Consider the following 72089-nt stretch of genomic DNA (forward strand, 5'->3'; position numbering starts at 1 on the left):
GTCTTCTGTTGTTATTTGTACATAATTCCTCAGTTGTTCTTAACCTTTATTGTTCTTTCCCAGTCTTGCAAATGTGCCCCCAGAGTTCCTAGATAACAACATAGACAGAAAAGGGAAAACAAGACATATAATGGCATCTGAGAGTGAACATTATAAGGCAGCTCATAGGAAATTCTTTATCTATACTATGTGCTGGCATGTGATTAACAGGTGGCTGCCCTGTTAAGAGTCACCCCCAAGAAAAGAGAATTAGCAAGCATTAGGATAAAGAAGGAAAATGTAGGAGAAGGTAAATCAGACTTGTGGGGAAGGACTTCCATTGACATTCTGAAAACCAGGTCTTCACACCCTTTCAGTCTGCTTTCAGTAAGTGGTCATTGGGCACGAAGCAGCATATTCTACCTATGCAGTACAAATCAGGCTGCTGATTACCAATTACCAATAAGTTACTCTCCTAGTAACAGGGCTGGCAGTGTGGCTTGACAGACACGGCTGAGAAGGAATGGCTTATTTATCTATAATGACATAAAGAATCTCAGGAACAAGGACTGTCTTCAAAAATTGAAATATTAGATCAGGAAGATAAGCAGGTATTTCGTGTTTTTGACATTTTAGTTTTGATGCTCATAGTTTAAGAGATAAAGAACTTTCTTAAGGAAAATAAAAGTTTTCCAAAACAACACAAAGATTCAGAGATGAAAGGTCTTGATACCATGACAGTCCCATAGTCTATATACACCATGCTACTGTATATCTAGTGTTGCCAATTTACATGTGTAAAGTCATACAGAATTTTTTAAACTTGGTTATCAGATGAACACTCATATACCTGCATTTAATGGAGTGTACAGCAAGCTAGTCTTTGGAGAAAAAAGGGATGAAGGAAAGATACACACTGAATTATATGTAATGATCACACTGCTCAGGCAGCAGCAACTTCCTACAGTTACAAATTTTACACGTTGAGTTTTCAAAATGGTTGTCACTCTACTAACTAAGCAAACAAGTGCCAATAGTTCTGCACACCATCTCCCACCTCACCACCCAGCAAACTGTATGTACTTGGTTCTGGAAATAAAAGGAAAAAAAAGATTGAGTCAGTGATCCCACCCCACAAGAGCCTGCGGTCTAATGAGAGAACAGATAATTGGGATTCGGTACAGCAAAGGCCTTGATGAAGATGGGAGCACTGGGCTTCTTGGAGAAAGAATGCCTTCAATGGGCACTCAAGGATGAGCAGGAGTGAGCCGGCTGGTGAAAGCAAGGGCATTCCAGGCAGAGGGAATAGGTCAGGTAGAGGTGAGGTTGTACGGTACAAGCAGGGAAACAGAGCATTCAGGCTGAGGTAGGCAATATCAAGATGGAAACGTAGGACTTGCCTGGTGGACCAGTGGCTAAGAATCCTCGCTTCCACTGCAGGGGGCATAGGTTCGATTCCTGGTTGGGAAGATCCCGCATGCCACAAGGTGTGGCCAAAAAAAAAAAAAAAAAAGATGGAAATGTAGGCAGGAGCTGTATCTTACTCATATTGCATGTTAATTCAATTTATTTGGGGATAAGGAATAGGAAACCAATGAAAGGTTTCCAGCAAGGAGGAGGCTGGTTAAGTTTCCATTTTAGCTGGATCCCCTTGGTAGCTTTCCATGTGAGAACTGAAGAGGTGCCAGACTTAGCAAGGAGGAGAGCATGTCATAGGGAAGGAAGGCTGCCTCTTGAAAAGGTGTTTCCTTTTCAAAGCACCACAATTAAATGAAATGCAGGAGGTGTATTTACTTAATTTACTTAACAGAGAATGGAATTATGCTGTGTTATGAAAAGTCACTCAATACCCAAGGAAGTCAACTTAACATGAAAGGAAGTGGATGTTTTAAGGGCAGAGGGGAAACTCAAGGTTGGATTAAGCATAGGATTGACAAAAGAGACTCAAATTGTGTTCAATGAAGAACACTAAAGGTCTACTTTGAAAGAGAAGAATCAAGTGTACAAAGGAAGAATGTACTACACGGAAGAGAGGACACTGCTGAACACAAAACTTTTTGCAAATTGGTACCAATCCTTAAATAACCTCTAACCAGGCCAGTCCAAAAGCTGCAAATGCTGCCCAGTTTGCTGTGCTGAATCTTGACTTGCCCTTTAATTAATTCTCAGTGGTGATATAAACCAATCCTCATGGACATCACAGGTTCATTTTCAAGGTCCTAAGGTCCTAGTTTGACTCAGTAGCCTTGAATGTGATAGATGCTGCTGTGTCAGCACAGGGAGAAAATGAAGAAATGGTATTGCTGGGCTTCAGTAAGTGTTCTGTGTTACATTAACATATCCCATGGAACAAACTTCCATTGCAATGTTAAAAACTTGTTTAACTTCATCCTCATACCTCCTTCCCACCATCACCTCAAATAACTGTTGACACTAAAAAAGTAAATATATTCAGAATAATCACTTAACCCACTCAACAGTTGCTCTTACACCAGATTTTATTACACTCCAAAATACAAGCTACATTTTTACAAAGTAGAAATTCTTTGTGTGAGTGGAATAATTATTTCTGTACAAGCTGAATATGCTAATTTGCTTTATGAACATTTATTCTATATAAGTGTCACATTTCTTTTTAAGTTAACGGATTTATTGAGGGGGAAGGAGGGAGCTGACAAAAATCTACATGCACAGAATAGTCCTAGTAGCGTATGCAGACAGAAAGGTGCAAATTTGAGAGTCAATGATGCAAACTTTAGCAAAAACAGTTTACAGGCAGAGAGTTTTGGTGTTTATAAAAGAAAGCTGAATTCCTTTTAAGGGCTTTGGTACATATATGCATGCTCATATTTTATATGCATATACAGGTTTCACTTTGAAAAGCCCAGTATGTCACGATCAAATTTACAAAACTAAGTTAGCGTTGACTGACCTTTAACAATAAAGGGACTCAACCACAGGTTTTATTTAAACTGCCTACACTCAAAAGTAATCAATTTACATACAATTTTTGGGTACTTACTGTGTAAAGGTAAGTACATCTATATATACATTTATGCGTGTATAACCTAACCTAGCAAATATCTGCTAAGGTGTTTGGTTTACTGAACCTTTACCATGTCTTAATATTTTTTAAATCAAATACACAGGCGTCAGTCTTTATTAGGGTCTATGTTATCACCACAGTGTGATAAAAATAAGTAATGGGACTGGAAACAGTACACCTACAAAGCTATAAATAAATCACTAGGTTAAAACACCAAATTATTAAAAACCATTTTAAGTTCCTTTAAACAAGTGAGCTTACTAATAACTTTACAGATATGTCATATTCCTGTTCTCTTTGTGCCTGTTCCTTTACAAATATTCTCTTCATATCAAATTTCTGTAATTGAATCAATCTTTTTCTCATCTGTAACATGGCTACAAAAATTTTAATAGCAATGAGATAGTTTGGAAGAAATAATCTCTATACACTTTTTCTTAAAACTAGCATTGTTTTTGCAAATTTACTTGCAATACATTTTTTTCAAAACATGATTTCTTTAGCTTCCTGTTCTTCAGCCTTTCAAAGGTGTGATTATTTAATTACTAAAAATTTTCAACTATCTATATTCCATTAACCTAGACTATTATCCATCTTTCTATAATGAATTTACTTTATACTGACATAGTCAAAGACCTGGAATAACCTTACCAAGCATAAATTTTCTCTTAGCAGGACATTAGCTGCAGGACACTAGCTGTCTATTTTACATTTGGTAGTGTATATATGTCCACGCCACTCTCCCACTTCATCCCAGCTTATCCTTCCCCCTCCCCACGTCCCCAAAGCCATTCTCTATGTCTGCATCTTTATTCCTGTCGTGCCCCCTAGGTTTTTCAGAACCTTTTTTTTTTTTTAGATTCTATATATATGTGTTAACATATGGTATTTTTCTTTTTCTGACTTACTTCACTCTGTATGACAGACTCCAGGTCCATCCACCTCACTACGAATAACTCAATTTTGTTTCTTTTTATGGCTGAGTAATATTCCATTGTATATATGTGCCACATCTTCTTTATCCATTCATCTAGGACATTATGCTTTTAAAGGCAAGTGGTTTCTTTTCAATTAAAACCATATTCCTGCCTATTAGTTACTAAGGTAACTATACAACTACATAGTGAAAAAGATCTCCACTCCAGAAAGATCTCCCTAACATATTCTACTCTACTTAATCCACCAGCACCACCATAATTTTTAAATCACTTAGCACCTAGGTGTAATCAGGCAACATCTGAGAATATTCCAGTCACTAAAGAAATAGTGCCTTATTATCAATCAGTACTATCATATTCCATATATACTCCATGAATATTGACTATTCTAATATTCTCTGCTCAGTTTTAGTAATATCTCAGCAATGATAAATTAGCATCTTGTCCAAATAGTCTCAATTTGTTTCACTTTAACTGAAAAAGATTTCCCTTCATCATGTGGTGTACCATTGTGGTTATATGGATTCAATGACTTGTATCATAATGACCCTAAGGTTCTGATGACAGAGGAACAAAAATAATCCTTAAGCATCTCTCCTCTGCCTTTACATCTATGTAAGAGGGAAACAAATTCTTCCAAAGAACAAGATCTCAAGTAGCTTTTTACTTTTTTCTAAAATTTTTCAGAAATAAGACATCAGAGATGATTAGTACTAATAACCTCACTTTTTAATTCTCTCACCTTTACTCCGCAAAATCATTTTTTTAAGGGCAAGGTCCCAGGTCACATACTTCAAACTCACCAGGTCATGATAAACAGAGATTTACTGGGCCCTATCACAAACTTACTGATTCAAAATCTCAGGAAGGAAACAGAGAAAGCCTACATTTTAAAAAAACAAGCTTCCCAGGTGAGGGTCACTCACCCTCAAGCTTGAGAACCACTATCTTACACAGAATATCTTCCCAATGCTGGAATTTTTAGTTGCCTGATATTTGGGACAACTGTCAGAAGATCAGTACAAGACTGGGGTAAATAATTTAAGTTTTATCCAAGTTAAATTCTGATTCTATCAGCAACTAACTATCTGTGTGAGTTAAAGAACTCTTATGAAGAAAAAAGTGTATGAGAGTGCTCTGGGGAAAAATGCATTTGTAAAACCAGACAGTACTTAAGATTCATTCCAGCTCTAAAATTCTGATTTTATTTTTGTTTTGTCTCATGTTGACAAGGAATGGAATGCAAATACATGTTTAAGGGAGTACAGGTATCAAAGTGACTTCTAGCCTTGGCAGACGGCCCATAAAAACATGCCTGCTGATCTGATTTTGACAATTCTATTAAACATAAAATCCTATGCCACACTCATTAAGTCCCTGTTCACAACCAATCATTCTAATTAATCCAATTTTGTCTCAGCATCTAGTATGCTATAACCATACTTATATTCCAGAACAGGAAACAGCTTTGCTAAACACAGATTACACTAAAATGTGACATTATCTGTAATTTAATGTGTTAAAAGAACAGAAATAAATATTTCAATGAAGTACTGAACCTGAGGCCTTCGCATATACCCACTAAGTCAAATACCATGACTCAAATTCATTCACGTCAATACCATCAGGTGTTCAGAGCAAAACTGCACTGCAATCCCTGCTAGATCTATAAACTAAATTTGATTCGACTGTATATACACTTGATAAAAATCAGAACATTTTTAAAACGGATAACCGGTAAAATTTTGACAGCACCGAGGACAACAGGATTCCACATTAAGCTGGGGCGAGCCCTGGCACTGGCTACCATCACGTCACCTCTACCACCTGCAAGGCCCCACGTGACCGAGGTCCCCACTGCCTCCACTCACTCAGTCCCGACCCTCCCCAACTCGGCCCCAGCCCCACAGCCTCCTTAGCTCCCGCGCACACCGAGGCCTGGCCTGCACGTCTGCTGCTCCTTCTGCTAGCGGTGCTCCTTCTCAGGAATCTCCACCACTCCCTCCGCTTCCTTTGCGTCTGTACTGAGTTCAAGTGGGCTCCCTGAGTTCTCAATTGGTCTCCTATCTCAAATTTCAACCACCTACGGGCCTCTTCGCACATTCTGCTTATCTCCCCCGTTAAGTTAGGCTTCATAAATGCAGGGCATCTGTTCACCGGTGTATCCCTAGTGTCCAGAACAGTGTCTAGCACATACCTTGCACTCAACGTTGATGAATGAATGAATGGGTATGATACCATGAACATGTATTTGTCACTTATCTATATTATTCTATATATTATTCTATTACCAATATTAAAGTGAAAACCCAATCCAAGAAAAAAAGTATATGGCTTTTGAAAGACGGCAAAGGTATTAATATTGTTAAAAAAAATAAAGTACGTAACCCTCACCGAAGAGGTTCATGTAGTATTCAGTAGCTCAAAATCTCTTTGGGGGTTTTCCAGAAAAAAAATGTACTAGTAAGCAGTCCAAATTTTTGCCTCCAGAAGTTGGTATGCTTATAAATGAAACTGCTCGACTCACTCTTAGTTTCCAAACCTGTGCATATGCCCAAAGCAATTCCGGGGTTTGTAAAACTCTAGCCTCCTTTACCCAAGTTCCTTGGGCTCAAAATTTCTTCTCAAAGGATGACTAACCTAATTGGAAAGTAAATTTCAGTCCTTTAAGGAAACACATATATTTTGGTTTTAAAACAATCGGGGGAATAAAAGGAATCTGAAAATTAAATGGCAACACAAAAAAATACGTATCACATGGCTTTTGCTTAGTTATATAATTGCTATTCCCTCTAGTGATGTAGATAACTGAATAACAAATTAGATTTAGCTCTCATGACCAGGGGTTAAATATCTATTTAAAAATTACTATTCTATCTATATTGATGAATAAATAATTTCAAGGGCACATATTATAAACAAAGTACAGTTTTTAAAACTAATTCTTTAGTGTGCAACAAGAGTTTCAATACTTGAATATCTACTACGTGAAAGGCACTGTGCTCGGCATCAAAGATCCAAAAATAAGTAAATAATAACGTAATGAAGTAGGACACGCAGGGTAAAACAGACACCATGCAACTAACACAAAAATCGGTGAAACTCTGAGCTGTGCCTTAACAGATGCATCAACAAGGCACCTCCACCACAACACAGCTGGAGTGGCAGTGAATTCCTGTGGAGGGGATGGAAGGGGGGATTTAACAAGAGTATTCTGAGGACACTTAAAAGAACGAAGAGAAGAAAATAAGGGCATTCCTCTGTGCAGCGTTAAGACCACCTACCAAATTCTGAAAGCTTATTCTCTATGCACCAGGTACTGCAGGTACAAAGTTCAAAGCCAGCCCCCTCGACCCTCCCCAAAGCAGCTCAGTCACGAGGGAAGAAATGAGTTAACTGTAGTGACTTGATAATGAACAGATCAAACTCTCAAACATGCTCACAGGACACTGTGGTTTTGGTTTGATTCTATCAAAGGATCTAACAGGTGCCTCAACCATAAGCAAATAACCCAATCCAACTGCTACAAAGCCAGTCATTGACAGAGTAACACAAGATTAAACAGCTTTCCTGGAGGTGGCATATGAACTTAGTTTTGACACATCAACAGGAAATTGAAGCTTTCCAGGTCGGATGGAAGAAGGAATAAAAATACATGGGATATTCAGACAGAGCAGAGGTCTGCAAACTAAAAAGAAGAACATGCAATAGAGACTTTATGTGCCACACAAAGCCTAAAATATTCACTATATGGCCCTTTACATAAAAAGTATGCAAACCCCTAAACAGACTACTCCTGTGTGCCTGGAGCTTAGGTACACAGTGAAGCAGTGACAGATACAGCTAAAAAAATGGCTGAGGCTGCCCTTGAATAGCAGCTAAGTCAGATTTGTTACCTTCCTTTTAGGAATTCTACTACTCAACAGCACTGAGAAAAAAAATCAAGGACTTTATACTTAAGTGACAATTATTGGTCACATACTTTTGAGTCAGGACTTAGTTAAGTCCTCACAGTCCTGACAGGTAATTATCATCTAGTGTAAGAGATGAGAAAAATAGTCCAGAAAGGTTAAGTCACTTGTCCTCAAAACACACCATTATTAACATATCAAAACTGGGATTTTAAGATTCCAAATTCACGTGTTAGTGTCCTTTCTGCTATGAGACCATTACCTCTGTGGTAGTCGAAATAAATTGATCATTTTGCAACTAATAAATAGCAAAATAGTAAGTAATTCCAAGGAAATACATTCAATTTCTTAACATATTTCACAGGCACTAAGCTAGGTAACTTAGGAAAGTGTTCATTTGTAGTCAGTTAGGTCACAGAAAAGGTCAATGTTAGAGTACAAATGAGTGACAAAAAATGGCAGTTGGGAGAGAAGACCCCCGAACTTGAGTCTATAGTACTAGTGTCTATATACAAAGGACTGCACATACTTTTTGCTCCCCACTGATTGTTTGAGGGGCAGGGAGCAGGGTAGAAAGGGAATAGACTGATGAACTCTTGTAAAAAAAACAACTATCAGTTTCTCTACACAGATGGAAGTAACAGGACAGAATCTGTGGTTTGCAAGTGGCATGATTTTGCGACTTGTTTTTATAAGCCCTAATAGTTTTACTGTCTTGAATTTAAATTAAAATGGAATTAAAATCAAAGAACTTCTGAAAGGAAGTCCCTTAACATTCTACATATAGTTTGTGTGTTCTGGCACCACTATACTTTATGATTCCTTTTTTTTAAATTAATTAACTTATTTTATGCCTGCGTTAGGCCTTCATTGCTGCTCGCGGGCTTTCTCTAGCTGCAGCGAGTGGGGGCTACTCTTCGCTGCTGTGCACAGGCTTCAGTAGTTGTGGCACACGGGCTCTAGAGCACAGGCTCGGTAGTTGTGGCGCACGGGCTTAGTTGCTCCGTGGCATGTGGGATCTTCCCGGACCAGAGCTCGAACCCGTGTCCCCTGCATTGGCAGGTGGATTCTTAACCACTGTGCCACCAGGGAAGTTCCTACTTTATGATTCTTTTTAAAGTATTGCTGACAATACTTGCATATTTAAGCTCTGCTTAGGTAAATTAAAATAACTACTCATTCAAAATAAAAGCTTTTCTGCGAACTTTCATGCTCTCACTATAATTTTTTTTAATTATACTAATGATTTTTAAGCAGCTGATATACTTTCCTCAGACAGAATCCTGAATCTTGAAGGACTGAACTTAGAAAAAAAAGGCTTACTACAGTATTTCAACCTCACAGCCTAAATGCATATACATTAAGCACTACTCTCTGCACTTTACATATACAGGTACATGTAACTCTATTCAAAAACTTTGGAGCCAGATGTGTTTCTGAATTCAGGATTTTGAATTTTAGAATGCAGTACAGATATACTATGAATTTTTTAATAACCTCAGCAGGATCTGTGGTAGCACTGTTATTAAACAAATTAATATTTCTGCAGCAAAATATATGACTACTCAAATTGCAAGTTTAGGACAGGTTTTTGTTTTTTTTTACCACTGAGTCACACACACACACACACACACACACACACACACATCTAGTTTTTAGAGCCCTCTGGATTAGGATAAATAATTGTAGAATTGTATTAACACATTCAACTCATATACGCCAATGAGGTGGGTATATTAGCCCAATTTAGATAGGAAAACTGAGGCACAGAGACATTAACTACCTGCCCACTGTCACACAGCTAGTAAGCGGTGTAGCCAGGACTGATCTCAAGCAGGCTGTCTTCAGAGTCCAGCATTTAACTACTATGGAATATTGCCTTTTAATGCACTTAACAGAGCATCAAGCACACAGTATGTGTAACAGTTTACTATTATTTAGAGCTTTTGTAGTTGCACTGTAGAGCATGGTTTTTAAAAGCCCATATACAAGCACTGAAGATTATCTTCCTTACTCGTTTTTGATAAGTAAAAATTGCTTTTGGGCCAACAGTACTGTTTCTGAAACATCTTTTGTATAACTGAATCCTATAAGAGAAAATAAAGTCAACGAGCTATGTATGAGAGTCTCAATGCAAAAATAAGAATTAAAAAATCAAATTTGAAGGCACAGCAAAGGTAATATTTAGAAGACTCCACACAAGGCAAAATTCAGAATATATAAAAAATGTTAACATGATTGGAACAAAGGGACTAAACCTGAATCATTCCTATTTTATTGAAGAAATCAGTGATACACTGATCCTAACACACATATCTAGATAGGAAAAAAAAACCCTTGAAACAATTTTAGTATTTGAACAAGGAAAACTAGTGTGAGAGCTCCCGAGTTTAAAGAACAAGAATTTGATCAGGATGATGTGCCAGTCTTCTTTCACCTGTAACAGTTCTAAGCGTATCTTGTTTCTCTGTAATTATCTGCATTTGAGAAAAACAAAATCTTCAACACAAGTCAAGACTACTTGCTTGTATTACCTTTACAAGAGGCAAGAGATTTGGACTCCTAATAAGCTTTCCTACTTATGAAACTGATGATAATATTCTGATCTTTAAGAAATGTACTTCCCAGCTCATGTACAAGAATTTAAAAATTCAACTTGCACATCCTCTGCTTCACTGTGAGACAGCTGATTAATTAATAAAAATCACTCGTCCACCCAATTCATTCAGTTGTTAAAAGCATGGGAACTGAATTCTCACAGGCCTCGGTTCAAATCCCAGGTCCATCACTTATCAGTAGACTGAACTAGGCAAAGAACTTAACTTGGGCCTCATTTTTCTGATCTGGAATGACAGGATGCTATCATTACCTCACAAGGCTGTTATAAACGAGGTAGTACATATAAAGCACACCTGGTCCATTAAAAGCACTCGTACAGAATAGTTATCACTGTTATTGCCTGCATGGGCTAGCAATGTGTATGATTTTAGCTGATTTGGGGTATAAGTTTACTGAGGTAGGAAGAGAGGCTAAGAGTTAAATTAATTTCAGAAGCAAATCACAAATGTGGCACCAAATAGTAACACTTTTGAGTAAAGCAGTATCTCCAACTTACCCACAAGTACCCAATGTTTCCAAAATAAAATCTCTTGATATGTGTAAAATGGTTTTACAATAGAATATACATAGCTGGAGACAAAATAAACCAGATCAATGTTGACGATCCCCCTTATTTAAAACTACACATGACTCTTCCTGGCACAGAAACCATTATTTTGTCCTTTTAGCTTTTATTATTTCCACTCCTTGGTTCCTCCAAGGCAGAGATAACAGATATCCATATTCTGTTATGGATGCTAAAATATGGGGCTAAAATAGGAGGTAAGAGTGCAAAGGTAAACTTCTTTACAGCTAGCTGGTTACAAAACAAAAAGTGGCTCTAGTAACAAACACCACATAACACCCAGAAAAGTTCTACCTATTTTTGGAAAAATCAGTAATAGCTACAAGTCAGAGACATGCACACTAACCTAGACACGGAAGATCCCAATAAAAGTAAAGTGCACTAAGCAGATCAGATGGTCAATAGGCAATACTAATCTGGGTCAGTGATGTATTTCTCAGATCAATGACCTAATCTGATATGTAGATAATTGGGGAAGGAGAAAAGGTAAAATGGGAAAGGATAGCCAAAATACATTTCAGTAGTGAACTAAATTAAAATGTCTTCTAAACTATTCATAATAGCATAGTGACATAGCTTCATTTTATTTATTTTTAATTAATTTATTTTTGGCTGTGCTGGGTCTTTGCTGCTGCGTGCAGGCTTTCTCTATTTGTGGTGAGCAGGGGCTACTCTTCATTGCGGTGCGCAGGCTTCTCATTGTGGTGGCTTCTCTTGTTGCAGAGCATGGGCTCTAGGTGTGCGGGCCTCAGCAGTTGTGGCTCGCGGGCTCTAGAGCACAGGCTCAGTAGTTGTGGTGCAAGGGCTTAGTTGCTCTGCGGCATGTGGGATCCTCCCGGACCAGGGCTCAAACGCATGTCCCCTGCATTGGCAGGCGGATTCTTAACCACTGCGCCACGAGGGAAGCCCATAGCTTCATTTTAAATGTTTATTTGAAATTTATCTAAAAAATTTATCTAGGACAGGTCAATTATTTTCCTCCTGTCCTACATAGTTAGCCTGCTAAGAAAATAAAAGTTTTCCCAGACTCAAGGAGACAATAACAATTCAATGTTCTACAGTTAGTGAATATCTCAAATCAAAGGAATGGAAATGCTAGGGGTGGGGACAGGGTGCAGGACAACTGTAGTTATTAGTGCAACCATCCTTTTCTTCCATTCCATATAAAGATAGAAAAAAATGTATTCCAAGACTGAACCTCAAAAAGGAAAATAAATACTAAGAGAAAAATGTACATTCTAAAGAAACAAAAGGGTAACTAGAGCACAAAGAGAACCAAGATTTGAGAACTGAAAATGGGAGTCTAGGGAGTTCCCTGGTGGCCTAGTGGTTAGGATTCTGGGCTTTCACTGCCATGACCTGGGTTCAATCCCTGGTGGGGGAACTGAGATCCTGAAAGCCATGTGGGAGAAGGGGGGAAGAGGGAAGGGGGAGGGAAGGAGGGAAGGGGGAGGGAAGGGGGAGGGAAGGGGGAAGGGGGAGGGAAGGGGGAAGGGGGAGGGAAGGGGGAAGGGGGAGGGAAGGGGGGAGGGAAGGAGGGAAGGGGGAGGGAAGGGGGAAGGGGGAGGGAAGGGGGAAGGGGGAGGGAAGGGGGAGGGAAGGGGGGGGAAGGGGGAGGGAAGGGGGAAGGGGGAGGGAAGGGGGAGGGAAGGGGGAGGGAAGGGGGAGGGAAGGGGGAAGGGGGAGGGAAGGGGGAAGGGGGAGGGAAGGGGGAAGGGGAGGGAAGGGGGGAAGGGGGAGGGAAGGGGGAAGGGGGGAAGGGGGAGGGAAGGGGGAAGGGGGGAAGGGGGAGGGAAGGGGGAAGGGGGGAAGGGGGAGGGAAGGGGGAAGGGGGGAAGGGGGAGGGAAGGGGGGAAGGGGGAGGGAAGGGGGAAGGGGGGAAGGGGGAGGGAAGGGGGGAAGGGGGAGGGAAGGGGGGAAGGGGGAGGGAAGGGGGAAGGGGGGAAGGGGGAGGGAAGGGGGGAAGGGGGAGGGAAGGGGGGGAGGGAAGGGGGGGAGGGAAGGGGGAGGGAAGGGGGGAAGGGGGGAGGGAAGGGGGGAAGGGGGAGGGAAGGGGGGAAGGGGGAAGGGGGAGGGAAGGGGGGAAGGGGGGAGGGAAGGGGGGAAGGGGGAGGGAAGGGGGGAAGGGGGGAGGGAAGGGGGGAAGGGGGAGGGAAGGGGGGAAGGGGGGAGGGAAGGGGGGAGGGGGGAGGGAGGGGGGAGGAAGGGGGAGGGGGGAGGAAGGGGGAGGGGGGAGGAAGGGGGAGGGGGGAAGGGGGAAGGGGGAGGGGGGAAGGGGGGAAGGGGGGAAGGGGGGAAGGGGGAAGGGGGAGGGAAGGGGGAGGGAAGGGGGAGGGAAGGGGGAAGGGGGGAAGGGGGGAGGGAAGGGGGGGAAGGGGGGAGGGGGGGAAGGGGGGAGGGGGGAGGGGAGGGGGGAGGGAAATGGGAGTCTAGAAAGAAAGTGGGACCAATTAATAGCCAAGCTGAGATAGCAGAGAATAAAGATAAAGGCTCAAAATCAAGTTTTTTAACTTTCTGGAGTCTTTCAATTTTTCATTGTCTAGAATGGTGAAAGAGAAGCAGTACTTTAGAGTGGTACTTTAGGGCAAGCAGTCTAACCTACTTCTCAAAATTCCCTTCTTTACCCATAAACCTATTGTATTTAGACAAGTTAACACTGTAATATAACATAGTCACGTATATTAGGAACTCCATTTGGCTCAGCAAAATCCTGAATCGGACATCCTTAAGCAAATCTAGCCAACAGATAAACACACTTTAGACAGTGTATCCTTTAAAATAAAAGCAAAACTAGTACTAGAACCTTTTTAAAAAAACCCAACTTCTATTACAATAGTGTCATTCCTAAGAAAGAAAAAAGTTGCTTTTAAGAGGCAAAAATGCTTCCTTATTTAGAATCATGGACTTTTAATTAAACTTTAAGACCCTATGGATTTGCAGATAAAGGAACTAATAAAACATAGGAAGGCTGTAAACCTGCTAAAGATTTTAAAGCTAGTGGGTGGCAGAGACTTGCTAGAGCCAGGAGTCTTGTCTCTGGGGTATGCCCCTGACTTACCATCTCTGTAGCAAGAGCCTCCCTACCCCTGGGAACTAATGGTAGAGAGAAAACTTAACATAATCACTATCTTGTTTCCTAAGGAGAAAATTTTAGACATTCATACATGCAAGAACTTAATTTTGCCTTTTCCTTCAGTGCTCAAGATCAAAAACAGTAGCCTGTAACTCTAAGTGAGCAGAAGGACAAGTGAAGACCCTGACATGCATAAACAAGCAGTAACAGCAAGTCTGGGCATGGTCTGGTATCACCCCACCACTTCTTCCTTATGAACTCTCCTGCACGTGTCAAATGAGTAGAAGGAAGAGGCTGAACCCCCACTCTTTTTGGAGATGGTGGCTAATTTGCCGCCCATTTACCCTGTCCTCAGCTATGAGGGTATAGAGTGCTTCCTTGCCACAAAATGTTAGTGAGACCTAATAGACACCACCCTCTATGGTTCTGAAATTACAATGAGAAAAGGAATCAGACCTACAGGTCATCCATGGCCTTTGCTTTATAACAGCTTAGACTGTCAATAGTTTTAATCACAGAACATTTAATCATAGATATTTTTTCTATCTCAAAACTGTATTTGTAATACGTTCACCATTCAACCATTCATAATTCCTTCCTGAATGTTAATTTTCTCTCTCTGCTAGATTATAAAGTCTTTGAAGTCAACGATCGTGTCTTTTAGTTTTCGTATTCCCATGGTATCTATTTATTCTATAAACAGAATAGATACTAAATGTATACATATTACTCTCTCAGTAGCTGCCCTAAACCACCAAAAGCAAAGTAATCATGGGGCTATAAGAAGAGAGATTTTCTAATAAAGAAAAAAAGAAGAAAAAAAAAAAACAAACCAAACCACCAGTCTTGTAATTTCAGGAATCCTGCTGTGGCAAAAGCAGCAAGAAGTGGAGCTGGGCTCTCCTAAATTACTGTTTGACCCCGCTTCACAGATTAGCCTTCAGTACAGTTAAATTTGCAGCATGATAAACTCAGGTGTCAATGTTTTGTACAGGAATTTGAAGGGTAAGGACCAAAATTCTCAGTGCAATTACAAATACTTCCCATAAAAATAATCAAATGGGAATCCCGTGATAAATAATTTCTCAAAGTTTTCATTATAAACTTAAGAAAAAGGTAAATAAACCAAACTTCTTCATAGAAAAATTGTATTTACAACTCCATTCAAAAGCAGTTTTTAAAAGCAAACCATTTAACACTGAAATTGAGAAATCTATGCTCACCCAAAGTTGCCACGTCTAATAAATTATTAGCAGAATACTGCATCAAAAATAAGGCAATAACCCAAGATATCCCATTAACAATTTCTCCACTCCCACAACTAGGTAGAATTAATCTATCTAGTAGCAAATGATACTTCATTCCGTTTCAGCATATCTGAAGTCCTTAAGGACAAAAGTGATAAAACATGATCTTCATTCTTCATTAGACTCTTAGAACACTTGAAGGAAAATAATTTCTAAAGCACAAAGAGGTATAATCCTTTAAAAAGATGTACTCAGTGTTCAAAATTCATGAATGCAGTATAAATACACAATGGGTGTTAGCTGAATATATGCAATACAGTGATAGCAAATTAATTTATTTAGTACTTTTTCCATTCCATATCATCAGGAGGATTGATTTCAACTTTCCTTTTACCTACATCAGACCAGTTGGTACTCAAAACTGTACCACCAGACTCCATCTGCAATAAAAAATAAAAATAGATTAATTATTGGCCCATAAAATCAAAACAGAATATTTCTCTAAAAACATTCCAAGCATAGAGTCCCAAATATAAGCTATGTTTGGCTCAATATACACAAGACAATATTCTGGTTTAACCTTAGGCTTTCCAGATAAGTTACCATATCGTGTAAAAATCTGAAAAGGAAACTCTAGTTAGGTAGGAGGACCATGTCCACATACACTGCCATATAAAGCACCATGTCTCCCTGCTAATCAGCATAGAGGTATATGTGGAAAAACTACCTTGAGATGAAAATATTGGGTTGGCCAAAAAGTTCCTTCAGTTTTAAAGTAAAAATAAAAGACACATTTTTCATTTTCACCAAGAACTTTATTGAACAACGTATTCACCATTTTGTTCCCCTACCTTCTGCCATTTTTCAGGCAACCTCATAATTCCATCTTCCCAAAACTTATCTTTTTGAGCAAATAACTGTCCCAGGTGCCTTTTGCAGTCTTCCAGGGAATTGAAATTTTTCCATTAAGAGAATTTTGTAAAGACCGAAATACATGGAAATCCAAAGGTACAATAATCTGGTGAATACAGTGGATGAATGAGAACTTCTCAGCCAAGTTGTAATCGTTTTTGCCTCGTCATCAAAGAAACATATGGTCTGGTGTTATCCTGATGGAAGATTATGCGTTTTCTGTTGACTAATTCTGAACGCTTCTCATTAAGTGCTGCTTTCAGTTGGTCTAACTGGGAGCAGTACTTGTTGGTATTAATTGTTTGCTTTTCCAAAAGTAGCTCATAATAGAGGACTCCCTTCCAATCTCACCATATACACAACATCACCTTCTTTGGATGAAGACTGGCCTTTGGTGTGGTTGGTAGCGGTTCATTTCACTTGCCCCATGATCCCTTCTGTTCCACAATATTGTACAGCATCCACTTTTCATTGCCTGTCACAATTTGTTTTAAAAACGGAACGTTTTCATTACGTTCAAGTAGAGAATCACATGAGGAAATACAGTCAAGAAGGTTTTTTTCACTTATGTGGAACCCAAACATCAACGTGATTAACATAACCAAGCTGGTGCAAATGATTTTCAACGTTTGATTTAGATATTTTGAGTATGTTAGCTATCTCCCGCATGGTATAACATTGATTGTTCTCAATTAATGTCTTGACCGCTATCAACTTCAGCTGGTCTACCCAAACCGTGAAGCATCGTCCAGTGAGAAATCTCCAGTACAAAACTTCACAAACCACTTTTGATCAGTCACAGCACCTTCTCCATACACTGCACAAATCTGTTTTTGCGTTTCAGTTGCGTTTTTACCTTTCTTGAAATAATAAAGCATAATATGCAGAAAATGTTGCTTTTTTCTTCCATCTTCAATATTGAAATGGCTACACAAAAATTCACTAATTTTGATAAGTTTTTTAAAAATGCACCCTGATATGACAGCTGTTACAATACAATCTAACAAAATTGTTTCGAATGAAGTTAAAGACAACTAAGCACTACTAGAGCCATCTTACTGGGAAAACCGAACAAACTTTTTGGCCAATCCAATGAAATTGGCTCCCAAAGAAAACGATAATGTAATCTTTTACTGAGCACAGTAAAGACTTTGCAAAGTAAACTCTTTCTAGTTGGACAGAACTTTAAGAACCCCTTCTTAATGTTCTCTCTATGTCAAATATACACAAGTGTATGCTGGAATTATTATTATTATTATTATTATTTTTTTTTTTTTTTTGCGGTGCGCGGGCCTCTCACTGCTGTGGCCTCTCCTGTTGCAGAGCACAGGCTCCGGACGCGCAGGCTCAGCAGCCATGGCTCACGGGCCCAGCCGCTCTGCGGCATGTGGGATCTTCCCGGACCGGGGCATGAACCCGTGTCCCCTGCACTGGCAGGCAGACTCCCAACCACTGCACCACCAGGGAAGCCCTGGAATTATTTTTAAATCAAGGTACATCCACACACAGACACATAAAGTTAGTGTCTCAGTAAAGCACTGGTCACCTATTTACTACCCACTGAACATAACAGCTACCAACAAACCTAGCATATTCATAAATACATTTAAAAAATAAAGCTGTAACTGTTAATGCAATAAAAATTCACTGATTTGGATCACAGCAAAGAACAGAAAATTGTTAAAATCTAAACATTTAAAAATAATCAGCTATGTTACTGGTGAATGTATAAAGTTACGTATGCTACCATTACACTGGAGCCTCAAAATAATCCCAATGCCCCACACTCTCTACCAAGCTCCTTTCCATGGGTTCCTTTGCACGGGATGCTCTTCTCTGTCCCGGTTCTTTTTATGTCTTTAGTTATCCTCCAAACATGACATGTCACCATCTCTCTGTGGCCTTCTTTGACCCTGGTCAGGACTCTAGCTACTCTTGTAGGACTTGTCTATGACACTGCACTGATAAAATTTTACGAATCTGCCTTCTCATACCTGCTTCCCATCCGTGGCTCCAAACTAAAGCTGAGAGTTTCTAAGAGGAAAGAAACATTTTACCAATACTTATATCCTAGATCTAAGTGCAGTGGCCTGGCACACAGTAGGCTGCAAATAAAATACTGAACAAAATGGGACAAGTTTATATAATAACTACTCCTAAGAGAACTAAAGGAAGCAGATTTAATTTATAATCTGATCATATTTGCTGATGACATTTATTTTCCCCTTTCTTCTTATGGACTGCAGTGCAACTGAGCACTTCCCTGATTGTTCTGTATATGTTGGTCTTTTTGCCCAATCAGACAGAGAGATCAGAGATAAGATAGAGTCTGTTTCTTTGTACAGGCAGACCTTGTTTTATTGTGCTTCACTTTACTGCACTTTGCAGACATTACATTTTTTACAAATTGAAGATTTGTGGCAACCCTGCATCAAGTGAATCTACTGACGTCATTCTTCCAACAGCATGTGCTCACTTCATGTCTGTCACATTTTGATAACTCTCTTATATTTCAAACTTTTTCACTGTTATTATCTTTGTTATGGGGATGTGTGATCAGTGATCTTTGATGTTACTACTGCAAAAAACTATGACTTGCTGAAGACTCAGATGATAAAGTTAGCATATTTTAGCAATAAAGAATTTTTAAATTAAGGTACATGCATTATTTTTTAGACATAATGTTATTACACACTCAGTAGACTACAGCATAGTGTAAACATAACTTTCATATGTACTGAGAAACCAAAAAAGTGTGACTCACTTTATTGCAAAATTTGCTTTATGATGGTGGTCTAGAACTGAACCCACAGTTCTCCAAGGTATGCCTGTATTCCCCCACAAAGACAGAAGCAAGCCCTTGGTATGTTCCAGGTCAATGCTGCCAAACAGATGGCTTATTTTATGCATACGTATGGTTCAGTTACACTTAGCAAAGTTTCTGTATGAAAATGGACACAGATTCTATAATATAACTTTGAAATCTCACACACTATTTTGTCCAGTAAGTCCTTAAAAGTCAACACTGAAACTGATTTCAGGGAATTCCCTGGCGGTCCAGTGGTTAGGACTCCACGTATCCATTGCAGGGGGCACACATTCAATCCCTGGTGGGGAAACTAAGAGCCTGCAAGCTGTACAGTGCGGCAAAACAAACTAACAAAATCCTGATTTCTCCTTTTGGAGGCATTAAGTGAGAGTACTTTTTCCTAGCCTTCCCACTAAGTACAACTAAAAACCTTGTATGTTATATAAATAACAAATATAAGACAACTCTAAAAGGTGAAAAGAAGACAAATCAGCTAGGGACCTTGGGACCCAAGGAACAACACGGTGGTGAGTTCTTTGGGTTTTCTTTTTGCCTTATTTTTTTCCGAGAGCTGGAACTGAAGAAGCTGGAAATGCCAAAGGGTGCAAACAAAAGAAGCCCCAACAAAAGCCTGATTTCTCTAGCCAATGGACAAAGACAAACAGAAAGACAGAAAACTTTTAGACAATAATCACTCTAGCTAAACACCACAGTAATAAACTGTGGTCCCGTCCCCACCCAGGCCAGTGAAGGCTGAATGAAGAGCCTAGACTTCCACCCATGCTATGCTATCACAAACTGGCCTCCTCTGTTGCCTGTGGTGTCAGTGGAAACCACGTGGGGAGCTAGAACTCCTACCTATTCCCAGCAGTAACAAGGAGATGCCCTGGGGTGTCAATGGAGGTAGAGTGGGGTACCTGGATTTCTACCTCCACCTGGCAATAGTGAGGTAGTGACTTCCCTTCCTTTGCCAGAGGGGTTGTCAGAAAAAGCCACCTAAGACAGATGGTTTAAATAAGATCCAGAGTCTTGTAACATGAAAATGTCCAGATTTCAACTGAATATCACTTGGCACTGGTGAAAAACACCAAGAACCAGGAAGATTTCAGATTATATGTTTAAAAAGAGAAGACAATCAATAGATGCTAACACAGAGATGAAAGAGATGTTAAAATTATCTGACACATTTTTAAAGCAGTCAGGGTAAAAATGCTTCAACAAGAATTATGAACTAGCTTGAAACAAATGAAAAAAATAGAAAACCTCAGTAAAGAAACAGAAGACATAAAGAAGAACCAAATGAAAGTTTTGTAATTGAAAAATACACTTGAAATAAAAAGGTCAGTGAACGGGCTCAAGAGCAGAATAGAGAGAATAGAGCAAAGAATCAGTGAACTGGAAAACAGAACAATATAAATCACCCAATCTGAATGACAGAGACAAAACAGAGACAAAATGAACGGTCTCAGGAATGTGTAGAACTATAACAAAATATCCAATACCTGTGTCATCGGGTTCCAGGAAGAAGAAAACAAAGAAGGTAGGTCTGAAAAAGTACTCAATGATATAATGAATGAAAAGATCCCAAATTTGGCAAAAGACATAAACCTACAGACACAAGAAACTGAGCAAATCCCAGCCAGTATAAACCCAAAGAAATCCTTGTCAATAGAGAGAATCTGTTATGGACAGATCTACCCTGAAAGAATGCCCAAAGGAAGTTCTCCAAACAGAAGGAGGGACTTCCCTGGTGGTCCAGTGGTTAAGAATTCACCTTCCAGTGCAGGGAACATGGGTTCAGTCCCTGGTCAGGGAACTAAGCCTGTGTGCCTCAACTACTGAGCATGTGGAGCACAACTAGAGAGCCAGTGTGCCTCAACTACAGAGCCCACACACCACAACTACTGAGCCTGAGCATCACAACTAGAGAGAAGCCCACGTGCCGCAATGAGGAGCTCACAAGCCACAGCGGAGGATCCCGCATGCTGCTGCAACTAAGACCTGATGCAGCCAAAAATAAAATGAATAAATATTTTTTTAAGAAATGAGAGGAGACAATGTGTTCAGGAGTTTAAAAAGAAAAAAAGAAAAGAAACAAAAATGGAAACCTGAAAGTCAGAAAGGAAGAAAGAAAGGTCACAATATAGGTAAATGCAAGAGTTTGCTTTTCCTCTTAAGTTTTCTAAATTATTATACTGCATGATGTGGTTTCTAAACATATATAGAAGAAATATTTAAGAAAATTATAAATGAGAAAAAGTAAAAGGACATAAAGGGAGGTAAGGTTTCTATACGTCATTCAGTGTCAAAAAAAAATGACACCGGTAGACTATGATAAACTAAGTATAATATAGCTAATATAAAATCTAGAGCAACCAAAGATACACTACAAAACACTATAGATAAATCAAGATGAAATTCTAAAAAATGTTCAAGTACCCATTAGGAAGGCAGGAAAAACAAAAACAAAATACAGAACAAACAGAAAACTTACATGGTAGACATAAGTAAGTCCAATAATTACATTAAATGTTAAGTGCTCCAAATGCATCAATTAAAAGAGATTGGCAGAATAAATTAAAAAAAAACATGACCCAACATGCTGTCTAAAAGAAATTCACTTTAAATATGACTTAGAAATCTGAAAAAGAATGAATATATATATGTATAACTGAATCACTTTGCTGTACACCTGAAACTAACACAACACTGTAAATCAACTCTACTCCAATAAAATTTTTAAAATAAAATAAAATAATTTTTAAAAAACGACTTAGGTAGGTTGAAAGTAAAAGGATGGAACAAGATATATCATGCAAAAATTAACCAAAAGACATAAGAATCAGCTATATTAACATCAAAGCAAAGAAAATTACCAGAGTTAGAGAATGACATTATATAATGATACAAAGGTCAATCCACCATGAAAATATAGCAATCCTAAATGCATATGAACCAAACAACAGAGCTGCAAAATATGTGAAGCAAAAATTGACAGAACTTAAAGGTGAAATCAATAAATCCACAATTATAGCTGAAGACCCTCTGTCAATCAGTAGAACAGTAAGACAGAAAATCAACCAGGAATATAAAAAAACTCAACAAGAGTATCCATCAACAGGATCTAAGTGACATTTATAGAACACTCCATTCAACAAGAGCAGAATATACATGCTTTTCAAATGGAATATATACTTAGGATAAGAAGTCTCAAGTGAAATCAAAATATACACTGAGCTGAATAAAAATGAAAAAGTAACATCAAAATTTGTGGGAGACAGCTAAATTCTTCTGAGAGGGAAATTTATAGCATAAACACATATAATAGAAAAAAGAAAAAGGGTCAAATCAATAATCTAAGCTCACATCCAAATAACCTATTAAGAAAAGAATAGCAAAATAAACCCAAAGCAAGCATAAGGAAGAAAATAATTAAAAGCAGAAATAAATGAAATTTAGAACAAAAAAAAGGAAAAATTTAAGATCAACAAAAAGCTGATTCTTTGAGGAAAAAAAAAGTAAATAAAATTGACAAACCCTAGCAAGACAAAGGAAAAAAAAAAGAGAAAAGACACAAATTACCATTATAGGAATGAAATGGGCATTTCCCTTCAACGCTGAAGGGAACCCTACCAACACTAACAACTTAAATGGACCAATTCCTCAAAAACAAACTACCATAAGTCACTCAATATGAAATAGACAACCTGAAGAGTCCTATAAGCTATTAGGATAACGAAATTCATAATTTAAAATCTCCCAAAAAGAGAAGTATCAAGGCCTAGATGGCTTCATTGGTTTAAAGAATCTTTAAAGACAACACTAACTCTACAAATACCCTCCCCCCAAAAAAGAAGAGGATGGAGCACTTCCCAATCCATTCTATGACGTATTACCCTGATACCAAAACCAGAAAAAGCACCAAAAAAGAATACTGTAGACCAACATGCCTCATAAATATAGACACAAAAATGCTTAAAGTATTTAAAAATAGAATTGAGTAATATATAAAAAGAATTATACACTATGACCAAGTGGGGTTTATCCCAGGGATGCAAAGCTGGTTCAACAGTAGAACAGTAGAAATCAATCATATTAATCATATAAAATCACCACTTTGACAAACTAAAGAAAAAAATCACCTAATCGTATTGACCACATGCAGAAACACTGCAGAAAAAGTATTTGACAAGTCAACAGCCATTCATGATAAAAATCTCAGAAAAAAAGAAATACAGCAAAACTTTCTTAACTTGATAAGCATCTACAAAAACCTACAGCTAACATTATACTTAATGGTGAAAGACTGAATGGTTTTTCTCTTAAGATGGAGAAGAAGGCATCGGTGTCTACTCTCACCAATCTTATTCAACATAGTGCTGGAAGTTCTAGCCAATAAAAGGAAATAAAGGGCACACATATTAGAAAGGAAGAAATTAAACTGTCCCTATTTGAAATACCTCCTTAGGTAGGTTTATTCTTAGGTATTTTATTCTTTTTCTTGCAATGGTGAATGGAATTGTTTCCATAATTTCTCTTTCTGATCTTTTGTTGTTAGTATATAGGAATTGCAAGAGATTAAATTGTCCCTATTTGAAGATATGATTGTCTACATAGAAAATCATAAGGAATCACAAGCAATCTACCAAAAAAAATCTCCTAGAACCAGTAAGTGAGTTCAACAAGGTAAATACAAGATAAATACAAGATAAACATTAAAAACAAAACAAAAACCCCCTGTATTTCTAGATACTAACAACAAACACATGGATGCCAAAATTAAACATATAATACCATTTATAATCACTCAAAGAAAAAAGAACCAAATACTTAGATATAAAACACACAACTGGGCTTCCCTGGTGGCGCAGTGGTTGAGAGTCCACCTGCCGATGCAGGGGACACGGGTTCGTGCCCCGATCCCAGAAGATCCCACATGCCGCGGAGCGGCTGGGCCCGCGAGCCATGGCCGCGGGGCCTGTGTGTCCGGAGCCTGTGCTCCGCAACGGGAGAGGCCACAGCAGTGAGAGGCCCGCGTACAGCAAAAAAAAAAAAAACAACACACAACTACTGAAGCCCACGCACCTAGAGCCCGTGCTCTGCAACAAGAGAAGCCACTGCAATGAGAAGTCTGTGCACCTCAACGAAGAGTAGCCCCCGCTGGCCGCAACTAGAGAAAACCCACGCGCAGCAATGAAGACCCAATGCAGCCAAAATAAATAAATAAATAAATAAACAAACAAATAAATAAAAATGTTCTCTATCTTAACTGTCAATATCATGGTTGTAATATTGTAATTCTGCAAGACGTTTCTGCTGGGGAAAACTGTAAAGGACATAAGGGATCTATCTCTATTACTTCTTCCAACTGCATGTGAGTCTACAGTTATCTCAAAATAAAAAGTTTAATTAAAAACAATTCTTTTAAGGCAATAGTGAAAAGCACAATCATGATCAGTTACCACTTGGTAACTTACATGGAATATCTGAGCCACAAACACACTTATTACCTATATATTAATTTTAATTATTAAATAATAACTTTAACTTTCTACTGTAAATATAAATGCCTTAAAAGAAGACAGTGACATTTCCAGAGCTACGGGTAAAAGTCAAATGATTACAGCTTCAAGCAAAATCTACATGGTTGGGCTTCCCTGGTGGCGCAGTGGTTGAGAGTCTGCCTGCCGATGCAGGGGACACGGGTTCGTGCCCCGGTCCGGGAAGATCCCACATGCCACGGAGCGGCTGGGCCCGTGAGCCATGGCCGCTGAGCCTGCGCGTCCGGAGCCTGCGCGTCCGGAGCCTGTGCTCCGCAATGGGAGAGGCCACAACAGTGAGAGGCCCGCGTACCACAAAAAAAAAAAAAAAAAAAAAACTACATGGTTCTACAGTGATGACTAGTCATTAAAATCTCAGAACTTGAGACCTAATTCAGGTGGTATTCATGCCCTGGCAAAAAACCTGAATTTTCTTAATCAATACGGAAATTATTAACAAACCAACGATAATTAATGTGCACCTTCTACTTGGCAAACACTGTTCTGGAAGTTTCCCTTCTATATTCTTCATCTGACACTGAGATTATACATGATACCAGAAGGTAAACACCGGAAGCTCACTCAGCTATTGTGATAAATCCAACTGGAATAACTCTATATCACCCACTAACTATAACCCTGGTATTTCTTAAGACTTCCCAGTTCTAACTCCCTGATGAAAAAATTTACTTGGAACATACCATTTGTTTCTCACCTCCTCCACAAGTTCCCAACTTCCTCAATAATTACTCTAAGTTTAGAGCAAGAACAAATGTTCAGACAAAGTCCATTCAAAATGGCCTCCCAACTATAGTACATGCAATCTGATCTCAAATTACATACTTTTTTTTTTAATTTGTGAAATTTACTACTACAATAGATTTTCTTAAAGTTTATGTTCTTACAAATGATTTGTTCATGGCACGTTTCACTTCATCAGAACCATCTGAATAGATCTGCTGAAATAATTTGTTTAAAGCTGCATCTCCCTCCAACTTCTCATTCTTTTCTTCTTCTTTGATCTCACCAACCAATTTATCCCAATTTCTTGTATAATGAGATGATGATGGATACAGGTTCTTTACATCTATGGAGTAAAAAAAGACAAAACTGATTAATCAACATGTGATTATGTCAAGCATATGTAACTTTCTGACCATGGTGTATACAACATTTTAGCAAATAGTTTTAAGTCACTGAATTTCATGTTTGTAATAAATGTCTTTCTGATATATAAATCAATAATTAACATTTACACTTCTAAAAACTCAATCAGTTAGCATAATGTAAAATCTGGGAATTTCTTTTGAGCAAAATAACTCAAAGTGTAAACTTTTGGTACATTACGCAAAATTAGATTAAAAAACAGATCCTTCGGGCTTCCCTGGTGGCGCAGTGGTTGAGAGTCTGCCTGCCGATGCAGGGGACACGGGTTCGTGCCCCGGTCCGGCAAGATCCCACATTCCGCGGAGCGGCTGGGCCCGTGAGCCGTGGCCGCTGGGCCTGCACGTCCGGAGCCTGTGCTCCACAATGGGAGAGGCCACAACAGTGAGAGGTCCGCGTACCACAAAAAAAAAACAAAAAACAAAAAACCCAGATCCTTCATGTTAATAATAGGAGAAACTGGGTGAGAAGCACACAGGAACTTTTATGTTTACAAAAAAGGTGCAAAGATAGTACAAACAATTCTAAAAATAGTAATTTTTTTAAAAGATGCTTCATTAACAAATTTCTCTAAACAGTTTTAATAAATGTTAAAAATGTGGCTTCTCCTGAGGTACTTATATCTTTCAGAGCAGAAATAAGCTGAAAGTAATGAATTGCCAGGCCATCTGCCAGTGAGTTAAGACTCCATCCTCTCCCCACATTAAAAATATTAGATTACTTCAGTAGGAGAAAACAATAAAGAATTCCTGAATGTTGAAAAATACTACATGTGATGATCTAGAGTTCAGTGCCCACATCATGCACATATAGAAAATAATAATATTTGTAGGGCACACTGGGATAAACAGAGGCTGCTTGCAGCCAGAGAGGCAACGAACCCAGGGACTCAGGCACTGCCAAGACTGCCCCAAAGACCCAGGGAATCAAGATCTTCGCACACAAATAATTAAAAAGTAACGAAACAGGTTACCTAAGAGCTGTAAGAGCAGTTCTGTCCACTATTCAATGGAAGTATAATGTAAGCCACAAATGCGACTCACATACCTAATTTAAAAACTTCTAGTAGCCACATTACTAAAAAGAATCAGGTGAAATGTATCCTAATAATATGTTTTATTTAGCCTAATACATGCAAAATAATATCAGGTCAACATGAAATCAATATAAAAATATTAAGATATTTTATATTCTTTTTTTCATACTAAGTCTTCAAAATCTGGTATGTATTTTACATTTGGAGCACATCTCAATCCAGACTAGTCATATTCCAAGTGGTCAACAGGTACAGGTGGCCCGCAGCTACTACCCTGGACAGAACAGCTATAGAGCTTTAAAAAAAACCTGATTCAAAATTTCCCTATGAGTATATTAGGACACATGAATGCTAGTCTAAATGCCCCTCTTGCACTGCTGCCTAGAGCTCTATATATGCCCTTTCTCAAAATAGTTGAGAAACTACTAATTGTTCATTCTGCTCTTCCATCCCACAACAAAACAAAACCACAGCACACCACAGGGCAAGCATACTGTTTTCCACATTTTATCTACCGTTCCTCTAAAAGTAATCTCCTCTGTCTTCTGTACATTTTCACTACTAGCCAGGGAAACAAAAACATGCGTGCCACGGTAAATTAAGAACCTAGGAAACATGGGTTTAATTAATCCTAATGCTGATTCGCCAGATGGGAACACAGTTCTAATCTCCATTTCACAGATAAGAAAGCTGACCCAGATAGGTTAATCAACTTGCCCTTATCTGCAGTCTCCAGCTTGTCAAAACTCTGACAAGCATATTAACTCCTTACAAAAATATAACAGGTCAGGAGGAATAGCATCTTGAATCTCCAAGGCACTGAGTTTAGAGAGTTTGTAACTATAACACCAAAAAATCTTTAATCTCAGAAAAACGTTAACACCTGTAGAGATGGTAGATGAACTACGGAGAGACAGGTAACCTAACTTCCTTGCTTATTCACTATAATATTGATATCAAATAACTGCAAAGATACTCATGTCAGCAGAGACTTCCATTGTTAAAAATGCAGCAACAAGCAGTATCACCCATGGGTCAGAAGAACCAGAGCCAGGCTCTAAAGAGCTGGATTTAGTCCCAGACAATGAAAACTGCTAGGTAATCTTAGGCAAGTTGCTTAACCTTTCTGAGCCTGTAAAATAGGAAGAACAATACTAGGCTACCTACTATCAGGGCTGCTGTTAGACTTAGGTGATACACTATACTTAAAGTGTTGATATTTCTTTTAAAAAATACTTTAAGCTATACATAAACCTCAATCCAAAAGTATCTGGGAGTCAGCCCCAAGAAAAGCGCATGACACCTTTACTATACCTTTCACATAAAGCGGGAAGCAGAAGCTTAATAAATAGCTTATATACCAATTTGAAGTATTTCAATTCTTAAAAATTATCTATTGGTGTCAATTCCCTGGCTTTGTTAATCATGCTATAGGTTAGTTACGATATTATCATGCAGGGAAACTGGGTGAAGGGTACATGGGAACTCTATTATTTCTGCAACTTCTCTTAGAATCTAAAATTATTTCAAAATAAAATTTAAAAATGATCTGTTGGCTAACTTAAGTGTTTTCTACAAAGTGCCACAAGGAAATTGTATTTTCTGTTATAGAAGAAACCAGTGAAAAATCTAAAAGTAGCTGAAACTTAGAGTTACCTCTTTTCAGTCATCAAATCAGAACATTATCTCTAATCAAAGGAAATTTCTCTCCATTCATTAATGAGGCCATTGCTATAAAATAGTCTTAGACTGTAGTTCTAAGTGTGTCCTACAGATTAATCATTCCATTAGAAAAATACCTATGTGCCTATTGCCTATGCTCAGAATTGACCACAACATAAAGTAGTCTGTCCCTTGAAGGGTTAAGCAATCAACCTTAGTTTTCTACTCTACCCCTAAGCCTGCCTTAGGCCTTCATTAGCTGTTTGCCTCCACCTCTTAGAAATATACTGAGGGACTTCCCTGGTGGTGCAATGGTTAAGAATCTGCCTGCCAATGCAGGGGACACGGGTTCGATCTCCAGTCTGGGACGATCCCACGTGCTGCGGAGCAACTAAGCCCGTGCGCCACAACTACTGAGCCTGCGCTCTAGAGCCCATGAGCCACAACTACTGAAGCCCGTGCTCCACAAGAGAAGCCCCCGCAACAAGAAGCCCGTGCACCACAACGAAGAGTGCCCCTGATCGCCACAACTGGAGAAAGTCCGCGCGTAGCAACAAAGACCCAACACAGCCAAAAATAAATAAATAAATTTATTTTTTAAAAAAGAGAAATATACTGAAATGGGGAACTTCTCTGGTGGTCCAGCGGTTAAGACTCGGTGCTCCCAATGCTGGGGGCCTGTTTGATCCCTGGTCGGGGAACCAAGATCCCACATGGCACAACTAAGTCTGTGTGCTAAAACTACTGAACCACATAACTAGAGAAGCCCACACACCACAATGAAGACCCAGCACAGCCAAAACATGAGACACAGACAGAGAGAGAGAGACAGACAGAGAGACATAGACAGAGAGAGAGAGAGAAATGGGCTAGATACTTTTCACTGTGAAGCCCTGAAATTCCAGGAAATTAGAGTTGACATAATTAGAAGAAACAGAAAGGAATAAATAAGAGGGGAGAAGAGAAGAGGAGGAAATACATCAGCAGAGTAAACTACTAATTCACGTAAAACACAGAAAGAAAAAATAGGAAAGGCCAACACACAAAAGGCAACAACCCCCAACTGATGTCACAAACTGACATGATAAACAATAAATCCCAATTCCCTCTGGGCTTTTGCTGCCATTTATCTGTATTCTTATGGAGTTTAAGAAGTTAGAACCATCATAAGAAATACTCTGTTTTCATTACAGAGCAACCTCCTTATATTCAATGTATCTTACCTTGGGAACATAAATAATGAAAGCAGAAAGAATACTCATTACTATTTAATTTCAACTATATAACACAATATGAATTTAAAGCTCATCAAGGCCAGAAAACAAACCTGTTACGAACGGTCTGGGGTTAGGCACATCTCCTTGTCCCTCTAGCTTTTCCCATCTCACAGCCTCTGGCTTTTTCATTTTAATTTCAATCTGGAGGAAACACCAAATAAAATCTATTATTCAATGTAAAATACACCAAACAGTGAAAAAAATGCAACTTCTTTAACTTATCAATGTTTTATAGGAATTAATAGTGTCTTCGAACAGTTTCCTTAAACTATACAAAGTTAAATTCGAAAAACTTGAAACATTTATTTTGTTTCTACTTAAAAGCCACCCTTCAAAAACAATATACATACACACTATAAACTACAATTAAGAGTCTTGAAATCCATATGCTTTTCTTCTTCTAAAGCAGTGTTGTCAATCAGGGGTAATTCTGTCCCCCGGGGAAATCTGGCAATGTCTGGAGACACTGCTGGGTCATCACAACTGAGGTGGGAGTGAGGAGTGACATGGGGTACTGCTAAACATCCTACAACATACAGGGCAACTCCCATGACAAAGAATTATCCAGCCCCAAATGTTAACAGTGCCCACCACTGAGAAACCATGTTCTAAAGGAATTACTATATTTGCATGTACATTAACCTGTTTTAGAGTAGAGAAATTCATTCCATTGTATAAAAATGATACAAGTGAAACTGAGGGCAGTCATCAGTTAGATCCCTTAAACTATAACTTGCTTGATAAATAACATCCTGTAACCTGCCTTCACTGATTAAGCTCACTTTAATTGTTCTTGCAAATTGCATACCCTCCAAGTTTCATGTAGCTTGAACAACGTATCACAAGACTCCTTTAACCATCCCCTATATAAAACACCTCTGATATATAGGGCATTATAGTAATGGTAACTGTTTTCCAGGAACATGGAGCTACTCTTGCTCAGTTCAAACCAGTCAAGACCACTGACCACTCAACTGGGCCGTCTCGAGAATCTCATGGATGACCTTTTGACATCAGAGGGCAAAAAATCTTCACCCCCAAATCATGCTAACGCCATTTTCTGAACATGCATCCCATGAAGAAGCATGTAACTCAGATATGCCTACACAGAACACCGATGACCTCACTTCATCATCGTTTCCCACACCTCAGACCAACTTGCTTCTTTATCCCATAAATATCCCAAGCCCCTCACCTCTGGTGAGGCAGATACAAGATGTGTTCTCCCATCTCCTCATTCGGCTGCCTCACGAACAAACCCTTTCCCTTTTGCAAACCCCGGTGTCCCAGTGTTTGGCTTGCTGTGCACTGGGTCAATGGACCTGGTTTGATAACACAAGTTATGCTAACATTTTTACAATCATTCGTTCAATAATCATCAAACACCTACTGTGACCAAGAAATAGTCTTCAGGAATGTGAGGGATTTTTTTTAAATACTAAAGGCATTATCCTTGACCATTCAGTAGTATGTGAAATACTTGAAAAAAAAGTTACTCAAAAGGCAACTAAATGTTCTAAAAGCTCAGGAGAGATCACACCTGGCTGTGAATAGGACAGGTTTCGGGGCACCTTGCAGGGCTGTGAGGGGTAGGAGCATGTGCAATGGTGGAAAGGTTAGGTCTCCAGAGGCAAAGGGAACTGCATAAAACTGAAGCCCTGAGGCATGAAAGGACACACTGCATCAGGCAGCAGGATGTGTGTCAGAGCAGTGAAAAATACAGAAGGAAAAAAGGTGTAAGACAGACCATGAGGAGCTTTGGAAGGCTAAACTAAGGCCATTTACTACAATGAAATGTTAAAAGCATCCTAAAAGCATCTTTAACTCTCTCATCAAGGCTGCTCCCTTAGAAACTACCCTTAACCCTAACATACACTCGCATAGCATTTACCTTATGCTTTCCTTATTCAAATAATGCTCTCGCCCTCATTTTTAGCCTAGCAAAAATAAGCATTTATAGTGCTGGTAAACACAGTTATAATTATTATGCAAATAGTTTAAGAATCAACTTAGAATTTTATATTCTAACGCTTTTTCTAAGAAAAGAATTACACTTTTGTAAGTAGAAAAAACACCCAGAAGACAGACTTTACAAAAAGAAAAGCCTACTGTGTCACACTTTGGTTCTTTGACCCCTTTGGGGAAGATGAATCATTTAAATTAACAATTACTGGTAATCTTTCTACCAACAGCATTTAGGGGGAGAATCCTTAAAATGTGCGTTTTAAAATACTTTAACAAAACACTAAAAGAAATCTGCCAATATTTTCAGTCAGATATGAAGTGATGGAATGGAAGGGTATTTTCTTAAGACACATAGAAATGTAACAAAAAATGTTTTCATGAGAAAAACAGGGAACAAATCTCACTAGAAAAGGGGCAAAACAATGAGCATTTTTAATGTAATTTACATGTTTAAATTCTACATAAATAAAATCAAACATTTAAAAGGATCTCCAGAATTCCCTAAAATGAACTATGATTAACTTTTATAAAGTAAAATACTATCAATATTTTTTCATACACAGTATTAAGTGAAAGTACTCTGATTATTTTAAGCTGTCACTGCTGGGATATTTATCAAAAAGGGTCAGAAATCCAACAGCTGGCAATGACACAGAAATAGTTACTGAAAAGGACAATTAATATTATACTAAAATTTAAAACTGCATCTTGCTCCTTTAATTTTCAACTCATCCAGAAATGAAGACCTCACAAACAGCGTGTACATCCAAACTATCCTTAACTAACCTCAGCCACGGGGCACCCTATATCCACACGTGTTCCGGAGCTAAGCACCATCTATAAAAAGTCCCTTGTTTCACATGAAGGGCACTCACATCTCTGAAAGCCTCTATAACCTAAATAATTGTGCACTATGAACAAAGAGGCTTTATAAAGCCAAAGCCCTAAGTCACAACCTGTTTCAACAGAGACATGCTGACCTGAACTTGAAATTATACTGAATCCATTCATTAAAAGAGGTACACATAATAAACCATTTAAAACAGCTTTTTTAAAAGGTAAAAGGGGTGAGACTAATATTCTATGAATTCCTTTTTACACCTACTTCACTTTTAATGCTTATATATGCTTTTAAAAATGATTCTGACAGATACTTCTCAAATTACCACCAGTACAATTTCAGATATTTTTACTGGGACCATTAATCAGCCATTCTATTTTTATTTAAGTCAAAAATAATTTAAAAGTTAACTTAAAACTTTGGTAGTTTATAACTAATGAGAACCTACTGTATAGCACAGAGAACTCTACTCAGTGCTCTGTGGTGACCTAAATTAAATGGGAAGGAAATCCAAAAATGAAGGGATATATGAATATGTATAGCTGATTCACTTTGCTGTACAGTAGAAATGAACACAGCTTTGTAAAGCAACTGTACTCCAATTAAAAAAAAAAATCTTTGGTAGTTTGCTTGAATGTTGCTCTCATATGCACAGGGAAGGCTTTCAATGTGCCATAATATCCCAAAGCAGTATTCACAAACTACTAATAAGAATCCCTCTTTTGTTGGGTTGTCAGTTTTCAATATTATGTGTACTACCACCCACTTCTAAGGTCTCCTTTGCACAGCAGACAGTTTAATTTTTTCCAATGAATGGAACTTCAGGTTTAAAGAAAAGCCATACTGCTAAAGGATCATGGCTCTTCCAGACACCACTTTCTTAAAAAGAGGTAAGTGACCTCCCACTTACTACTACAAATTGATGGTGAAGGAATCTTTCCCAGAGACTAGAGGGCTGTGCAGTTTACTGGTAAACTTTTTTTTCTGGCAAACATTTGGGAACCATCTGTTTCAAGCCTGCAGTCAATAAATAAGTGTTTCCTGATCTCTAGAATGCAGCTTTTCCAGTATTCTCTCACTCAGCTCTTTGCACATTTAATTACAGTATCAAAACCCTCTGTCCAATATTAGAATAGCTCAGTCTTCCCTGAGGCCAGACTGCACATCTACTGTCTTTATTTTTACACTCAAATCATTTTATAATTGTTTTTAATGCAAAAGATGGTAATGAATGAAGAGGAACTGAATAAACTTCTCCAAAGTTCTAGAAGCTCAGTTCAAGTATTTACTGAGTACCTACTGTGAGCCAGGCACTGTGCTGGTGCATAAGACCACCACCTCTATTCTTCTTGAAGAAATCAATCAGAAGACACATTCCCATAAACAAAAAATTCCAGCATCCATCATCTGTAGTGACAGACCTAAGTTTTGGGAAATATCTAATTATCTGGAAGGAAGTATGCCAAAATGTCATCAGTAATGAGACTGAGTGATTACATTCTCAGCTCACTTATATTTTTCCAAATTTTCTATGATATGCATTTATTGCTTTTACAACCTGAATAAAAATCTAAATCATCAGTATGAAATAATAGCAGTAATATTTACTGAGCACTTATTACATACCCCATGTACTAAGTGCTTCATATATATCATCTCACTTAACAGAAAGTGAGAGGAGAAAACCACCTATATTTTAGAGATGAGAGAGCCAATGAATAGAGTAACCTGCTGGAAGTGTCTTTTTCTGCTAGAAGTTTTGCTTATTTTATTTCCTCAGAAATAAGCAGAGGTTGAGGACAAGTCAAAAACAGTCAGTTGTGTAATTCCAAAAGAGTCACAAATAGGTGCCACTTGCTGGATGTATGACTAATCACACTGAGCCTCAGTTTCGCTTGTAAAATGGGATTAATAGGGTCTACCTCACTTAGGATTCTTTTGAGGATTAAATAAAACCACATATGAAAACAATATAGCATTGTGTCTGGCAAGTAACAACTGAATGCTATTATGAATATCTTCATCATTGTTACAATTAGCTGAAAATCTAGGCACATTATCTTACATCTCTAAGTTCAGTTTCCATACCTGTAAAAAGGTAATAACAATACCTACACCATGCAGTAACTGTGAGGATTACATGGGATAATACACAGCAATCAAAACAGTTACCTACTGTAATTCTCCAAAGGTCAAACAACATGGCATGGCTAAAAAAGCTACAGTAAATGCCTATCATGAAGTACTTTGCTGTAAAACATCTAAGGGCATAAAAAAATACCCATAATGAATAAGTTTAACAAGACAGATACAGACAGTATGGACAGTAAAATCCTTTTCTTTTGAAAATAAATGTATATACATTAATAGAAAAGGCAGCTCTACAACTTGTGGATATCAGCAACTAAAGTTACTTAAAAACACAAACAACAACAACAACAAAAAAACCCCTATTACCACAACCGTATCAAAAAGGCATAACAAAACAATAATCCAAAACCCCACACACATCTGTGTGTTTAAAAAAGCAGTGGTATCCTGCCGGGACACCTCCAACCCCATTATATCATCATTAAGATTCTTCTATGAATATCAAGAAAAGGAATGTTAAAACTTCTCAAATTTTAGTGGGTTAAGAAGGCAGAAGGGGGCTCTTTTTCTCTAAGACACACATTTTTATTTCCCACAATTTCAGTTAAAAGCCTTCATATTTTATATTGATATAATACAAAAGAAATTACTTTGACTAAAAATAGGAACACAAGAACATTTCCACAAGGGCAAATTTACTCCAAAGGATTCTGAGAATTCTAATTTTTTCTTACAGGGAGTGAATATTAATCTTTAAAATGAATATTTCACAGCATAGCTGTTACTGAAGTTATAATCCTGTGATTGTGATGAGAATATTGCCATGATATTAACAAAATGAAATAAAAGAACCATTACAGTTTCTTAATAAAAAAATGGATTAATAGGCAGATGTGTAAGCTGGTATTCAGTAGAACGTAGAAATAACTATCAAAGGTACTAAAAAAATATGAATTCTGACTAAGAAAAACATATTACATATTACACTGTAAAACATTTAATTAAGGGAATTCCCGGCAGTCCAGTGGTTAGGACTCAGCACTTTCACTGCTGGGGCCCAGGTTCAATCCCTGGTCAGGGAATTAAGATCCTGCAAGCTGAGCAGTGTGGCACCGCCCCCCCCCTAAAAAAATTTAGTTAAGAAATGCTATTTCAGTATCTTAAGGATACTACCTCTTCCTCTTTTCACTGCAAATTATATTTCATTTGAATTAATAACACTTAACCAATGGTTATACATAAATATGCAACATGCATATTTGAAGGTGAGAAAGAAAACAGGATTCTCAAAAGGCAAAGAAATAGCCCTTTTAAACCACAGATTTTACAGAATCTCTAATTTCAGGAATATTTTCCCAAGCAAAATGCACCCTTTTATCCAACCACATAAATGATTCAAGACACCTGCAAACGTATGAAAAGCAAATTACTATTTTTCCCTTTTAGTGTCATCACTAAACAAGACTCAGTAACCCAGAGAAAGACTTTCAGTATTTTAACATTGTCTCCCTCTGCTGTATAAAAAGATTCAAAAATTTCATCATTTCCATTAAGATATAATTAAGTACAATTCTTTCCATTTGTTTCCCATAAAACACAGCTTAAAAACTGGTAGTTTAACAAATAAATATGTATTACTTTGGGTTAGGACAATAAAAATAATCATCCTCCCGAATATATCCTACAAATATAAATTCTTTAGTCCAGACAGAAAAACCTATGAAAAGAAGCAACTGCTTTACAGAAGGATAAGTATTTTTCCTGGGCCACACTGAACAATTTAGTAACTTGTGAACTTGGGGAAGGCATTTTAAGTCCATGAACCTCAATTTCTTTTCACCTGTAAAACTAAGAAGGAAAATACTACACCCTGCCAACTTCATAAGGCCAACATCAGAATCCAATATAAATTCATTCTCTGAACAATTACTGACCACCCACTCACTACAAACAGTGCATAGGGCTAAGGTTGCCAAATTTAGCAAATGAAACATACTTATATTTAAAAATTATTCACTGATTGCCAGCCCACCAAGCTGCAGTGTCAGATCAGCCATTTCTCACTAGTCACTGATGTGAAGTGCCGGGTGTGAGGCCTCTGCATGAAGCACCCTGTGAACAAGTGAAACTAGAGGAAGCACAAAGGAAAAGAAAAAAGAAAAGAACTGTGTCTTGCGAATTCCTCTTGCAAGAGCACCATAATCACAACCAACTGCTGAACAATCATCGACAGGAAGACACTGGAACTAACCAAAAAAAGATACCCCACATCCAAAGACAAAGGAGAAGATGCAATGAGATGGTAGGAGGGGCACAATCATAATAAAATCAAATCCCATAACCACTGGGTGGGTGACTCACAAACTGAAGAACACTTATACCACGGAAGTCCACCCACTGGAGTGAAGGTTCTGAGCCCCACGTCAGGCTTCCTAACCTGGGGGTCCAGTAACGGGGGGAGGAATTCCTAGAGAATCAGACTTTGAAGGTGAGCGGGATTTGATTGCAGGACTTTGACAGGACTGGGGGAAACACAGACTCCACTCTTGGAGGGCACACACAAAGTAGTGTGCCCACCAGGACCCAGGGGGAAGGAGCAGTGACCCCACAGGAAACTGAACCAGACCTACCTGCTAGTATTGCAGGGTCTCCGGCAGAGGCAGGGGGCAGACGTGGCTCACCACGGGACAAGGACACTCGCAGCAGAAGTTCTGGGAAGTACTCCTAGGTGTGAGCACTCCCAGAGTCTGCCATTAGCCCCACCAAAGAGCCAGGTAGGCTCCAGTGCTGGGTTGCCTCAGGCCAAACAACCAACAGGGAGAGAACCCAGCTCCACCCATCAGCAGACAAGTGGTTTAAAGTTTTACTGAGCTCTGCCCACCAAAGTAACACCCAGCTCTACCCACCACCAGTCCCTCCTATCAGGAAGCTTGCACAAGCCTATTAGATAGCCTCATCCACCACAGGGAAGACAGCAGAAGCAAAAAGAACTACAATCCTGCAGCCTGTGGAATGAAAACCATAATCACAGAAAGACAGACAAAATAAAAAGGCAGAGGACTATGTACCAGATGAAGGAACAAAATAAAACCCCAGAAAAACAACTAAATGAAGTGGAGATAGGCAACCTTCCAGAAAAAGAATTCAGAATAATGAGAGTGAAGATGATACAGGACCTCGGAAAAAGAATGGAGGCAAAGATAGAGAAGATGCAAGAAATGTTTAACAAAGACCCTGAAGAGTTAAAGAACAAACACCTAGAAGTATTAAAGAACACACAAACAGAGATGAACAATACAATAATTGAAATGAAAAATACACTAGAAGGAACCAATAGCAGAATAACTGAGGCAGAAGAATGGATAAGTGACCTGGAAGACAGAAAGGTGGAATTCACTGCTGCTGAACAGAATAAAGAAAGAAGAATGAAAAGAAATGAAGACAGATTAAGAGACCTCTGGGACAACATTAAATGCACCAACATTGACATTATAGAGGTCTCAGAAGGAGGAGAGAGAGAAAGGACCCAAGAAAATATTTGAAGAGATTATAGTTGAAAACTTCCCTAACATAGGAAAGGAAATAGCCACCCAAGTCCAGGAAGCTCAGAGAGTCCCAGGCAGGATAAACCCAAGGAGAAACAGGCTGAGACATATAGTAGTCGAAATGACAACAATTAAAGACAAAGAAAAATTATTAAAAGCAACAAGGGAAAAACAACAAATAACATACAAGGGAGCTCCCATAATGTTAACACTGATTTCTCAGCAGAAAATCTACAAGCCAGAAGGAAGTGGAACGATATATTTAAAGTGATGAAAGGGAAGAACCTACAATCAAGATTACTCTACCCAGAAAGGATCTCATTCAGATTTGACAGAGAAATCAAAAGCTTTACAGACAAGGAGAAGCTAAGAGAATCCAGCACCACCAAACCAGCTCTACAACAAATGCTAAAGGAACTTCTCTAAGTGGGAAACACAAGAGAAGAAAAGAACCTACAAAAACAAACTCAAAACAATTAAAAACATGGTAACAGGAACACACATATTGATAATTACCTTAAACGTGAATGGATTAAATGCTCCAACCAAAAGACACAGGCTTGCTGAAAGGATACAAACACAAGACCCACATATATGCTGTCTACAAGAGATCCACTTCAGACCTAGGGACACATACAGACTGAAAGTGAGAGGATGGAAAAAGATATTCCATGCAAATGGAAATCAAAAGAAAGCTGGAGCAGCAATACTCATATCAGATAAAATAGACTTTAAAATAAAGAATGTTACAAGAGACAAGAAAGGACACTACCTAATGATTAAGGGATTAATGCAAAATGAAGATATAACAATTATAAATATATATGTACCCAACAAAGGTGCACCTCAATACATAAGGCAAATGCTAACAGCTATAAAACAGAAAATTGACAGTAATACAATAATAGTGGGGGACCTTAACACCTCACTTACACCAATGGACAGATAATCCAGACAGAAAATTAATAAGGAAACACAAGCTTTAAGTGACACAAGAGACCAGACAGATTTAATTGATGTTTATAGGACATTCTATCTGAGAACAGATTACACTTTCTTCTCAAGTGTGCATGGAACATTCTCCAGGATAGACCACATCCTGGGTCACAAATCAAGCCTTGGTAAATTTAAGAAAACTGAAATCATATCAAGCATCTTTTCTGACCACAACGCTATGAGATTAGAAGTCAATTACAGAGAAAAAAAGGTAAAAAACACAAACACATGGGATGTGGCAAAAGCAATTCTAAGAGGGAAGTTTACAGCAGTACAATCCTACCTCCAGAAACAAGAAAAATCTCAAATAAAAAATCTAAACTTACACCTAAAGGAACTAGAGAAAGAAGAACAAACAAAACCCAAAGTTAGTAGAAGCAAAAAATCATAAAGATCAGAGTAGAAATAAATGAAATAGAAACAAAGAAAACAACAGCAAAGATCAATAAAACTAAAAGCTGTTTCTTTGAGGACATAAATGAAATTGAGAAACCTTTAGCCAGACTCATCAAGAAAAAGAGGGAGAGGACTCAAATCAATAAGAATCATAAATATAAAAGAAGTTACAATGGACACCACAGAAATACAAAGCATCATAAGAGATTACTACAAGCAACTCTAGGCCAATAAAATGGACAACTTGGAAGAAATGGACAAATTCTTAGAAAGGTATAACTTTCCAAGACTGAACCAGGAAGAAATACAAAATATGAACAGACCAATCACAAGTAATGAAATTGAAACTGTGATTAAAAATCTTCCCATAAACAGAAGTCCAGGACCAGATGGCTTCACAGGTGAATTCTACCAAACATTTAGAGAAGAGCTAACACCCATCCTTCTCACACTCTTCCAAAAAGTTGCAGAGGAAGGAACACTCCCAAACTCATTCTTTGAGGCCACCATCACCCTGATACCAAAACCAGACAGATACTACAAAAAAAGAAAATTTCAGACCAGTATCAGTGATAAATATAGATGCAAAAATCCTCAACAAAATACTAGCAAACAGAATCTAACAACACATTAAAAGGATCATACACCATGATCAAGTGGGACTTATCCCATGGATGCAAGGATTCTTCAGTAGAGGCAAATTAATACACCATATTAACAAACTGAAGAATGAAAACCACATGATCATCTCAATAGATGCAGAAAAAGCTTCTGACAAAATTCAACACCCATTTATGATAAAAACTCTCCAGAAAGTGGGCAGAGAGGGAACCTACCTCAACATAATAAAGGCCATATATGACAAACACACAGCAAACATCATTCTCAATGGTGAAAAATTGAAAGCATTTCCTCTAAGATCAGGATCTAAGATCAGGAACAAGACAAGGATGTTCTCTCTTGCCACTATTATTCAACACAGTTTTGGAAGTCCTAGCCACGGCAATCAGAGAAGAAAAAGAAATAAAAGGAATACAAATTGGAAAAGAAAAAGTAAAACTGTCATTGTTTGCAAATTACACGATACTATACATAGAGAATCCTAAAGATGCCACCAGAAAACCACTAGAGCTAATCAATGAATTTGGTAAAGTTGCAGGATACAAAATTAATGCACAGAAATCTCTTGCATTCCTATACACTAACAACGAAAGATCAGAAAGAAATTAAGGACACAATCCCATTCACCATTGCAACAAAATAGAATAAAATACCTAGGAATAAACCTACCTAAGGAGGTAAAAGACCATACTCAGAAAACTATAAGACACTGATGAAAAAAATCAAAGATGACAAAAACAGATGGAGAGATATACCATGTTCTTGGATTGGAAGAATCAATATTGTGAAAATGACTATACTACCCAAAGCAATCGACAGATTCAATGCAATCTCTATCAAATTACCAATGGCATTTTTTACAGAACTAGAGCAGAAAAATCTTAAAATCTGTATGGAGACACAAAAGACCCCAAATAGCCAAAGCAATCTTGATGGAGAAAAACAGAGCTGGAGTAATCAGGCTTCCTGACTTCAGACTATACTACAAAGCTACAGTAATCAAGACAATATGGTACTGGCACAAAAACAGAAATATAGATCAATGGAAGAGGATAGAAAGCCCAGAGATAAACCCACACACCTATGGTCAACTAATCTACAACAAAGGAGGCAAGGATATACAATGGAGAAAAGACAGTCTCTTCAATAAGTGGTGCTAGGAAAACTGGACAGCTACATGTAAAAAAATGAAATTAGAACATTACCTAACACCATACACAAAAATTAACTCAAAATGGATTAAAGACCTAAATATAAGACCAGACACTATAAAACTCTTAGAGGAAAACATAGGAAAAATACTCTTTCACATAAATCACAGCAAGATCTTTTTTGACCCACATCTTAGAGTAATGGAAATAAAAACAAAAATAAACAAATGGGACCTAACGAAACTTCAAAGCTTTTGCACAGCAAAGGAAACCATAAATAAGACGAAAAGACAACCCTCAGAATGGGAGAAAATATTTGCAAACAAATCAACGGACAAAGGATTAATCTCTACAATATATAAACAGCTCATGCAGCTCAATATTAAAAAAACAAACCCACTCAAAAAACGGGCAGAAGGGCTTCCCTGCTGGTGCAGTGATTAAGAATCCGCCTGCCAATGCAGGGAACATGGGTTCGAGCCCTGGTCCGGGAAGATCCCACATGCCACAGAGCAACTAAGCCTACGTGCCACACAACTACCGAAGCCTGCGCGCCTAGAGCCCGTGCTCCACAACAAGAGAAGCCACCACAACGAGAAGCGCACGCACCGCAACGAAGAGTAGCCCCCGCTCACCACAACCAGAAAAAGCCTGCACGCAGCAACAAAGACCCAATGCAGCCAAAAATAAATAAATAAAATTAAATTTATATATTAAGAAAAAAGGGCAGAAGACCTAAGTAGACATTTCTCCAAAGAAGACATACAGATGGCCAAGAGGCACATGAAAAGATGCTCAACATCACTAATTAATAGAGAAATGCAAATCAAAACTACAGTGAAGTATCACCTCACACTGGTCAAAATGAATGGGCATCATCAGAAAATCTACAAACAACAAATGCTGGAGAGGGTGTGGAGAAAAGGGAACCCTCTTGCACTGCTGGTGGGAATGTAAATTGATACAGCCACTATGGAGGTTCCTTAAAAAACTAAAAACAGAACTACCATATGACCCAGCAATCCCACTACTGGGCATATACCCTGAGAAAACCATAATTCAAAAGGAGACATGTACCACAATGTTCACTGCAGCACTGTTTACAATAGCCAGAACATGGAAGCAACCTAAGTGTCCATCAACAAATGAATGGATAAAAAAGATGTGGCACATATATACAATGGAATATTACTCAGCCATTAAAAGAAACAAAATTGAGTTATTTGTAGTGAGGTGGATGGACCTAGAGTCTGTCATATGCAGTGAAGTCAGAAAGAGAAAAACCAATACCGTATGCTAACACATACATATGAAATCTAAAAAAAAAAAAATGTTTCTGAAGAACCTAGTGGCAGGACAGAAATAAAGACACAGACATAGAGAATGAACTTGAGGACACGGGGAGGGGTAAGGGTAAGCTGGGATGAAGTGAGAGAGTGGCATTGACATATATACACTACCAAATGTAAAATAGTTAATGGGAAGCAGCCGCATAGCATAGGGAGATCAGCTCCGTGCTTTGTGACCACCTATAGAGGTGGGATAGAGAGGGTGGGAGGGAGACGCAAGAGGGAAAGGATATGGGGATATATGTATACTTATAGCTGATTCACTTTGTTATACGGCAGAAACTAACACAACATCGTAAAGCAATTATACCCCAATAAAGATGTTAAAAGATAAATTCAAAAATAAACAAATAAACAAACTGCGGTACGTCGAAAATGACAAGACAAATGCACCCCAATGTTCACTGCAGCACTATTTACAACAGCCAGGTCATGGAAGCAACCTAAATGCCCACTGACAGATGAATGGATAAAGAAGATGTGGTACATATATCCGATGGAATACTAGCCATAAAAAGGAAAGAAACTGGGTCATTTGTAAAGACATGGATGGACCTAGAGACTGTCATACAGAGTGAAGTAAGTCAGAAAGAGAAAAACAAATATTGTATATTAACGCATATGTGTGGAATCTAGAAAAATGGTACAGATGAACACCAGTTTGCAAGGCAGAAATTAAGACACAGATGTAGAGAACAAACGTATGGACACCAAAGGGGGAAAGCGGGGGCGGGGTGGTGGTGGTGGTGGGATGAATTGGGAGATTGGGATTGACATATACACAGTGATGTGTATAAAACAGATAGTAAGAACCTGCTGTATAAATAATAAATAAATAAAATAAAATTCAGAAAAATAAAAATAGAAAGTTAACTGGGCATCCTATACTGTATCTGGTAACCCTACCTGAAGCACATACAGAGACACAAATATGACACCTTCTTATCTTCAGAAGACTTACTAAGAGTAAGGGAAATAAATGTGTACGTATAAACAAACTACTACACAGGAAAGGAAAGTAGTTATGTAGCATTTAAAGAAAGGAGCAAGGAGCAAAAAAGGCAAACTGGGAACACAGTAAGAGGGGCTGAGGAATGGTTAGAATCAATAAGCACTCACAAGATTCAAAGGAGAATAAAGAGAAGACAGGACGCTGCTTAGTTAAATCCTCGATTGTAGCCACACATACTTGTGTATTCACCAACCACACTATTCCATTATACAAGGTGGCTCAGTAACACAGGTTTTTAAATTATTTGCCATCTATCACACAAATCAATTTAAATTACTTCAAAAAAACATGCATTAACAACCTCTCAATAGAAAGATGTATAAAAATGCCAAACTCCTAATTTTCTGACCTATCTCCCTCTCAAATCTAGTTATAGTTTTGTGCTTATTGTACCCAATATTATCTTATTAAATTCTACCCAATGTGGATGGGGCCAGTAAGACGAAAATCTTCACAGTACGTCACCCTTTTTCTCACTTTCTATTGTCCAAGCAACTGTTTCCTATCTCTGCCTCTTAAGTAAACAGCTCTGTACTTTGTACATTTCAAATAGATAAGTGAGCAGATCATTTTTAACTAGATGCAAAAACTACTGCTTCTTTACTTCTTTACTTCCTGCTCCAACCCTCTTCAGGTGTCCCCTTCTTCACGCAGGCCCAGTTACCATTCTTCATGACACAGGCCAACCCTGACTCTATTCTATGATAGGAAAATCCACACAGCTAAACTCAAAAGTTAAATAACACACTGTGTTGCAGGACATATGCATAAAAAAGGTGTAGTCATGGAATTTATATCATTCTTTCTCATTAACTCATCATATACCTTCATACAATCTTACAGATGAAAGGATTTCAGAGTTCACAGTCCATATCCCTCTCATTTTTATAGATGCTGAAAATCTTGTCCTATGTGTGACTACTCTAAATTAACAGGGCAAGCAAAGAACCAGTCAGATTTTTTGATTTTCAGTTTAGTATTTTTCCTGCTAAATTGTACTTCTACCTACTCGTACTACATCTTTTGACTGGTAGCTGATATATTCCATGAATTTTAATTCTATTGCATATTTTTACTTCATTTTGAAAATATAAAGGAATCTAAAAATTATGTTTACTCAAACTGCAATTTAAATTATTCATTAATCCTTCATAACAAAGTAACCTAAAAGTCAGCTTAACTAAAAAACAAGAAAGCAGATTCATCTTTATAGTAGTCTGTATTTTTAACTGCATAAGAAAGTGTGAGGGAAGTATTTGTATATCACAACAGACCAAACTGACAAGTTCAAGACATGAGACACTGTCAATATCAAATCTTAAAAAAATGCTGATCACTGTATCTTTTATGAAAACCTCTTTATTGAGAAGTATTACACCTATCTTAATAAGCATACAAACATTTTTGAGGTTAGATTTTTACAATCCATTTTCCTAGAATTTGGGAAGGTGGAAAAACTATTCAAAAATTATTGTTCTTATTTAATTTAAAGATATGTGGCTGGAAGGATCTATAAGCTCACAATCACAGACTACGACTAACAACCCTTTCCAATTATCTTACCTTTGTTGAAAGTACTTTAAATGTGCTCTGTTCTGGTATTATAGGATGAAGAAGTCTCAGCTTCAAATTATAATCCTCTCCAGAGGGAAGTTTCACCAATGCGGACAACTAATGATCACAAAATTAGTAGCACATTTTATAAATGTATTTAAAGAAGGGTAAAGTACTTAAACTGACTACAATTACAGAACTTCAGTACTGCTGCAGATTATTTTCAAAACTTTCTATGGAATATCAGACTTAAGAATCCCAAAATAATCTTTTAAAAATCTGGTATCCTTCGCATGAATTCTCATATACGTAATTAAGTAGCAGAACAGAGTATGTTTCATAACACATACTGAACATTTAAATCTCAAGGAAACTCAATCTACAAGAACAAAATAATACAATACACAACAAAGAAATAGTCATGTGCAAAACATCTAGTTCTACCATGAACTCTCAAATATCTATCACAAGGTTTTCTACTAAATGCTAAGAAACCAAGTTATTGAAAGTCATACTCACTTAATATGATTACTAAATTCTAAGATATATAAGTCCCAACAATTAAGTGCATCTTTTTCATGAAGTACACCACACAAATGTGTAACCAAAGCACGTATCTTACTAATGTCTTTTATATTTGTCAACCAAATTCTGCTTTGAATTCCAAATCTAAAGAAAGAGAAAACAATGCACACCTAGCTATAACCTACAGTATACATACTCTTGTCTCAAAACTTAAAGTGATTCAAATGGAAAAGCAATGCTTCAGATTTTCATCAGCATTTTCCAAATTATCTCAGGAAGAAATGATATATATCTAATAGACTGCTATAGATTATTCTGCAATATATATTTATATTTACAAATAAAAGTATTTAACCTCAACCAAAAATAATTCAAAAACTATAACCTCTTTTTCTGAAAATTCCACATTTACATCATTCTTCTGAACATTCTTGATCATAAGTGTAATGATCACTTGAGATTCTGTTTGATACCAGTCATACCTATAAAAAAGATAAAGGAAACTTAAAACAGAACTTAAATTTTCTGAAAGTTGTTTCTTGTTTTGTCAAGATAAAAACTGTATATAATCTGATGAACAACAAGAGCTCCACCTTGAGGAACAAAATAGCAAAGCAGCTGTTGATTCACAGAAACAATTTTATGTAACTAATTTCATATGACCTGTACTAACAGAAGAGAAAAGTAAGGTCGATGATGTCCAAAACCCCTCCAGTGGATTTAATAAATACTTACATAATTTTCTAGGTTCTAACATATCTCTAATACTGTTGTGCTTAAACTAATCGTTTTTTTTTTTTTTTGGCCACACCACACAGCATGAGGCCACATGCACAGCTAGTTTTAAAGATAAAATTTATTCTAACAGGTAACAATTCTAATACACCATCAACAGTTTTATCCTCTCATTTCAACCTAATACTAAGAAGTAAAACACTTCCATCCCTATTTTACAAATGAAAAAAAAAAAGGTAAGCTCAGAAGGGTGAGGCAATTGGCACATCAGTAGCAGGCGTTACACTGGACCCAGGTCAACCTGACCCCGCATTCCAGGATCTCTTTACTGAAGCTGAGGGCAAACAGCCCTGAGCACAGGGAATAGAAGCAAATCAGCTAAAATTAAAATAATTTAACTCATTCTGCCAGGAACAATATTAAATACAGTACCTTCCTTCAATCTCAAAGTATGTGGAAAGATTAGTGTGCCTAGAGATTCTAATTATGTGTATCTTTCCCACTGAAAGCTCTAAAAATATATCATCACTTTCAAATTAGACTGGATTATAAACTCCATGAGAGCAGAACTATTTATCTATCCTGCCACTATCACATTCCCAGGACTAAGCACAGTACCCTGATACATGGTATATTTATCACATCAATGTGGGATTATTTTATACTCCAAACGCTCCAATTATTAAGTTTACGTACCCTACCCCTGCTCCTGTCACTAAAGTTCCTTGTTTACTAGGTACTTGGAGAGTCATCCTGTATCTCCCCAGAAGAACATAAATAAATTGTTTTGTTTTAACATTTTCAAGCCATTTTACATCAAAAGCACTGGATCTTTAAAAGTCTCACAGTTTTCCTTTGAAATTCAGTCAGGATGCAAAGTTTGAGATTAATGCCTTGTGTTTCTTTCTGTTACACTAAGAATACAAGTTGTACACACAGCTAATGAACAACTAAAAATAACGCAAATCCTTGCTAAATACTTATTCATGATTGTAACTGCTGCCCTCAGCAAGTGACTTTCAACTCATGCAGAATTATTCTATGAAAAATTTACTCCAGGGCTTCCCTGGAGGCGCAGTGGTTGAGAGTCCGCCTGCCGATGCAGGGGACGCGGGTTCGTGCCCTGGTCTGGGAGGATCCCACGTGCTGTGGAGCGGCTGGGCCCGTGGGCCATGGCCGCTGAGCCTGCGTGTCCGGAGCCTGTGCTCCGCAACGGGAGAGGCCACGGCAGTGAGAGGCCCGCGTACCTCCAAAAAAAAAAAAAAAAAAAAAAAAAGAAAGAAAAATTTACTCCAAATATAAAAGGAAGGTAGAGTTACAATTCTATCAAGTCTACTAACTTATTTACCTAGGTAACAGCAATAACTTAAATGGAAGAGGCTCTCTTTAATACATGGAAAGGTGACGTGGAATCAGGTGAAGTAAGTTTTAACTGGCAATTCATTTGATTTTAACCTTAATATAAACAGTAATTCAAATCAGTTAACAGTCTTACAATTAGTTTTTCAAGGTTTTAATATGATTTCTTTTATAAACTAAGAAATACTTAAATCACAGGTAAGGACTTGCTTACTATTAAACAACAGGGTTTTTTCCCTTTAGGCTTATTTATCACGCATTATGAAAAACAAACACTTACTTGATTTTTGACTGATAAGTCCTCTGGGATGCAGACTGATTTTGACAAGTTAAAAGAGAAAGATTTTTACAAGTTAGTTTAGTAACTGCATATTAAAAATCCATGTATTATTAATTTACCCAGTGTTATAGTTACTTTGATATGGAATAACTACATGAAAACTTCCTACAGAGCATGGTATCCATAATTGTTAAATAAGACTCATCTTCACAGGAATTAGAATACTCAGTTGTTGTTTTATTTTATTTTTTTTAACATCTTTATTGGAGTATAATTGCTTTACAATGGTATGTTAGTTTCTGCTTTATAACAAAGTGAATCAGTTATACATATACATGTCCCCATATCTCTTCCCTCTTGCATCTCCCTCCCTCCAATCCTCCCTATCCCACCCCTCTAGGTGGTCACAAAGCACCGAGCTGATCCCCCTGTTACTCAGCATTTTTAAAATTTTATGAGTTTCAATTTCAAAAAACCGTTTTTCTTCTAAAATAAAAGAAGGATAAAAAACAGAAAAATTTCTGAAGATATGTTTGGAAAACGTTACATATAAAATGTCCAGTTCCAAGATTCAGTAACTCTCTAAGCTGAAAATAACAATAACATTTAAAAAAACATTTTTAAGACTATAGTATAACCCTCAGGCTTAACAATGGCATCAAACTGCTCTGGAAAAAACATATGAAGCACTATTTCCATGGTGCCTTCCTGATATTGTCTTACACCATTTATGGCTGGCCTCTCTGCAACAAACATTCTACACTGACCACTGAGAAACAAAGTGACTCTTAACCAGTCCAAACTTTCCTAAACTACGTGTGCCAGTTCAGACTGTAAATCTAAAGAACTTGCCCTGGGTCAATGGTGGCCTCTAAGTTGTCCCTAAATAAGAAGGGAAGAGACGGCGTTTGGAGGAAGAAAATAAGTAAAACTGCCCTGGAGAGATATGTAACTGACAGAAAGCTCATTCCGAGTCCAGCCTCAAATATATTTAGTAATAATATAATTAAGTAAAAACACAAAGGATAGGGGCTTCCCTGGTGGCGCAGCAGTTAAGAATCCACCTGAAAATGCAGGGGACATGGGTTCGTGCCCCAGTCCGGGAAGATCCCACATGATGCAGAGCAGCTAGGCCCGTGAGCCACAACTACTGAGCCTGCGCATCTGGAGCCTGTGCTCCGCAACAGGAGAGGCCGCGACAGTGAGAGGCCTGCACACCGCGATGAAGTGGCCCCAGTTTGCCACAACTGGAGAAAGCCCTTGCACAGAAACGAAGACCCAACACAGCAATCAATCAATCAATCAATCAATCAATAGATAAATAAATAGATAAATAAATAGATAGATAAATAAACACGAAGGATAAAACCTTTGGACTTACCACCTCGGGCTGTGATCCTATTAAAAACATAAAAAGGAAACATTTTCAGGTAACAGTACATGTATAGGCAAAATTATATATATATGATTTCCATGGCACAAACATACTGATTAAGCAAACCAATTCTCCATGCATACCTAATAAGGGAAAGTGGTTTAACTTTGCATCCTGGAGTCACTTGAGACTCCCCAGTAATTTCTTACCAGTAATATCACTGCAAAACAAATCCATCCAAATTTCCCTTTCAACATAACGAATGAGGTAAAAAATCAAAATACCTCGGGAAAGCCCAACCTAAGAGAACACCCACTACTTAAGTTATAAGTTATAAAGTTCAAAACAAAAAAAAGTCAAACATTTACTTCTTTTTAAACGGAAAGACCATGGGAAACCTGAATACTTACCATTCTGAGCTTCTTGACATCTTTTAATCCAGACAATGAAATCAGCACCTGCACCTAGAAAGAACAAACTGACTGTAACATCACTCATCTGCACAACCTAACATATTCATTCAACAAATAATTACTGAATACCTATGTTCCAAACACTATTCTAGGCACTGTGGATGCAACAGTGAATTAGACAAAAATATCTGTCCTAACAGAGTTTATAGCTATCCTAATATTAAACGTATTAGTTAGATTTAATATTTACTTGTTCATCCTGAAGAATTCTGATTTTAAAAAAATCAATTTTATCTGCCTGCCAATGCAGGGGACACGGGTTCGATCCCTGGTCCGGGAAGATCCCACATGCCATGGAGCAACTAAGCCCGTGTGCCACGACTACTGAGCCTGAGCTCTAGAGCCCATGAGCCACAACCACGGAAGCCTGCTCCATGTCCCCCATAGGGCAAAACCATTCCCAGTTAGGAGCTACTGCTTTAGAGAATTGTGATAACACTCTATCATAAGATGAAGATAAAATGATAGTACACAATTAGGATTAGGTAGTCTGTAACTATCTATGAGATTACTTACAACCTTTTTGTACTCCGCAGAGTTTTTGATACTTGGCTCTTACAATTTCTATATATTACGCACAGATATCTATACTGCTGTGATAATTTTCATCTATTTCTCTCAAAAAGGTGATATTAGAAACTCACAATACTCTCAAACCTCCATATTTCTTCAATACCCTATCATACTTTACCCTAAACTTAACACTTCATGTCTCAATAAAAATTTTCATTGTAAGATTTCCTTATCTCAGCAATCTGGATAATAACTTAAATAGACTTCTGAATGTGAGAGCAAATTAAACTTTCACTTATCCATTAGAAAAAAAATAAAGCCAGACTAAGTACCTGGGAGCACACTAAGTGTTTATATAGTTTTCTGCTTCTGATGATAGTTTATCTGTGATTTAAGTGCTAAAGAAAGGCCAATTTAATCAATTTTTAAGTAAATTCAAATTCTGCAATCAACACGAAATGTCATTAAGAAGAGAAAAAACCTGGGTTTCTATAATTAACTTGAGATTACACTAACAAAATTCAGCTATGATATTTAAGACACATAGATATAATGGATTAGTGTACTTACATATAATTCTAATACTTACTATCTAATTTCTGTCCTTCTGTAAACGCTTCTAGAGCAGCAGCATAGTTTTTTTCATGGTATTCACATATCCTGCATGAACATATTAAAAATAAATACACACACATGAGATCATGAAAAACAGCCTTCTTTCTAAATAATTAAAAAAAAACTATTTGCCCTACTACTGAAAGAAAAAATTTAAGTTTAGTTAATAAGCCAGCCAAGAGATTTCCTAAAATACTCTACTATAATATCTAGTATAATTCCCATTAAAATCCAATTTTGGAACTCACTTCAGAAGGAATTTCTTGATTTTAATTGCATATACTTGCTTATTCCAAAATATAGTTATATTAAGGAATTAAAGACGTTTCTGATTCTTAAAGAATAAAGTCACACTTATCAACAGAAACAAACTGGGATATAAAGTACATAGATAACAGAGTCCTCATTAAATGTAGCCTGTCCAGCTTGGGTAAGGAATAAATGTTCTCTAGTCAGTTAAATACAGTAAATTCCAAATGATGAAGCAAAAAAGGGATGTGAAATCCAAGAGTTTCATCTAGACTTTGCAGTTACTTCAACCATCGCTATTTTAAACTATATATATATATACTAACTATACTACAATAAAAGTATAAAATATACCTAAAATTGAATCCTATTCAGCTATAAAATGTATAAATACAGAATTTACTATTTATATAAAGCTTACAATTAATTCATTCAAGAAACTATAGTCCAGACCCAGCAAGAAGAGTAGTTACTGCATACCCCTTTCTCAGCAGAGCAATGGAACTATTTGGATTAAGTTCAAGAGATTTCTTTGCATCAGCAACAGCATCTGCATATGAAAAAAAATGGTTTTTTTCATCAGTTACTTATGGATCCTAACAAATACTACACACAGAATTTGAATTAACCTCTGACTTTTAAGTTTTCAAGCTGGTGGAATGGACAAATGATTTTAAATTAGGAAAAGTTAATCCAAAATAAAATTACCCTCATACCTTCCTAATGACCTAAAATTTAGCTTCCTTCTTAAAGCGCCTCAGGCAATGAATAAAGCTCTGTATCACAAAGTTCATCTAATTTTCTCATTAACATCATTTATGTAATCTGACTCAAGGTATTTAATTTCTCCCTACTCAGATTATCTATCCAGATAATTAAAATTACAGAATATAGAAATACATTCTTTTTTTAAAAAATAAAACAAGGGAGGGCTTCCCCGGTGGCGCAGTGGTTGAGAGTCCGCCTGCCGATGCAGGGGACACGGGCTCGTGCCCCGGTCCGGGAAGATCCCACATGCCGCGGAGCGGCTGGGCCCGTGAGCCATGGCCGCTGAGCCTGCGCGTCCGGAGCCTGTGCTCCGCAGCGGGAGAGGCCACAGCAGTGAGACGCCCGCGTACCAAAAAAAAAAAAAAAAAAAAAAAAAAAAAACAAGGGAATTCATTTAAATACTTTGTAAAATAGTAAATTTGATGTTATTCTTTGTTAGCATATCCAGTACCCATGAATGATATCTGTACAAATTCTACACCCACTGAAGAAGAATGGACAACCATAAAATTTAAATGGGTGATGCTCAACATAATGTTTGTCACATTTCGGCTACTTCACCTTGTATGAAAGACCAAGTTAAAAATCCTGGAAGATAACCTTTATTTTATTTGATTCATTGCATCTTAGGCAAAATTTGTAAGTAACTTATAGAGACAATATACTTTGTAAGAAAAGTTACCACAGTAATTCCCAAGAAGAATGTGACAATAAGCTCTTTGACAGTAATACTGTGCATCATCTGGTTTCTGCTCCAGAGCCTCAGTCAGCTCCTACAAATACAAACACGTTGAGTGTCAGTAAATGTCTTTTAAAAGCCATCGAATTCTAATTAAACATGATTTTTAATCAAATAACCTATTATCATAAAGTATTTGGAGGAAAGATAATAGGGAAACAAGCTTGAAGCTTTTCTTTCCAAGAGGATCGATATCCCCCTTTCTCCTCCCTTCTCCCCTCAAAAGACAACAACTGAATGTAACATCTACCTAAAGCACTTAGCAGTTCCTGGCCTACAGCAGAACTCAGGAAATGGTAATTATTATCACCTCATTTATTCTGGAGAGTTTAGTTCATATACATTGACCATCACTGATTTTCTCCTTCTAATTTGGAGAAGATTCAAAGATCATGTAGAATTTGAGATGCCTAGAAAATGTGAAGCTGTCCAATAAAAACAAAAATTTAAAAAAACAAAACAAACAAATGGAAGTTAAACCTAGAGCTCAGGGAGGTTAATGGAACCAATAAATACATAATCAAGTTTACCTGGCCCTCTCCTATCCTCTTATCAATGGCCTACGAAATTACGGCATTCTGTCAAAAGCCCAGATACGACATCTCATAGATAGCTACTATCAGTTGATCAAGAATTAACAGAGCGGATTAAAACTTTTGCCCATCTGGGCAGTCACAGTTCGTAAGTGGTAGCTGGAACAATACTGATGCAAGAAGAGAGAGCACAATTAGTGAAGCCAAGGACAAATGCAGGCAAACAGGAAGGCTTTGATTCTCTACCCATTGCCCACACACCCTAGGGACTTGGTAGTTTTCTTAACAGGCAAAATTACTTCAATAGCCACATATGTGGCTTTGCTTGAACCTCGCAGTGTGATTCTCACAAAGCAATGTATACTATACTTGGTAATCGTAAACCTAAAACCCAACATACCTAAGCTCTAAACCACTTTCTACCATCTTAACCCCTATCACCCTGATCCAAGCAGTCATGAAAATCAGATCTTGTTACTATGTCTCCGCTCAAAACTTTCCAACATCTTTCCAGCGGACTCACAGCAAAAGCCCAAGTCTTTCCAATGACCTGCAAGGCCCTCCTTGATATAACCTTCTGCTCTCCCTCTCATCTCACCTCTTAGAACTCTTCTCCTTGCGCCACCATTCCAGCCACAATGGCCTCCTTGCTGTTCTTCAAACATCTCAGGACCCTGCACCTGCTGCTCCCTCTCACTAGAATGCTCTTCCCCCATATGTGCGCAGAAAATCCATTCCCTCACTTCCTAGTCAGTGACTGCGCCAGAGACAGAATTCAAATCCGGGTCTGTCTGACTCCAAATCAAATTTTAACCACTAAACATTGCCTCATGGTAAAATTTTACTCCAAGTTTCTTTCACACACCATCTAACATTTGTATTAATACAAGATTTTCTAATACTTTGAAATTCTTAAGCTAAAAACACCATCTTCCACTAAGCTTTCAAACAATTTTGAAAACAGCTGATGGCTTCTTACATATCTACTCAAATGTATCATAAAACCACATTTCCAGCCTCTCCTGACCAAGAAAATGTATATTATAGGTCAAAAAGGCTGTTATAGATTATAATAATATCTGGATCATCAATTCAAAAAGTATTATTTTTTTCAGTAGTCAGGTTTTTCTGTTTGTTTTTCAAAAAGTATTTTTAAACACATATTATGGAACAAACATAGGCCGGACACTGGAGTTTCAAAGATGAATAAAATATTCCTTTCTGGGCTTCCCTGGTAGCGCAATGGTTGAGAATCTGCCTGCTAATGCAGGGGACACGGGTTCGGGCCCTGGTCTGGGAGGATCCCACATGCCGCGGAGCAACTAGGCCCATGAGCCACAACTACTGAGCCTGCGCGTCTGGAGCCTGTGCTCCGCAACAAGAGAGGCCACGATAGTGAGAGGCCCGCGCACCACGATGAAGAGTGGCCCCCGCTTGCCACAACTAGAGAAAGCCCTCACATAGAAACGAAGACGCAACACAGCAAAAATAAATAAATTAATTAAGAGTTTGGACTTCAACATATTCATAAAAAAAGACTAGGTGCTCAATATACATAATTGATTGGTTATATTAATAACAAGAACTACCAAAAAATATTCCTTTTCTTTAGGAGTCAGGTATAAACTTCTGAATTTTGAACCAACTTGCAAATGACCTTTAAAAACACAAACCAATTGTTGGTTAAGGAGAACCAGTTATGGTCATTCAGTTAAATAAACTAAGCAACTGACTTATTAGGCTATCAATAAAAAAAGTTACCAAAAAACCACTCAACACAAACTGAACATTATAACACACCAACTTGTAAGTCATGAATAAAACACAACAATAAATTTATTTTGAATAAGGAATATACAATATAATAAAACCAGAAAAAGTGACGTTAAAATAATTATTTGTGGTTGTCTTAACTACATCTGACTTGTGGCATGTTTTCAGTGTTCTACTGTTTCTGTGACAACAGGTGCTGGCTGCTAGAGTACAAAGGGACTAAAGAGAGGTATCTCAAACGGCAAGGACTTCAGTGCCAACATTTGAATCACAGCAGCAAAGGGCTATTTAAACAGACTTATACGAAACGTATCCAAAGATATAGTACTTCTCACAGAAAATGGGTCGTGTTATATAGTTCGCAAAAGTAAAGAAACCTATGAAGTGTAAAATATAATTACACTGAAATCTTTAACAAGATAATAGTAAAGGAAGTACCCTGATAACACTGAACGATAGGGGGAAAATTCCTTTTTAAGGCATTAAAATTGTTTAAGACGTGGATCTTAGAAAATTAATTTCCAAATCTTTATAGAGCTTTAGGCTCTCTTAAAATACTATCCAAAAAGGTTACTTGTTAAGATTAAAAGCAAAAGCAGACTGCTCAGACTGACCTAACGTTTAAAGGCCTTTAGCTCTGGATGGCTCAGCCTGACCCCACTTGCCATTTTCTTCTAGTCACAGCTAAACCCCAGTCATGGATAAACAAGAGTATCAAGCCTTCTCCCTTCCTAAACTAGCAAGCACTCCTGGAGAAAAATCACATAACCATGTAGAACTGGTATACTTTATGCTAACCAGCTATGCCCTCAACAAAGCTATCTGTGGTCAACTACTTCAAAATCAGCTCCCAAACAATTATATCATACACCCCAATCCTACCCACTCCTCCAGAGCATGACCTTGATGCCCTGAACCTGAGACCTGTCACTTCTAAACTCGATAACCTTGAGCACGTTAATCTCTTTAGCCTCAGCGTCCTTGTACATGCACTTCACAGCTGTTCCAAGAATTGTGGTAGGAGTCATTTAACACACCTGAGTGCCTACTACATCCCAGACACTACGCTGAGAACACAGTGCTAAACTGATACACAAAACCCCTGCACTCTTGAAGCTTACATTGGGGCCCAATTCAGATAAGGTAGTCAGAGAAAACAGCTTCCTTGAGAAGGTGACATTTCAGATGAAATCTAGAGTGATGAGCATTTCCAAGCAAAACAAGAGATAGTCAATACAGACTACATTCTAGGCAAAAGAACTGCAGAGTCCAAAGGCCCTGCACCAGGACTGAGCTCGACACATCTGAGTAGCAGAAAGCAAGCCAGCGTGGCTAGAACCTAGAGAGCAAAGAATCTATAAGATGTCTACCTCGAGGGCCTCACCCTTGTACTTTACATTACTTATCCTCATAATCACCCTTTGAAGTGGTCCTAGTTAATCCCATTTTACAGACAGGAAATCTGATCCAGAAAAGTGATAGCAGGAACTTTCTTGAAACCAGGATACTGACCCAAGCAGCCTGATTCCAGAGCCCATGCTCTTAAGCACTACTCACACTGGGCCTCGAAAGATTCTCATAATCCACGTATACGTTTTCTCTCTCTACTGAATTGAGACTTCCTCTGCAAAGTTTTTTTTACTTCCCCAGTTAGCCTCTACTCTGCTATGTTCTTTACTGTACCTGATACACCACTCCACTGGAGTACTTATATTTTAATGATCTGTTGACGTGCCTGTCTCTCTCCACTAGACTACAAACTCCCTCACTACAGTAGTTTCATCTTTAGCTCGCTGGCTCCCACTACAGCATTTGCCACTAACATTGGTTGTTTAATGAATAAAAAATGTAATCAGTTTGATACACTTTCTCTTTATTCTTAATTGGATGGTCTTATATAAAAATGTGACATTTTAACTGATGTAATATCAAGCGACCTTAATTTTAAAATAGCTACTGTTAAACCAACCCTTGGGAAAATCTAGAGGGAAACAGACTCTCACTTCTCATCAAGGTTCCGGCCCTACTCATTATTACCAATTACTTAGTAATTAACATTTGCCTGTTTATCTCTGTGAGAAGATCATCTTAAGTTTTAAGAAGAACATTTCCTCTTAACACAAGCTGGTTCTTATCATGATCATTCTCCCCACTCCCAGTTTTTGATTCAGGTCTGTGGCAGGTCCTGAGAATTTGCATTTCTAACAAACTCCCAGGTGATGCTCCTGCAGAAGGTCTGGGGATCATGCTTTTGAAGACCGCTATTCTACAGCACTAGACTAAGAATCAGGAAACGTGTCCTGAGGCCCCTATTCTGCCTCTAATTGGCCGCATACATCTCTATGACAGATCACTTGGACTTCTTTGGGTCTGTTTTCTTCTGTAAAATGAGAGGGTAAGGAGTACTGGCCTACAGGAGTCATAAGTACTTTCAGAAAATCTGGAGTGGAGAATTCCCTGGCAGTCCGTGCTTTCACTGCAGGGGGCACGGGTTTGATCCTTGTTTGGGGAACTAAGATCCCACATGCCTAGAGCGCAGCCAAAAAAAATGAAAAAGAAAATCTGGGGTGGGGTCCAAGAATTTGCATTTCTCTGAGTTCCTAAGTGATGCTGATGCTACTGGTCCAAGAGCCACACTTTATGGACAAATGTACTAAAGCTAATCACACACCTACACTATCCAATTTCACTCCTAGAAAGAAAAAAACAAATGCACTCCCAAAAGAAAGGACTGCATGTGTTCACCAAAATGCATGTACAAGAAAATTCACAGTGGTTTTATTCATACTAGCTAACAACTGGAAATATCCCAAATGTTCACTGTTAGAATAAATTGTGCTATATTAATACGGTGGAATACTACACAGCAGTGAAAAGCAAACAACTTATGGATGTATCTCCCACCCATAATGTTTAAAGCAAGACAGAGTATCTACACTCAACTGAATACCTAGTGTATGATACTTTTTATATGAAGTCCAAGAAAAACTAACTGATGGTGACAGAGTACGGAACAGGTGGGTAAGAGGAATTATTGGCTGGGAAAAAACATGAGAAAGCCTTGAGAATGGAAGTAGTCTATATCTTGATCTGGGTGGTATACATACATGTAAAACTTCATTAGTACAGACTTAAGATTTGTATTCGATATCCCACTTCAATAAATAATTTTAAAAGTAAAATAACTGAGATGTAACGTGACAGAGAATTCATTACATTAATATCCTTTAATAGCAGCTATTATATAAACTAGATTTCCAAAGGAGGCATGGGCCCTAAGAGGACCATAACAAAGGTAGATTCTGAAAATTAATAGCTATCTAGCTGACATAAGGAATTGTGGAGAAAAACTCTCACTGCCTCTGGTAACATTACTCTAATAGTGATCCCAAAAGCATCACTAGGAAACATCACAGCACTCCTGAGTAATCAACCAGTTCGTTTGAAGGTGTTGGTATCCCGGCCCCAAAAGCATAATCCAACCTAAAAGGCCCCAAAGGCCCCACGCCCTGGCTTCCTCCCCACCTCATTTCTTGCTCCACTTTCATCCCACTCTAACCAGATGGGCCTTCTTGCTGCTTCTTGCACAGCTGACTTCATTCCTACCTCAGCATCCTGACACGGACTCCTCTTCCTGCCTGAAATAATCTTTCCCCGGAGCTTCCCAGCTCACTCCCTCATGCCTCTTCTCAAATGTCAACTAACAACCATGGAACAAATTCCTTTTAGAAGTCATAGCTAGGTAAAAGGTTCTCTTGCCTCAAATTCCTAACCTTACATATGTTAAATCATAACAGCAAAACAAAGTTTCCTCTTTTTTATGCTTCAAAGCAAGAAACCCCTGGCTACATTTTGTGACCCACTACATCATGTATTCTTAGTTTGGGCTCTCTTTATTACTTCAAATTACTATTTAACTCTTGCTCTTTTGCTTTCCTTCACAGCTTTATAGTTTTTCACTTAACACAAACACAAAGTGCCTTCCAAGTCAGTTAAATACATAAATAAGACTTTAATCCAGAGCAAACAGTGCCTTCCACACAGCTGCCCCCAAGAAACTGTTTTGAGGAATAAACAAATGAGTGGATAATGAACAGTGACTGGACATCTGGAAATTTTCGGGCACACACGGGAAAAGGTTTCTGTTCCAATAGTGTGAGTTCATACAGGCACTCAGCACAAACCTGGTACACAGAAATGGCAAGGATGATTGTCAAACGAAAGACAGAATGAATAAACATCAAGCCTTAGATTTCACTTTTTGCTCTCAGTCACAAATGCCATTTAAAAAACAAACAAACCCTTTCAGACCAACTACGAATGTCACCTCTACCCCCAAAAAGGAAAGCAGGTTTTACTAAGCAGCTCCAAGGAGGCAGGAACGGACTAGGGATGGGAAGCGTAACCGGGCCGCTGCGGGACACAGAAGGGAGAGGCGGAGTCTGTCAACATCGGGGCTGAGACACAGGAAAAGCAGCAGCCCCGACCCCGGGAAGACAGTGCTGGGAAGAGGCGGGGTGGGCCGGAACCCGACGGGGCTGCGTTCCCCAGAGCACAGTGAACCAGCTCTCTCACCTCCAACGCCGCCTGGGGGTTCTCGTCGATCAGAGCATCTGAGAAGCTCCGGAAAAACCTGCCAGGAAAACAACGACTTCAGCAGGGCTTTCTAACTACAGAAAGACGGAGGGGGATACAAATAATAGCAAAGAGAAGGAAAAGCACGCACCTCTGGGATGCTGCAGGTCCCGCAGCCGCCGCCGCCATCTCTAATAGACACCGTTACCGCTGCTGGAGCTGCTGCTACCGACGTTACCAGCTCCGCCGCCGCCCAAGGGGGAAACTTCTGGAGAAACACCAACCGAGCTTCCGTCCTACGTAGCCAATGAGCAGCCATGCAGCGTGCCGCGAGGGGAGGGGAGGTGAAGCGCGGGCGCGGGTTGGGCTGGGACCGTGGAGGACCGACTCTCCTGGCCCGCCCCGCCCCCACCCCCGGCCGGTGAGCAGCCTTCAGGCCCCGCCCCCTGCAGCCACGGTTACGCAGGCCTTGGCGTAACCCAGTCCCAGCGGGCACCCACACAGCCGCTGAGCCTCCGTGGGTGGTAGGTCGAACGGACGTTTGTGTCGTACTGTTATCGCTCAGGAACGTGTGGCGTTTGGGGTCGTTTGTATTTCTGTTAATAATAACACAAGGCACATCGAGCTCCCTTTTCTCTGCAGCTCTCATCATGGCTCCCGGAGGCAGCCAAGCTTTTCGTGGCCCGTGACGTTCTCGGCTACGTGTTCTTTTCCGGGAGCGAGTTCCGGATGGCGCGGCGATGCCGGGATCTTGGCGCTGGGAACCCTAAAGGACTCGGACTCGCCGGAAGTCGCTCCGCCCTTGCAGAGGCTGGACTGGAGGAAGCCTTTTGGTTCCGGTGCGGGTGGACTGTTCCTTTCCCCAGAACGACACAGGCCCAGGCTTTCTTCCTACTTGGCTTCCCAGACAGAAGAAAAACGTGTTCCATCCGAAGGCACTGAAGGGAGAATGGGGGCCTGAATTTGTCTCAGTGCTGCTTTACTTTCCATCTCGTTGGTCAGGCCCTCCCTCACCGCCCTTTGACCCGTGCAATTCAGATAGAAGAAACTTCCAGCAAGTTCCACGGGAGGGGAATGGGGGCGGGGTGGGGAGCAGGAAGGAGTGGGAGTGAGCGGCTCTCAGTAGAGGTAAACAAGTAACTGAACTCGAATGTCTGCCACTTCCAGAATCTAAACTAAGTCCTGGGATTCAATGATGTTAACGCCTTACAGAAACTTAAGCCAATTTTGTTCTAAGTGCTAAAACCAAAGAAGGGCAATAGTCTGTGATGTGATAGCAACAAGGGACGCAGCCGAATATAAGGTATACGGATGGAATCCTCAAATATGTTGTACCGGAACCTCAATCTGGAAAGATGAATTTGAATTAGTGAAGGAAATGGAAAAGGCAATTCAGACAGAATAGGCTGAATGTCAGAAAGTGATCATGTGAACTCTGAAACTGGTAGAGCTAAAATTCAAGCTAGAAGCAGACTGCCTGGGTGGAGAGGCAGGTAAATGCCAGGTCATAAAGGGCTAGTTGTAATCTGCTGAGAAGTTTGGATGTAATTATCTTAAAGATGCTAACCCGTTATAGGATTTTTACTCAAAAAAGGCAGTAACAGTTAAATTTACATTTTTATGTTTGTTATTCTATCTGTACTATGGAAGAATGATTAAAGGGAAAAGAACAGTTGTTGGGAGACAACTGCTGTATTACAGGCCAAGTGACTCTTAAATAGGGCAGTGATTGTAGGGGATCGTAAGAATTACAGAAACAATTGAGGTAAAACTGTCTGGGTTGCTTATCTCGCCTTTTGTGATCAGTGCTTTTTGTATCATATGTAAGGGCTTGCCTGCTCCAAAGCCATGAGGATAGTCACCTGTGTTTTCTTCTAGTTGCTTGACTATTTTACCTTTCACAGACAGGTTTATTCATTTTTATGAAAGGTAGGAAGTTGGGATCAAGTTTCCTTTTCCCCCCTTATGGATAGCCGATTGACCCAGCCCTACTTGCTGAAAACGCTGTCATTTGCCATTTCCCCCACTAAATAATTATGGCACCTTTGTTGTAAAGTAGATGACCACATGTATGAGGGTCTGTTTCCAGGTTCTCATTACGTTGGTCTGTCTAACCTTGTCCCACACTATCTTAATGTAGCTTTATAAGTCTTGAAGCCCTATAACTTTTTCTTAAAGATTGCCTTGGCTAGTCAAAGGCCTTTGTATTTACATTTTATACACTTTATAGAACTTATTTCCATTTACTTATAAGTTTTAGAAAGAACCTGTTAATTAAAAAAAAAAAAAAGAACCCCCCAAGACAAAAAAATCCTGCTAGGATTTTAACTGGGCTTGCATTGAATCTATAGATCAATCTATTTGGGGAAAACTGATCCTAATTTTTTTTTTTTTTTTTCTTTTGTGGTACGCGGGCCTCTCCCATTGCAGAGCACAGGCTCCGGACGCGCAGGCTCAGCGGCCATGGCTCACAGGCCTAGCCGCTCTGCGGCATGTGGGATCTTCCCGGACTGGGGCACGAACCCGTGTCCCCTGCATCGACAGGCAGACTCTCAACCACTGCGCCACCAGGGAAGCCCCTAATTTTTTTTAATTGAAGTATAGTTAATTTACAACGTTGTATTACTTTTTGGTGTACACAGACTGATTCAGATACAGATAGATGGATATTCTTTTTCATTTCCATTGTAGTTTATTACAAGATATTGAATATAGTTCCCTATGCTATGCAGTAGTTTATCTGTTTTATATATAGTAGCTTGTATCTGCTAACCCCAACTCCTAATTTTTCCCTCCCCACATCTTCCCCCTTTGGTAACCATAAGTTTGTTTTCTATGTCTGTGAATCAGTTTCTGTTTTGTAAATAAGTTCATTTGTATCATATTTTATTTTATTTTATTTTTTTTATTTATTTATTTATTTATTTTTGCGTTAAGCGGGCGTCTCACTGCTGTGGCCTCTCCCGTTGCGGAGCAAAGGCTCTGGACGCGCAGGCTCAGCGGCCATGGCTCACGGGCCGAGCCGCTCCGCAGCATGTGGGATCTTCCTGGACTGGGGCACGAACCCGTATCCCCTGCAGTGGCAGGCAGACTCTCAACCACTGCGCCACCAGGGAAGCCCCTGTATCATATTTTAGATTCCACATATTAAGTGATATCATATGATATTTGCCTTTGTCTGACTTACCTCACTTAGTATGGTAGTCTCTATACCCATCCATGTTGCTGCAAATGGCATTATTTCATTCTTTTTTATGGCTGAGTAGTATTCCATTGTATATCTGTATACCACGTCTTTATCCATTCATCTGTTGATGGACATTTAGGTTGCCTCCATTTCTTTTGTTTCTGACATTTTTATGTTGATTCCTCCAATCCATGAATATAATACACCCCTCCATTTATTTAAGTGGTCTTTAATTTTTCTCAGCAGTGTTTTGTAGGTTACAGTGTAGAAGTCTTACATATCTTTCATTAGATTTATTCTTGGGTATCTGAGGGGTTTTGTGCTTTTTAAATGGCATTCTAAATTTTTAATATTTGTTGCTAGTGTATAGAAATGCTGCTGGTTTTTACATATTGACCTTATATTCAACCATCTTGCTAAGTTCCCTTACTATTTCTAATACTTTGTAGACTCTTTTAGAATTTCAGTCATCACAGTGTCTTGTGATCTGTGACAGATGGTTTAACATCTTCCTGTGCAATCATTATACCTTTTACTTTTCTTGGTGGTTGTCACTGGCTAGGATGTCTCCTATAGTGTTGAGTAAAAGTAGTGATGATGGACTTCCTATCTTGATTGTAACATTAGGGAGAAAGCATTCAATATGAAATGCTTTTTCTGCCTTTATTGAAATGTCCATGTGTATTTTTTCTTTAATAAGTTAATGTTAATTACTTTGGTTGATTTTCAGATGTTCTCTAAATGGCCAATACGCATATGAAAAGAAGTTGTACATCAATAGCTATATCAGGGACAGTAAAATCATAATTTGGTACTAAACACTCCCACCAAAATGGCTAAAATTAAAAGGAATTCCAGTGCCAAGCATTGGCAAGGATATGGAGCACCTGAAACTTTCACGTATTGCTAGGGAGAGTATGGTATAGCTACTTTAGAAAACTTTGACACTATCTACTAAAACTAGTCATACATGTACCCTGTTGCCCAGTAATTCTACCACTAGGCATATGCCCAAGAGAAAATAATACTTATGTTTGTGTACAAGAATATTAATTGCAGCCATTATTCACAGTAGCAAAAACTGGAAATAACCTAAATGTCCTTTCACAGAAGAAAAATACTAGAGAGCAAAGACTAAGAATGAACTACCAGTACACACAACAATATGGGTGAACCTCACATACATAATGTTGAGCTAAAGAAGCCAGACAGAGTACATCCTGGTTGATTCCATTTATATGAAAGTAAAAAACATTGTGAGGGACGTCACAGAGTGATCTCCTGGCTGGGAAGGGCCATGAGGAAGACTTCCTGATGTGGGAAATGTTATATATCTTGACTAGGGTGACAATTACAGTAATGTAGTCACATGTCAAATTTTTTCAATTTATACACTAAGATTTGTGCACTGAAAAACAGAAAGATGGATCAATGGAACAGGATAGAAAGCCCAGAGATAAACCCATGCACATATGGTCACCTTATCTTTGATAAAGGAGGCAGGAATGTACAGTGGAGAAAGGACAGCCTCTTCAATAAGTGGTGCTGGGAAAACTGGACAGGGACATGTAAAAGTATGAGATTAGATCACTCCCTAACACCATACACAAAAATAAACTCAAAATGGATTAAAGACCTAAATGTAAGTCCAGGTACTATCAAACTCTTAGAGGAAAACATAGGCAGAACACTCTATGACATAAATCACAGCAAGATCCTTTTTGACCCACCTCCTAGAGAAATGGAAATAAACACAAAAATAAACACATGGGACCTAATGAAACTTAAAAGCTTTTGCACGGCAAAGGAAACCATAAACAAGACCAAAAGGCAACCCTCAGAATGGGAGAAAATATTTGCAAATGAAGCAACTGACAAAGGATTAATCTCAAATTTATAAGCAGCTCATGCAGCTCAATAACAAAACAACCCAATCCAAAAATGGGCATAAGACCTAAACAGACATTTCTCCACAGAAGATATACAGACTGCCAACAAACACATGAAAGAATGCTCAACATCATTAATCATTAGAGAAATGCAAATCAAAACTACAATGAGATATCATCTCACACCAGTCAGAATGGCCATCTTCAAAAAATCTAGAAACAATAAATGCTGGAGAGGGTGTGTAGAAAAGGGAACACTCTTGCACTGCTGGTGGGAATGTGAATTGGTACAGCCACTATGGAGAACAGTATGGAGGTTCCTTAAAAAACTAAAAATAGAACTACCATATGACCCAGCAATCCCACTACTGGGCATATACCCTGAGAAAACCATAATTCAAAAAGAGTCATGTACCAAAATGTTCATTGCAGCCCTATTTACAATAGCCCAGAGATGGAAACAACCTAAGTGTCCATCATCGGATGAATGGATAAAGAAGATGTGGCACATATATACAATGGAATATTACTCAGCCATAAAAAGAAACGAAACTGAGCTATTTGTAATGAGGTGGATAGACCTAGAGTCTGTCATACAGAGTGAAGTAAGTCGGAAAGAGAAAGACAAATACCGTATGCTAACACATATATATGGAATTTAAGAAGAAAAAAAATGTCATGAAGAACCTAGGGGTAAGACAGGAATAAAGACACAGACCTACTAGAGAATGGACTTGAGGATATGGGGAGGGGGAAGGGTAAGCTGTGACAAAGCGAAAGAGAGGCATGGACATATATACACTACCAAACGTAAGGTAGATAGCTAGTGGGAAGCAGCTGCATAGCACAGGGAGATCAGCTCGGTGCTTTGTGACCGCCTGGAGGGGTGGGATAGGGAGGGTGTGAGGGAGACGCAAGAGGGAGGGGATATGGGAACATATGTATATGTATAACTGATTCACTTTGTTATAAAGCAGAAAGTAACACACCATTGTGAAGCAATTATACTCCAATAAAGATGTAAAAATAAATAAATAAATTTATGAAGAAAAGTAGGCATGCATTAAATACTAATATGGAATGATCACCATGATGTATTTTTTAAAAAAGTTGTACATAAGACATATTTTGTTTTTACTGTATGTTTTTACTGAATGATCTATTCCCCATCCCAAGGCAAGCATGAATAAAATTAGGTTAAATGTAAAAAAAAAAAAAAAAAAAAGATTTGTGCACTTTATGCTTCAATAAAATAGGGGGAAAGATTAAAACAAAGTCAGCAATGAAGAATCAGAATCTGAAATTTTTAAAATGATATTTACAATAGCATTAAATATTAAATACTGAAAATTAAATCTGACAAAAGATGTGCAAAACATATACATTGAGAATTACAAAATATTGCTGAGAGAAATTAAAGACACTTAAACAAATGGAGAGATATTCTATGCTCATGATTCAGACTTAAGATGTCAGTTCTTCCCAAACTGATCTATTGATTCAACCCAATGCCAATCAAAATCCCAAAGGCTTTTTCCATTTTATAAGCTGACAAACTGATTCTGAAATTTAAATAGAAATGCAAAAGACTCAGAATAGCCAAATCAACTTTGAAAAATAACAGAGTTGGAGAACTAACACTACTTGATTTCAACACATCAATCTTGTGTATTGGTAGAAAGATAGACAAATCAATAGCACAGAAAAGAGAGTCCATAGATTCATATGTGTATGAACAACTGATTTTAAGCAAAGGTCCAAAGGTAATTTCAGGGCAGAAAGGACAGTTGAAAAAGATAGTCTTTTCAGACTTTTCAATTGAAAAGGATAATCTTTTCAACAAATTGGATATACAAAAGCAAAAAAGTGAACTTCAATATATACCTTGCACCATCTACAAAAACTAACTCAAAATGGATCATGGACCTAAATGGTAAAACTGTAAAACTTACAGAAAAAAAGATCGTTGTGTCCTTGGGTTAGACAAAGCTTTCTTAGATATGACACCAAAAGCATCATCCATAAAAAGTTGATAAACTTTATGAAAATTTAGAAGTTTCTGCACTTTGAAGGTATTTGTGAATCATATATCTGATGAAGAGCTAGCATTCAGAATATATAGTTCTCAAAACTCAGTAATAAGAAAACAAGGGAATTTTTAAATGGGCAAAAAAAAAAAAAACTGAACAATCATTTCATCAAAGAAGATACATGGATGTCAAGTGAGCTCATGAAAATTGCTCAAAATCATTAGTTATTAGGGAAATGTAAATTAAAACCACAATGCGATACTACTACACACCCATTAAAATGGCAAAAATATTGAATATAAAAGACCATGTTGAAGAGGATGTAGAGCAACTGAAAGCCTCATACACTGCTGGTGGGAATGTAAGAGGGTAGAACCATCGTATGACCTAGCCAGACCACTCTTAGGTACTTGTTCAACAGATATGAAAATAGATGTCCAATATAGAGATTTGTACAGGAATATTCCTAACAGCTTTAATGATAACAGCTGAAGACTAGAAACAACCCAAATGTCCATTAACAGGTGAATGGATAAACTGTAGTATGTCCATGTAATAGAATACTATAAGAAAACAAGGGAATTTTTTCAGCAGTAACAGGAAAAATATGCTGATACAGACTACAACATGGATGAATCTCAAAAAAGTTAACACTATGTGCAAGCAGCCAGACCCCCCCCCAAAATAGCACATGTTATATGACTCCATTTATTTAAAATACTAGAAAATGCAAACTAATATAATCTATGTAGACAGCAGATCAGCAGGAAGGGAGTGGTTACAAAGGGGCACAAGGAAACTTTTAGGCTAACGTTCACCAAACATGAGTTCACTACTTGATTATGGCGATGATTTCATGAGTTTATACTCTATTTAAATATGTGCCATTTATTGTACGTCAATTATAGCTCTATAAAGCTATTTGTAAAACAAGCTCGGAGCTGTAGGTAAGAATTGATAGTCATTGGCACACAGATGGTGGTTACCAACATGAGAACATGAACATAAAAACAGGTAAGGAGAACATGTATGTAGCTTAGTCACATATTTAGTATCTATGGAGTACTGTACCTACTATGTGGAGATATTACAGTAGGGACTGAGGGTACTAAAATGACTACAGTCTTGGCTCTTTATAATGTAGTGTTGGAATCACACATACCAGCAGTCAATTATTATAGTGTCATCTGTGCCCAAATGAGAAACTAAAAGGCTCTATGACAGTAGAGGGAAAGTTTTAAGAACTCAGAGAAAGCTCTCAGAGGAAGTAATGTCTAAGCTGAGGCCTGAAGAACAGATAGAATTTAGCGAAATAGAATGAGAGCAACTGTGCCAAGCAGAGTGACAGCAAGTGCAGAGGTCTGGAAAGTAAAGGGAGCTCAAAGAGTTGGCAAGTACAGCGTTTAGGGCTGTTCATTTGCATAAGCCCCTTCAAACCCTCTGAGTTGGTATTCTACTTTTCTGTTTTTCCTAAGTAAGTTCCTCTCACCCATCCAACCGCCGAGCTGTGTACCCCATAAAAATCTAGATTTGCCCTGATAGAGGACATCGGTCATTCTTTTGGGCAGCCAGTCACGTAAATTGGTAGCTAGTTAACGCAAAGAGTCAAGGAAGGACCTTGGTTATTCTCTTTAGATGCAAATTCTATTCTCTCAAATTTCTGAAGCAGTAGAGACAGTGGTACAAAGCTCGGTGTTTAGGTGCTTGGCAACAGTGGCTACAAGTGGACCAGTTGTGCAATATGGTTTTGCGATTTGTTTAACTGTGTGACTCAGACTGACCCCGATTCTCTAGTCTTTTTGTCTGTTCTGTAAACTGCATGATATTCTTCTAATAAAATTTCTTTTGTGCTGAAAACCAGAATCCATCTCTGTTGCTAACGACCAAGAACCCAAACTGATAAGACAGTTTGGTATTTGGAAGTGGAATGCTACAAAACAGACTCTAGTATGTATCACCCACCAGATGGAAAAGAAAGGATGGAAGGCACTGAAGACAACTACTCCAGACTGGGAAAATGGTGACCCTGAGACAGGACATCAAACTCACACCATCAAGAAATGTATTCTAAAGCTGAGAAGCCTTGGAAAGAGATTTATTCCCAGTGCTCATGCTGGTGTGGCAGTGGAGGACAAGAAAGCAGGGGCCACAGCTGATCTGAAACAGAGGACTGCAAATCACCTTGAAGACCCTAGTCATGAAACTGGATCAAGTAGCTGGATGACACTTCGGCTGATCTCTCTTTAGGAGAGAAATCATGCTTCCTGTAGGTGTGAGCATTTTTGGAAGTATATGTATGGGAAGAAGGCTGTGTATAGATGACAGTAGACTATATCATTCCTCCCTTATTCCTTGCTATGGAGTCCAATTTTGTTTGACTGTCCATCTCCCCAACACATGACTAAGTCATCTATGGTAATCCTGCTTCCTTGGCCAGCACTTGGTTTAGGAAGGGGTATATACGACCAGCCTAGCCAATGAGCTCTGAAGAGATGGCTGCTCAGGGTGCTCTGGGAAAGGTCTCCTTACTGATAAACAGAAACATAGAAGAACTACTGCAGCTATCTTGCCACCACAGCTGAAGCCATCCGGCAAACTAAACCAAAATACTGAGAAAAGCAGAAAGATGGAAGAAATCTGGTTGCTCAGTATCACCACTGTGCTCCTGAATTAACAAACCTGGAAACCTCTGAACTTTAGACTTCTAATTTTGTACTATTAATAATTTTGAATAGGGTTTTTTGGTTCCTTGCAATTGAAAGCATCCAAATCCTATCTGACAGTATGGAGAGTAAAATTTGAAGATAAGGCTGGTGGGATCAAGGAGAGGTGAAACCATGCAGGGCCTCAAATCCAGCTGAGGATAGTAAGAAACCACTGAATGGCTTGATACAATTAAATGCACCCCTGTTGCACTGGGGAAGAACACACTGAAGGGGAACAAGGTGCAGAAAACAGAGAAGGAGAACAGTGATCTTTAGATAAAACCTGGGGGAACTCCAACCTTTGAAAAAGTCTCTGGAGCAACCCAAGAGGAACACTAAGAAATTATTATAAAGGCAGGAAGAGGACAGGAAAGAGTTGGGCACAAAAGTAAAGGCAATAGAGAGTTAAAGGAACAGTGAGTTATAAAAGGTTATCAAATATTGGAGAGGCCAAGAAAGAGAAGGGGAGGAATTTGGCAATATGGAAATTGATTCCTTTTTAGTGACTTTTGCAACAGTAATTTCAGGGTAATAGGGCAAATGTACTACTACAGTGGGTTAAAGAATGAATGGATTAATGTCCACTGACAGACGAATGGATAAAGAAGATGTGGTACATATATACAATGGAATATTACTCAGCCATCAAAAAGAATGAGATAATGTCATTTGCAGCAACATGGATGGACCTATAGATTATCATACTAAGCGAAGTAAATCAGAAAGAAATACCATATGATATCACTTATATGTGGCATCTAAAATATGGTATAAATCAACATCTACGAAATAAAAACAGACTCACAGATACAGAGAACAGACTTGTGGTTGCCAAGGAGCGGTGTGGGGGGGTAGGGGAGGGAAGGAATGGGAGTTTGGGATTAGCAGAGGCAAACTATTACATATGGCATGTTTAAACAACAAGGTCATACTGGATAGCACAGGGAACTATTTTCAATACTCTGTGACACACCACAGTGGAAAAGAGTATGAAAAAGATATAGGGATTTCCTTGGTGGTCCAGTGGTTAAGACTCCACACTTCCACTGCAGGGGGCGCGGGTCCGGCTCCTGGTCGGGATCCCACATGCCGAGTGGCCAAAAAAAGAAGGAATATATAAATTTATAACTGAGTCACTTTGCAGTATAGAAGAAATTAACACTGTACATCAACTATACTTCAATGAAATTTTTAAGAAAAAGAATGAATGGAAAGTGAGGAAAGCAGCAAGTTTATAAGTTAAGGACAGTGACAGTAACACTGCAGGTACTTCCTTAATACATGTTGAATCAATGATTTGATGTAGAAAGGCCACATACTGAGTAAGAGTTATGTCCCTGTTCAGGAGTTCAGTATTGGGAGATTATATTAGGGGATGCATGGCTAGAGTTCTAATGGAGGAAAACTTTTCCTAGATCCTCTTAGGGTCCCTGGCTGGGCCTAAAACTCAAACTGACAAAGACATTAAAGAAGAAAAGCATACAAATTTATTTAAGTTTTCCATGACATGGGAGCCTCCATAAGGAAATGAAGACTCAAAGAAATGGTTAAGCCTGAACATTTTTATACTAGGTTTGATGAAGAATGGAAAGTCATAGAAAAACAATGAAACAGAAGGGTATGAGCTAAGGGTAGTAAACTGAAGAAAACTCGCAAGGTCTATTACTTCAGATTCTTCTCTGTTTCCCTCCATCTTCAGAGATAAGAATGCTCCTTTAAAAATCATATTTGGGGGGCTTCCCTGGTGGCGCAGTGATTGAGGGTCCGCCTGCCAATACAGGGGACAAGGGTTCGTGCCCCGGTCCGGGAAGATCCCACATGCTGCGGAGCGGCTGGGCCCATGAGCCATGGCCGCTGAGCCTGCGCGTCCGGAGCCTGTGCTCCGCAACGGGGAGAGGCCACAACAGTGAGAGGCCCGCGGATCGCAAAAAAAAAAAAAAAAAAAAAAAATTCATATTTGGGAAGAATATTAGCTGACATGAGGAAATGAATAAGTGGAAGTTACTACTGGGTATAGGCATATTGGATTGAGATTTTAATTTTGTTACATTCTTCTGTTTCTGTGTTTTCCAAGTTTAACAATTAACTGATCTAATTTCTAATTAGAAAACTAGTTTTTTAGAGTGTGTTTAATATTATTGCTGGGAACATTTTATTTTCTAATTTTTGGAGCTTTGTAATCCATTGTGTCGTGTCCGGAAACTGCCATTTGGCATGGTAGAAAGGAAAAATGAGAGGATAACATTCTGCAATTCTAATCTGACTAATGGAGGCTGTTATATAAACGTTTAATAACACTGTAATACTAGCAACATTGTCTGTATACTTGTTCTTAAGGAACATTTTCTTGAAAACAAAAACACAGAATTTTTACATGATTTATTTAATAATAAACCAATTAAAGATACAAAAACGTTTAGAGGATTCCAAAATTTAAATTTTTGTTTAAATACAAATTCACTCTGTA

At 38.4% G+C, this 72089-nt stretch overlaps 1 protein-coding gene across 2 annotated transcripts; it reads right to left on the reverse strand.

Moving 5' to 3' along the window:
• Positions 1–15697: 15697 nt before the first annotated feature.
• Positions 15698–60000, reverse strand: SUGT1 (SGT1 homolog, MIS12 kinetochore complex assembly cochaperone; the record flags this gene model as incomplete). 2 transcript variants are annotated; one of them, XM_079721678.1, is made up of 13 exons in its annotated part: positions 15698–15818; positions 25545–25726; positions 29829–29919; positions 45309–45416; positions 46210–46306; positions 48199–48233; positions 49580–49596; positions 49984–50037; positions 51149–51219; positions 51904–51973; positions 52874–52964; positions 59812–59869; positions 59963–60000. In XM_079721678.1, the coding sequence occupies 13 exons, from the start codon at positions 59998–60000 to the stop codon at positions 15717–15719; spliced, it is 1014 nt and encodes a 337-aa protein (XP_079577804.1). In that variant the 3' UTR covers positions 15698–15716. The 2 variants fall into 2 exon arrangements, with proteins under 2 accessions (XP_079577804.1, XP_079577803.1); XM_079721677.1 differs by lacking the exons at positions 48199–48233; positions 49580–49596 and having other exon boundaries at positions 46210–46349.
• Between the last annotated feature and the right edge of the window lie 12089 nt (positions 60001–72089).

The sequence above is a fragment of the Hyperoodon ampullatus genome (genome assembly GCF_949752795.1).
Source record: "Hyperoodon ampullatus genome assembly, chromosome: 16".
Taxonomy (NCBI): Eukaryota; Metazoa; Chordata; class Mammalia; order Artiodactyla; family Ziphiidae; genus Hyperoodon; species Hyperoodon ampullatus.